Consider the following 61,386-nt stretch of genomic DNA (forward strand, 5'->3'; position numbering starts at 1 on the left):
CATTGTTTTATTTAGAAATTTTTTTTTAGTTCAAAGCCTTTATACTTAGTTTTAGAAGAGCAGATCTTAATTGACGGTACAGAGATGTAAGTTCCTATGGATTAAACATCTATTGTTTACATAAATAACAACATGGAAAAGTTTATTGACAGTTTATGTAGATTATCCATTGTGTCTAGATAAAAACAAAAATGTTTTCTTCTTTCCAACATTTTCTACCCTTTGATTTCTGTTATAGAGATATACAGACCAATGTGCATCAATATAGGGGCCACTGTTTCTTTATTAGGATTTTTTTTATCTCTCGTTTTTTGTTCACAGCAATTACCTTCCTAACTTTGTAAGTAACTTCAATAAAAAATAATATTGAACTAAAAGACGTAGTAAACAAATACGTAGTAATAATCCCTGACTATACACAAGACTTTCATCTCTTACATTTATAGACTTACGTTGTTGATTCTTGATTTAAGCCGCGGGACGGATTAGAACAATCCACACATGGAAGGAGCTAAATTTGATTTATTGTCAAAGCAAAGTAGACAGGGAAATGGTCCCTTGAAATATATGTAATACAGAAATAGGGACGTATTCCATAAATAACATTCACAAGGCTAATAAATGCTTATGGAGACACAATCTCACATAACTCACAGATTAACTCTGTTAGAATCCCAGGAAGCTATTTCACAGATGATTAAAAATTAATCACTGTCCGGCCGAAAGGAATAGGTCGGAGTAAATTTCCAACAAATAAAGAGTAATACTACGAAACACAAGTCATAAAGCCAATATAATCATTGAGACTCTGGAGTGAATCCTTTAAATGGAGCAGTTGTAAATATTTCTTGTAGATAACAAATACTTTTACAACCAGGATCTACCCTGTGATACCGTGGTACAATTGTCATTTCAATATGTCATGAATCTGCTGACAAACTTTACGTCTCATTAAAGGATATTGTTGTGTCTGCAGTCGCTAACCGCCGGCATATCTTACTCACCGGCAGCCGCAGGACAGTGACAGCTTTCCGGTGTCTGCCTCCCCGGAGATGCCAGCACACGCAGCTGCGCTGTTTCCCCTAGGGTTCGCGCACGCTCGTTTCTGGAATTAAAGGGCCAGCGCACGCACCTATAATATGGTCCCTACAGAATCCCTACACACCCTGGACTATAAAAAGGACTCTGCCCTCTTCCTCCTTGCCTGAGCATTGTTGTGTCTACCCAGGTTTGTTTATCAAATGGGCCCTTAGTTCTACCCTGTTCTGTGTTCCCGTATCCCGTATCCAGTAATTATGTTTGTTCCAGTGCAAAGCTTAGTGTCTGAGTCAAGTTCACTATCTGTGCCAAGTGTCATCTGTGCCAAGTATCATCTGTGCCAAGTGTCTGCCACTCCAAGTGCCTGCCACGCCAAACGCAGAGAGCCTGCCAAATCTTCTATCCAGGAAATATTGTCCTATAGACTATCATTGACTTCTGTTTGGCCAGCTGCTACTTCGCTACAGCGGAGCAGCCTAGTGGGTCCACATACCCCATAGCCATGACAGATATTACTATGAGAGGAAATGACTCTCCATGATTGCAGCTGAACTCCACTGTTGTAATTGCATACAAATAGTTCATTAACATTACAGGCCTTTTCGGGAAACTATGTTGGAGTCCCTTCTTCGTGTACGCTACAGGTCCTGGCTCTTCTGTTTGCCTAGTAACCATTTGTCTTCCTGTTTTTGTGACTACCAGTAAAGTACATGCCGCTACAAGTACACAGAAAGTTATATCTGCTATACAATAGACTGTTTCTCCATGCTACACAGGCTTGTTTTTGATCAAGCCTATTCAAGCAACATAATGTATCTTTAAGGCTATGATTATATTGTGCTCATACTGTACATTTGGCAGATTCATTGTGAGATTTCCCTGACCTATGCGCCGAACGTAAAGCCCGGACATATCATTATATTTTGGAATCCATGTTGGAGCTCCCCCTTAGTGTGCCTTAATCTGTAACAGTTCCCCACCTACCATGTGCCCTTTCTAACACTGGACTCTTCTTATGAGACGGATGTGCCTTTGACCCCCCCCCCCTTAGGCACTAGGGCATCGGTGTGACTGCTAACTCTGCACCTCCATATCGCTACGCTCCTTCAGTTGAGTACTTTGCTTCATGAACTGAAATTTGCCAAGATCCCTTGTAGACTCTGTGTCTAAACAGACCTTACTCTGGTGAATTGCATTAAAAAAAACTGAAATCTTTATACCTAGCACTATATTCACACGAACATATCTGCAAAAAAAGGACAGTTTTTTCTGCATATCAAAGGGGTAATCCAGGCATGGACAACTGATGACCTATCCACAATGTGCTGATTGGTGCAGAGTCCGGGTGTCCGACCCCCACCGATCATATACTGATGACCTACACTGTGGATAGGTCATCAGATGTCCGTGGCTGGGCAACCCCTTTAATATCCAGTGTGGTTTCTGTGTGGCGCCAGTTTTCCTCGTCTGTTTTTCTCCTCTGGTAGCACTTTCTGGTTTCACTTTTTTTTTTTGCATTTCTTAGCAACTGATCAGTTAAAAACGGACAGCACACAAACGTCGTCCGTGTGCTGTCCATTTTTTTTCATACACAAATAGATATCAATGAGCGAGTTTGGCCTGCAAAAACGGACCAGAATAGGACATGCTCTAAGTTTCTCACAACGGACACGCACTCTGTGAAAAAAACGGATGTGTGAAGAGCCCCATTGTTAAAACGGACAGCAAACTGATGAGAAACACAATAGTGCGAATAAGGCCTAACATTATAGGACCTCTGCTAAGTTTATAGGGGTGGGTCTGTCGACAGAATGTTGACTGATTCTAGTAACAACTAGCAGCATTTTGAACACCGCTCTAGACTACGCTGAACATTATAAATAATACAATACATTTGCAAAGTTACGCACTATATGCATGTGTAAATATATATGGATGGATGGATGTATGTGAATTATATTTACGTGTAAATTGTAAAATGGTCCATATATGTAAAGTGTAAAGTGTCCATAAAAGGGAAAATATAATGTAGGTATATGAAAATAGAGAAACAGCTATATTTTACTAGATTCTTTTTTAGGTTAAAAATGTAATTGTCTTTATGTCTGAATAATATAAATGCGTAATGGTTTAAAACTGACTAAGGGAGAATTGATTTGACAATTATAGTAGATCTTACGAACCTCATAATCAAATATACATGGAGTTTCCCTTTCAAGTTGACAGCACATCTCATGATAGTCAGGTCTCAAATAAATTGGAGGTAAGTGCAGTCTGGCCTCTACCTAATAAGTTATTAAAGTACTTTAACTTTATATCAACATGATGGGCCACAATGGGAAGAAACTTGATTCAGTGATGACCTTGGACGCAATGAAATTTCTTTTTTAAGAAAATATTATAGGTCTATTTGGTTGTTCAGTAGAGATTGAGACATGAGATCATTGTAACATTATATGACCATTGGGAATATGTTATGTATGTTCCATAATAATGTTCCTTACATTGTCTGTAAAACACTTGTGCCCATCTTTCTATGAGTGGATCCATATGTGCCAACAGAGCTATGGTAGAATAGTTACTAACAATGCTGGTCTTCACTAAAATCATGGAGATCCAATGTTGTCATCCTCAGACTGCTGTGCTTGTTGTAGGCAATATTCAGATAGTAGTAATTAAATGGTGAAAGTCAATTTCTCGAGCCTTTTATCAAAAGAGTGACCTCCCATTCCTATAGTAACTGTTAGGGATCTGCCAGGTACTACGTCTAGGTATACTCCTGGGATTAATCAATCCACACCTGAGGCCTGACCTGTTAGACTGACACCGTCTCCCACCAACCAGGGTGGCAGGCTCAGGAGTGGGAGAGCCTATCGCGGCCTGGTCAGTCGGAGTTAGCTCCGCCCCCTGTCCTTTATTACCTGCCGTGTTCTCTTCCTCAGTGCTTGTAATTCTTCTGGATTCCTGGCCCCACTGCTGCTTGCTCCAGCCTGCTTCTGCCGTGCTTCTGCCTTGCTGCAGTTCCGCTTAACCTGCTTCGCTTTGCCCCTGGCTTGCTTCCTTCTCCGTGCTCACGTTGGTATACTCCACTTCATCCTGGTCCTGACTATTCATTCACCGCTCCGTTTCCTCGCGGCGTTCCGTGGGCTACTGCCCCTTCCCTTGCGTGTTCCCTGTTTGTTCTCCCGTGCACTTAGACAGCGTAGGGACCGCCGCCCAGTTGTACCCCGTCGCCTAGGGCGGGTCGTTGCAAGTAGGCAGGGACAGGGCGGTGGGTAGATTAGGGCTCACTTTCCCTTCACCTCCTTCCTGCCATTACATAATTACAAGCCCATACCTAGTCTACCATTCTCCTACGCTGACGCTATCATGGACCCCCTTGAGACCCTGACCCAGCAGATGCAGGGCCTCTCCCTACGGGTCCAGGCCCTGGCCCAGAGGGTCAACCAGGGTGACGCTGCCTTAGTAGTACCCCTCACCTCATCTCTAGAACCCGACCTCAAGTTACCTGACCGGTTCTCAGGGGACCGTAAGACGTTTCTCTCCTTCCGGGAGAGTTGCAGACTGTATTTCCGCCTAAAACCCCACTCCTCAGGTTCCGAGAACCAGCGGGTGGGTATCATCATATCCCGACTCCAGGAAGGGCCCCAAGAGTGGGCCTTCTCCTTGGCTCCTGACGCCCCTGAACTTTCCTCTGTTGATCGTTTTTTCTCTTCCCAGGACTGCTTTAGCCGAGAGTCAGCTGGTGACTTTACGTCAGGGTAGGAGACGGGTTGAGGAATACTGTTCTGATTTTAGAAAGTGGTGCGTAGCTTCTCGGTGGAACGATCCGGCCCTAAGGTGCCAGTTTAGGTTAGGATTATCTGACGCCCTGAAGGATCTGCTGGTTAGCTACCCCTCTTCTGACTCCCTTGACCAGGTTATGGCCCTAGCAGTACGACTTGACCGACGTCTCAGGGAACGTCAGCTTGAACGTTTCAATGTGCTCCCCTCTGACTTTTCTGCGATCCCCCCCGAGGTCCCGTCCCCTCGCCCCTCCACGGAGGACTAGGAGGTACCTATGCAACTCGGGGCCTCCATGTCCCCTCGACAACGTAGGGAGTTTCGCAGAATGAATGGTCTCTGCTTCTACTGTGGGGACGACAAGCATCTACTGAACACCTGTCCCAGGCGCAAGAATAAAAAGCCGGAAAACTTCCGCGCCTAAGTGATCATCGGGGAGGTCACTTGGGCGCACAGGTATTTCCCGTTAATGTGAAACGCAATAAAATTTTGCTTCCCTTTCAGGTCTCGTTTGCTGGCCGGTCTGCCACGGGCAGTGCTTTCGTGGATTCTGGCTCATCTGCTAATATCATGTCTGTGGAATTTGCTATGTCTCTAAAGATGCCTTTTATTGATTTACCTTATCCTATCCCTGTAGTAGGTATCGACTCAACCCCCCTTGCTAATGGTTATTTTACTCAGCATACTCCTGTTTTTGAACTCCTGGTTGGCTCCATGCATTTGGAGCAGTGCTCTGTACTGGTGATGCAGGGATTATCGTCTGATCTGGTATTAGGTCTTCCCTGGTTGCAGTTGCATAATCCCACGTTTGATTGGAATACTGGGGAGCTTACCAAATGGGGTAATGAATGTCTTATGTCATGTCTTTCTGTTAACTCTATTTCTCCCCGGGAGGAGGTAAGCACGCTTCCTGAGTTTGTTCAGGACTTCGCCGATGTGTTTTCTAAGGAGGCCTCCGAGGTGTTGCCCCCCCATAGAGATTACGATTGCGCCATCGATTTGGTGCCTGGTGCCAAGCTTCCTAAGGGTAGGATATTTAATCTTTCATGTCCTGAACGTGAAGCTATGAGGGTGTATATCCAAGAATGCCTGGCCAAGGGTTTCATTCGCCCCTCGACTTCTCCTGTAGGTGCTGGCTTCTTCTTCGTGGGGAAGAAGGATGGTGGTCTTAGGCCGTGCATTGATTATCGTAACCTGAATAAGGTCACCGTAAGGAACCAGTACCCACTTCCTTTGATTCCGGATCTTTTTAATCAGGTTCAGGGAGCCCAATGGTTTTCTAAGTTCGATCTACGGGGGGCATATAACCTTATCCGCATCAAAGAGGGGGATGAGTGAAAAACTGCGTTCAACACACCCGAGGGTCATTTCGAATACCTGGTCATGCCCTTTGGGTTGTGTAATGCCCCTGCTGTCTTCCAGAATTTTATTAATGAAATCCTGAGAGATTACCTGGGTAATTTTCTTGTTGTGTACCTTGATGACATACTGGTGTTTTCCAAGGACTGGTCCTCCCACGTGGAGCATGTCAGGAAGGTGCTCCAGGTCCTTCGGGAGAATAATCTGTTTGCTAAGACTGAAAAATGTGTCTTTGGGGTACAGGAGATACCATTTTTAGGGCAAATCCTCACTCCTCATGAATTCCACATGGACCCTGCCAAGGTTCAGGCTGTGGCGGAATGGGTCCAACCTGCCTCCCTTAAGGCGTTACAGTGTTTTTTAGGGTTCGCCAACTATTACAGGAGATTTATTGCCAACTTCTCGGTCGTCGCTAAGCCTCTTACGGACCTTACTCGCAAGGGTGCTGATGTCCTCCATTGGCCCCCTGAGGCCGTCCAGGCCTTTGAGACACTCAAGAAGTGCTTTATCTCGGCCCCCATGCTGATTCAGCCCAACCAAGAGGAGCCATTTATTGTGGAGGTTGACGCATCTGAGGTGGGAGTGGGGGCCGTCTTGTCCCAGGGTACCAGCTCCCTCACCCATCTCCGCCCCTGTGCTTACTTCTCTAGGAAGTTTTCGCCCACGGAGAGTAACTATGATATTGGCAACCGCGAACTTCTAGCCATTAAATGGGCTTTTGAAGAGTGGCGGCACTTCCTGGAGGGGGCCAGACACCAGGTAACGGTCCTTACGGATCACAAGAATCTGGTTTTCCTAGAATCGGCCCGGAGGCTTAATCCTAGACAAGCTCGGTGGGCACTATTCTTTACAAGATTTAATTTCTTGGTTACCTATAGGGCTGGGTCCAAGAATATTAAGGCTGATGCTCTGTCACGTAGTTTCATGGCCAATCCTCCTTCCGAGAAGGATCCTGCTTGTATTTTACGCCCTGGTATAATCGTTTCTGCCACGGATTCTGATTTAGCTTCTGATATTGCGGCTGATCAGGGTTCAGCTCCCGGGAACGTCCCTGGGGACAAACTGTTTGTTCCCCTGCAATACCGGCTAAGGGTACTCAGGGAAAACCATGACTCCGCTCTATCTGGTCATCCTGGCATCTTGGGCACCAAACACCTCATTACCAGAAACTATTGGTGGCCTGGGTTGCCTAAAGACGTTAGGGCTTACGTCGCCGCTTGTGAGGTTTGCGCTAGGTCCAAAACCCCTAGGTCCCGACCTGCGGGCCTACTACATTCCTTGCCCATTCCCCAGAGACCTTGGACCCATATCTCCATGGATTTTATCACCGATTTGCCCCCATCTCAGGGCAAGTCGGTGGTGTGGGTGGTAGTAGACCGCTTCAGCAAGATGTGCCACTTTGTGCCCCTTAAGAAGCTACCTAACGCCAAGACGTTAGCTTCTTTGTTTGTGAAACACATCCTGCGTCTCCATGGGGCCCCAGTCAATATCGTTTCTGACAGAGGGGTACAATTTGTTTCCTTATTTTGGAGAGCTTTTTGTAAAAAGTTGGAGATTGATCTATCCTTCTCCTCCGCCTTCCATCCCGAAACTAATGGCCAAACGGAAAGGACTAACCAATCCCTGGAACAATATTTAAGGTGTTTCATCTCTGACTGTCAATTCGATTGGGTCTCATTCCTTCCCCTTGCTGAATTTTCCCTGAATAACCGGGTCAGTAACTCGTCAGGGGTCTCCCCGTTTTTCTGTAATTTCGGGTTTAACCCAAGGTTCTCCTCCGTTTCCCCTGGTTGTTCCAATAATCCTGAGGTAGAGGATGTTCATCGGGAACTGTGCACAGTCTGGGCCCAGGTTCAGAAGAACATAGAGGCGTCCCAGAGCGCACAAAAGATTCAGGCTGATAGTAGACGTTCTGCTAACCCCCGGTTTGTCGTCGGGGATTTGGTCTGGCTGTCGTCCAGGAACTTGCGCCTTAAGGTCCCGTCCAGGAAGTTTGCTCCCCGATTTATTGGACCTTATAAGATCATTGAAGTCCTCAACCCTGTATCCTTCCGTCTGGAGCTGCCCCCATCCTTTCGCATACATGACGTCTTCCATGCCTCCCTCCTCAAACGCTGCTCCCCGTCCTGGTCCCCCTCGAGGAAACCTCCTGTTCCCGTTCTCACCCCTGAGGGGGTGGAATTCGAGGTGGCCAAGATTATGGACAGTAGGATGGTCCAGGGCTCCCTCCAGTACCTGGTCCATTGGAGAGGATACGGGCCGGAGGAGAGGACTTGGGTACCTGCCCGTGATGTTCACGCTGGGGTGTTGATCAGGAGGTTCCACCTTCTCTTCCCTACTAAACCGGGTCCTCTTAGTAAGGGTCCGGTGGCCCCTCATAAAAGGGGGAGTACTGTTAGGGATCTGCCAGGTACTACGTCTAGGTATACTCCTGGGATTAATCAATCCACACCTGAGGCCAGACCTGTTAGACTGACACCGTCTCCCACCAACCAGGGTGGCAGGCTGAGGAGAGGGAGAGCCTATCGCGGCCTGGTCAGTCGGAGTTAGCTCCGCCCCCTGTCCTTTATTACCTGCCATGTTCTCTTCCTCAGTGCTTGTAATTCTTCTGGATTCCTGGCCCCACTGCTGCTTGCTCCAGCCTGCTTCTGCCGTGCTTCTGCCTTGCTGCAGTTCCGCTTAACCTGCTTCGCTTTGCCCCTGGCTTGCTTCCTTCTCCGTGCTCACGTTGGTATACTCCACTTCATCCTGGTCCTGACTATTCATTCACCGCTCCGTTTCCTCGCGGCGTTCCGTGGGCTACTGCCCCTTCCCTTGCGTGTTCCCTGTTTGTTCTCCCGTGCACTTAGACAGCGTAGGGACCGCCGCCCAGTTGTACCCCGTCGCCTAGGGCGGGTCGTTGCAAGTAGGCAGGGACAGGGCGGTGGGTAGATTAGGGCTCACTTTCCCTTCACCTCCTTCCTGCCATTACAGTAACCTCCTCCAGCTCTACTTTGTGGTGTTTAAATGTCCTACAAGCAATTTATAGTATGTCAATATTTTATTTGAGTCATGATTATTTATATTGGCTTTTGCAGCTGCTTCTTGGCATTGAGTGTGATCACTTTGCTTTCAATCAGTATACCCAAGTTCTCTCTTGTATTCTACTTGACATATATGCTTAAAATATGATTCACTGATTCAAAGACATAAAAACAGATTAGCAATTGTTGCAGTAAAAGTGACATAGATTACTTTGTTTGCCTTTTATTCGTTTTCTGTTGTCCTAACTTTTTGGATGATCTTTAACGCTAATTATTGGGACAAATTCATAATCAATTACTCCAGTTTAGTTGCATTGTCAAATACCACCTTGTGTCTCATTAGTGACTTTGACTGCTTTTCTCTCACCCTTCAATGCTTTTTACTGAAGCTCTACCTGTTCAGATTGGCTACTGTTTATTAGCACAAGCCCACCATAAGTTATGAGTTATATTTGAGAACGAAGTGAATGATTATAAACCACAAGTAATGGATCATGGAGATTCTGGTAAATTCATCTGAGTACGTCTCCAAAACCAACCAAGGTAAAACATTCTAAGTAACTGGATGATTACTAGTCTCCAATATAGTATTTATAGGGGTTTCCACAGACCCTTAATAGCATATGGAAACTTACACGCACCAGGAAGATCTGATAAAAATGGTTATGTTCCTCATAGATAGGGGTTCTAAAGTGCATAAGATTCTGGAATTACAGGTTTAAAAATGTATTGTAAATGGTAAGATGAAATATAATAATAAAAGGCATGTTTCTCGAAAAACTCTTTATAGCACATTTCCCTCAACTGGGTCCGAGAATAAGCTAAATTAAAGCGGCCTTATTAGCAGCTAAGAAGTTAACTTTCAGTCCCAAAGTCACCCAAGCTCCATAGAAAAACATTGCCCCTGCCCTCAAATCCCTCTTACCCTCCCTTCACTCTTTAACTATTGACATTAAGTTTTATAGTAATATCTGGAGATCTAATTTAGGCAATTTGGATTAAAGGCTCAAGAAGATAACCCCTTTTTAGATTGAAGCCGGCCTGGAGGTCAGATGTTTGCAACAGGCCCGATTTCAGAAAGCTCCAGTAATCTGCTATTAGCCATAACTTTACCTTGCAGCAGCCACTACAGGGGAAATGTAGTATTACAGGCCAGTCCGCTAGAGCAAGAGCCGCTCTGGCTAATAAAGGGGGGTTTACAAGCGGAGAACTAATAGGGCATATGGAAGTGCTGGCATTCCTGAGATAATATTTTTTATGTACTGGGAAATGATCACTGTTCTACAGCATTGGGATATTGGGGAAAAAATGGGAATATTCCTACTCGAATAAGGATGAAAATGCGTGGTTACCTTCTCATATTGTTATTTTTCAGCTACTGCATAGACCAAGTAATTACAGATTAAAGTGCAGAAACGACTTTGTGTCATATGATGTATCCTTCAGGAACCCATCCAACAAACTAAGGTGAAGATAACTATTAATACAATAAATAATTGAAAAAACTGCTGCGTGAGCGTGAAGAGCTGACCGAGTTCCAGCCGCTTATTACAATATATTGTTTTTATTTCTTTTACTTTCCTACTTTGTTAAATGTTTTTATAGGGCTGTATTTCAAGTCGCTGCCCTTTACAAGAAGCATGGTTCAGGCTCTTACTTGGAGAACGGACTCGCCGTGCTGTCTGGCCGTGGTACCCTCTGAAGCTGTCAGTATAAATACTTTTGCTTCTTTCTTAGCCATCCATGAAATTATTTTGTCAGGGTAAAACAAGACAAAACACCCCGAACACCCGGCAAGACATCTGCAACCTTGAACTGTAACAGCAGCAAAGCGCAAATGGTGCAGTGACGATCGGGAAGGCTAGGTTCACACAAGCAGATTACGTCCGTAATTGACGGAACGTATTTCGGCTGCAAGTCCCGGAGCGAACACACTGCAGGGAGCCGGGCTCCTAGCATCATAGTTATGTACGATGCTAGGAGTCCCTGCCTCTCCGTGGAACTACTGTCCCGTACTGAAAACATGATTACAGTACGGGACAGTTGTCCCGCAGCAAGACAGGGACTCCTAGCGTCGTACATAACTATGATGCTAGGAACCCGGCTCCCTGCAGTGTGATCGGTCCGGGACTTGCGGCCGAAATACGTTCCGTCCATTACGGACATATCATGCTCGTGTGAACCCAGCCTAAGGGTAATTGTGGTCCCATTTTTTTTTTTTAACTGATATGAAACCTTTATAAACTTTGTTCAGTGTTATACAACAGGTATTTGCCCCTTTGTCAGTGACCCTAAAGTTCTTATATAAGGGAGCAAGACAAAGATGCCTCTATATGAGGTTGCCAGTCACAACAGCTCCATCAGTGCCAGCCAGACACCAGATAAGTGCCAGCTAAAAGTACCTAGAAAGCAATGTTGGTAAAATACAATGGCCCTCTACTCTACAGAATATAATTTGCTGAGAGGGAAAGAATTTAATAGTTGGCAGAGGGGCCTGTTTTAATTTTTGCATTAGAACCCACAATAGCGGTCTATTAAATGTTTCACCCATAGGTCATTTAGTCATTGTAAGATATGAGTGCACAGTGGGAGGCACTATTACTCTCCTTTTAATGTGAGGGCCTAGAGGGCACCTTATCAGACAGGGCCACTCACCCCATAAAAGTGGGCCAACATCAAGAGCCTCTCCAATGCCAGCCACAGATCATGTCTGGACTTCCATGTCGGTCACAGTAGGGTCTAACCAAAACTGCCCACATAAATCCTAGCCGAGAAACCCTATACAAATCCAAGTTATTTGCTGACCTCTTTCGTGTTAGCATTTAAGTTTATTGATCAGGTCACTGGATGCAATGTTTTCTGGGCAAAGTAATGCACTATCTGGGTACCTTTTAGCACAATGTGCCACTTTATGCCTCTATGTGGGTGCTGTTTGGAAATATGTAGGCACAGTATGGCTCTATGTGGGTAAAGTATGGCACTCTTTGGGCAAATTACACTATCAAAGCAAAGTATAGCACTCGGGAATATAGTATGCGCTTTGTATCTGGGCACGGCATAGGATTCTCTGGCCAATGTGTGGGCACTATTTATCTCAGCGCTATACAGAACAGTTCATTCAAAGACTGTATGGCACTATGATAGGATATAAGGTCACCAAGTGTCCATGCATTGCTGATCCTCTAACAAGAAGTACGCACAAATGTGAAAAAATATATATTTTGGGAACAGCGGCGCTCCTCCGAGACTATTTGTGGGATGAACAATACCTTTGCCGGCTACCACCCACTGCGGTCCCTCGGTGGATGGATCCTCCTTGCAGGGAGCAAATGTGGGATGAAGAGATGGGTAAAAGATGCAGTATAATATGCGGTATCGGCACCAGGCTTGGAAGAAAAAGAACGGCTTCTTTTTCTCCCAGCCTGGCGCCGATACCGCATATTATACTGCATCTTTTACCCATCTCTATCAAGAAGTAGGCATGCAAGTAGGACCACCCCAACAATAAAGCGAAAAAACTGTGGGTTTTTCGACTTGTGCATCAAGTTTTTAAGACAAATTTTACATGGCATAATGGGACTATTTTAGTAAAGTGAAATGACATGACAGTCCGAGATTAACTGAGAGCAGGTAACGGCTGATATTCCGTGGACCTTCCACCCTGTCTTGTATTTATAAAGAAGAACGTGCCGTGAATAAGTCTCTGAGATGGGATTTCACCTCTATCACAGCCGCTTTCATGAGGACGGATATTACTGAGCGGACATGACAAAGGGATTAGCTGCAGTTACCTGGATGTTTCTTCTGCATTGCCTCATATTTAAATTGTGTCTTCAGGAGGTTGGCAAATATCCTTACGTCTGCTGTTTTATTGTCAAAAAACGTTTGGAATCATTAAAGCGGCTTAACGATTAGAAGCTTCTTGACATTTTACGTTTTTTTTTTTTCGTACAATTCCTCATATTAAGTAACTAGGTTCTAGGCACTTAATACGAATATTACATGCAGCTGCAGCTTTGTAAGATCTGCTAATAAGTTCAAGATATTCCAAGTGGCAGACAGTCCCTACAGGCTTGGCAGCTGCAGATTGTGCTGACTTGAATGAGATACGTTGCTGCAAAACACATTAGCATATCTACTTAGCTGACAGCGGGATCTGATCTGGTCCTATAACTCATACAGGTGATGTATGCCTTATATTATACATCAGTCTAATCTCTCCTGATGGTGGGTTGTAAATCCTTCCGCAAAGTGCTGGGCATGAAAAAAAGGAAAAATTCTGGTAATAAAACTGCTTGCTCTTTTAGATGTCCGGCTGTAGTAGACTCTCATACAGCCAGAGTAGGCTTTATTGCAGCATTTTGGAAGCATATCCTGGAATCTGTTTTAGATTTTGAACGTCTGGGCCAAAAACATTTGCTGGACTATTATGTGTCGGATTGAAGACATTTTACAGTCCCTAAACACATAATATTCTTATTTATATAGCGCCAACATATTCTGCAGCACTTTACAATTCAGAGGGAACATGTACAGACAATATCAGACATTACATAGTGACAAAAATAATTGACATCTCAAACAAGAGGATTGAGGACCCTGATCGCAGAGCTTACAATCTACAGTATGGGGAAAAAAGAGAGACAGAAAATGTAAAAAGTGCTTGTTAAGTACAATGGTCCAGCCGTCTTTTATACATATCGGGTAGTAACATAAAGCTGCATGAGCCGTCACCAGCCAGTGTCTGTGTATGACAGACATGAAGTGTATTAGGGTGCAAGGAGTGCGGGGGATACTGCTGACTGAGGGGGTCAAGTCCTCATGACTAATGTAATAGGGGGGCCAGGGAAAGTAGTCAGATTAGGGAATGTTATAGGACTGTCTTAAAACTGAGGATGTTGGAAATTAATCCAAATGTCCGTGACAGCGCAACCCAGAGGACGGGTGCAGCACGAGAGAAGTCTTGGAGATGGGAGTGGGAGGTTCGGATTATGGAGGATTTTAATCTAAGGTCGTTGGCAGAATGTAGAGCCGAGTAGGGTGGTGGACAGAGATGAGGGAGGAGATATAAGGAGGTGCAGCACTGGGGAGAGCTTTGTGGGTGAGAGTAATATGTTTAAATTGTGACTTGCACAGGGTAGAGGCATTGGTGTAGCAGTCCAGTGCAGTGACTGGCACAGTGTGGAGGCGTTGGTGTAGTGGTTGGTCAGAAAGATGAGCCTGGCTGCTGCATTAAGGATCAATTAGAGAGGGGAAGACCAATTAGTAATGAGTTACAGGAGTCAAGACGAGAGTGAATCAGAGCAACAATGAGAATTTTGGTTATTTCCATAGCAAGAAAAATGCGGATTTTGGAGATGTTCTGGAGGTGCATGAGTGTGCAAGTAACTGAATATAAGAAATACAGAATAGATCTGAGTCAAACATCACCCAAGACAGCGGGCGTGCTGCCCAGGAGTTGTGGTAATGCCATACACTGAGATGGAGACATCAGTTCTAGGTAGGTTAGTAGATTGCGGGAATACAAGGAGCTCAGTTTTAGAAATATTCAGTTTCAGATAGAGAGAGGACATGATGTTAGAGACAGCGGACAGACAATCACTGGTGTTCTGTATTAGGGCGGGTGTGATGTCATGGGAAGTGGTATATAATTGGGTGTCATCAGCGTAGAGATGGTACTGGAAGCCAAATCTGCTGGTGGTTTGTCCAATAGGAGCGTTGTAGAGAGAAAAGAGGAGCGGACCTAGGACTGATCCCTGAGGAACGCCGATAGCAAGGGGAAGAGGAGAAGAAGTGGAACCAGCAAATGACACACTGAATGAGCGGTCAGAGAGATAGGAGGAAAACCAAGAGTGAGCAGCGTCCTTGAGGCCAATAGAGTGAAGCAAATTTAGTAGGAGTTAGTGGTCTACAGTGTCAAAGGCTGCAGAGAGATCCAGAAGATTCAATAGAGAGTAGTTGCTGTATATTTTGTGTAAGTGCACACAGGGTGCCAAGACTTATGCAAGCCTTGAGTAGTTGAATAATTTTTAATTGCATTACTGCTATATTTAACTGAACATAGATGTGATCGGTATTAGCTGGATCCAGCATGTCAGCGACACAAAGGACCAGTTTCTGCTGATCCGTCAGTCCTGCTGACCTGACAGAATTGGCTTTGACGTCAATATACAGTTTATATGTATACCGAATACATAGAAGCTGGATCTTTAAAAAGCAAAGAAGGCTCCATCTCTGCCAGTTTTTATTGAGCTCAGCTCCAGAAGGGTTGGGCACTACCTGCTATGATGTTCTCCTACACTCAGAAGCACTGCACCCTGTCCCCCAGTCCACAATTCTGTGCCTGCATCTAATGAACTGGCAGAGACTCCTCATCATTGTCCTGGGTGATCTCCCCGTATTCTCCCAGCCTCAGTACTGTGATCAAAAATCTGCTCCTTCTTAAGGCCTCATGCACACGGCCATGCCAGTAATCACTGCCAGCGATTGCAGGCACGGCCGGCCGCCGACAGCAGCGGACAGCCACCGCATTTTCGGCCTGTGCTCCCATACAAAGTATGGGGGCCCGGACCATAAAAAGCAAAAGATAGGAAATGTCCCATGTTTTGCGGAGGCTTTCTATGGCCCGGACACCTTCCCGCAAAAATACGAGAAGGTGTCCACGGTCAATAGAAGTGAATTGGTCCGTAATTGCGAACCGCAATTACGGACAAATTATGCAGTCGTTTGCATGGGGACTTAGACATGAGAATTGGCTCCTCTACGCAAGACACAGAAGCAACATTGTAAAATGTCCTAAACCCTCATGATTTTACACTGAAAAGGCAGAGATGCTGCTCCCAATCAAGCACTAGTTTAGGGTAGAGCCTCTTTTACACTTTTATGAGTATTTTGCCTGTTTTTTTGTTTTATTTGTAAAGCTACAATCAGTAGTGGATCTTAAAGGGGTTATGTGGGGACGAAAAACGATTAGCAGTCTAGTCACTGCAGCATGTGGTACACTCGTTAATATACATTCCGATCCCCGTCACGCTGATTCTGAGATTTTCATAGCGCTGATGCAGGACCGGAAGTCTAGTTGCAGTCTCCTTTGATGACGATACGACTCTTCGTCGCGTGACCGGCCCCGCTGTACTCTCTGTAATCGCTGTACTTCGGCTACTGCTTGTACATAGAGTACAGCGGAGCCGGTCACATGACGAAGAGTGGTATCATCTTGAACCCTTTCATGACCAAGGGTCATTGATGCTCCTGTGTCCAGGTCAAATTTTCCATTTTTGAATAATATCTTTGCAAGTGCTTTTAATACCACATTTTTTTTTATTCTTTTTTTTTTTTTTACAAGTCTTATGAGGCTTTCATTTTCTAGATTAGTTTACTTAATTCCACGTTTTAATATGAGAAGGCGAATCACTAAAAATGTGAAATAAAAACACTTGTTTGTAATTTATATATATATGTATATATATATATATGTATATATATATATATATATATATATATATATATATATCTATATTATAGATGTGTGTATGTGTATATGTATATATATCTTGTATATATATATATATATATATATATATATATACATATATATAAACACACATATATATATGTAACCCTGTAGATAGTGCCACAACTCCTGCAGATAGCACCTCCCCCTTTAAATGGCACCCCTCCCCCTGTGGATATTGCCATACCCCCTGCAGATAGCGCCAGCGCTCCAGGATCCCCGTGTCGCAGATGTCGATGTGATCGCCAGTCGTCAGCGATGGAGGAGTTGGAAGATGGCGAGTTGGACGTGGATCAGCGTGGTCAGGATTTTCTGGCTGGCAGGAGCACAGCGCCTGGTGAGTGTTTAACGCCTTCTTTACCTTATCCAGCAATTTTTATGTCAGGTGTTATGGGTGGCGCAGATGCATCGGGCGTTGTTAGTGGCGCTGCGAGGGGTGACGGTTTAGCTGATTTAGTGGGTTGTTTGCGTGAGTTAGTCGGGCGTTTAGATAGGGCGTCGGCGCCAGTAGTCCCGGCGGGGTCCCCGGTTGTAGTCTTGGACGGTTCTCGTGAAATTGGGGGGCATTGCAGTCGCGTCCCATTGTTGGGGAGCCTTTGGTCCAGGGAGGCGATTGCGGTGTCGGTTCAAACTGAGGTGCAAAAGGACGGGATAGAATTTGCCTTGATGATCGGGCTCGTGGTGTATGTTTGTTTTGAGGGCCCGTTAGGGACTCACCTTAAACAGGAGGTACGCGAGCGCATATGGAAAGATGAATGTTGAAATTTTTTTCTCTCCTGCCGCTTGCGAAGTTCAGTTTGGACAAGGGCAAGCGGGACGAGAGTAAGAAGGAGGAGGAGGAACGTCGGCGGTATAGGCTTATCCCGCAGACGTTCGTCAATTGGTTGCAAGCTTTTGCAATTTTGGCTAGCGTGATCGGGGAGAAGGCGCCTGTATACTGTTCGGCGCTGTTCTGTTATTTGGATGCGTCAAGCGTGATTGCGTTATGACGAGCAATTTCGCCAACGCAAGGTGGTTCGGCCGGCTATTAGGTGGGACCAAAAAGATATTGCTTTGTGGTTAAGGGTTACGGCTCCAGTTAAGCAGTTCTTTCCTCAATCCAGCTCAGCTGGTCAAGATGGCCACTTATCTAAATGAATACCCAGATAGGATTGTGGCCGAGTTACTTTATGACGGGTTTTGTTTTGGTTATGTTATTCCCCCTCCCCCTCATGAGGTTCCGGTGACGCGGCGTAATCTTAAGTCGGCTTATGAGAATTTTATACAGACGTTTGGCAGCAGCGACAGCGGGCGTGCGAGAACCGCATCATTTTGTGAGAATATGGGTAGAACATCGGGCGGACTGCAGGGTATGGGACGATTTCCTTGGTCAATACAATGGTAGATCTCTCTGGATGTCTTCAGTGCAGGAATACGTGCGAGCTTGATCTTTTTACTGCCCCGCCAGGGTCGGGCGGTTTTGGTGCTTACTGTGGGGGTCAATGTTGTGCGGGAAGTTGGCCGTCAAGCTGGGTGGTCAGTGGTTTTACGCGCAATCTGGCCCTGCTCGAGCTGTTCCCTATCGTGGTAGCTGTAACCATTTGGGGGGACAGGCTCAGGGATAAAAAGGTTCACTTCCATTGTGATAATATGGGGTGGTATTAGCAATTAATAACATCTTGGCATCTTTTCCACCTGTGGTTCAGTTGTTGCGGCACCCGGTGCTGGTTTGCTTGTCATTAAATACGTGGGTGGTTGTAGGGCATGTGCCGGGTGTTTACAATTGTATCGCTGACGCTCTTTCTCGCTCGCAGTGGGATAGTTTCCGTCAATTGGCGCTGGGAGCGGATCTGATCGGTTTGGCTTGTCCGGAGCATCTTTGGGATCTGGTTTCGTTGCCGCGGAACGTTGGATTCGAAGGTCATTGGCGAGTGCGACGTGGAGAGCTTATTCTGCTAGTTGGCGACAGTAGGAGGAGTGGGTAAGCGGTTTGGGTATTGTCAGCTCGGATCAAAACAGGTTGGTGGCATTATTGTATTGGCTGGGGGACGCTTATGAGGCAAGGTTTTCTGTGGCTAAAGTTAACCGTTTCGTATCTGCTTTGACTTTTGGTTTTAAGTTGCGGGGCTTACGGTATGTAACTGAGGATTTTTTTGGTAGGGCAAGCTTTGAAAGGTTTGCGTCGAGGTAGAGTGGAATCAGATAAGATGCGGCCCATGTCATTTACTCTCCTCTGTTCCTTAGGCACATCTGTTGAGTCTGTTTGTACTTCGCCTTTTGAAGTTAGGCTGTTTCGTTTAGCTTTTTCTCTCGCATTCTTTGGTGCACTTAGAATAGTTGAGTTGGTTTCTCCTAGTACATCGCGGGTGGGGTGCTTGAGACAGGAGGATGCGGGCCTGTGTGGTGGCAGACTTGAATTGTTAATGCGGCGGTCCAAGACGGACCAATTGGGCCTTGAGAAACGCATAGTGTTGTTTGCCCTCCCGGGGTCGGGGATGTGTCCTGTTGATTGCCATGGGTAGGGGGACCTGATTTGCCATTGCTTCATTATGAAAATGGATCGTTCTTGTCTAGGTATCAATTTTGCGCGGTATGTTTAGCTGAGGTCGGAGTCAGTTCCATCTCTTACGCTTCCCATTCGTTTCGCATCGGCGCGGCGACTGAGGCTGGGCGTTGGATGACGAGGGTGTGCGTCGTATTTGGCGTTGGGAGTCCAACAGGTTTCGCACTTACGTTCGCCCTCACTTGTTATGAGTACTGTACTGTTAATGGTTTGTGTGGCGGTGAGTTGTGCTGTTGTGGTCGTGGTGGATTGGCTTACGTGTGTGCGTGCTTGTTTTCTTTTCATTTTAGATCAGCGCCCTTGCCTGGTATGGCTGTTAGGGCACTCATATGTGCATTGGGGGGCTCTGAGGGTGGATGTCCGCCCCGATAGTCGTCAGCTACATATTCCGCGTACTGACGCGGTCCTACATTGGCTGGGATTCAGGGGTATGTTATGGAGCCGGGTGTTGACCGAGTTTCAGACATACTTTCAATTAGATGGGGTTCCGGAGGTCCTGGTGTTACACGTGGGCGGGAATGATTTGGGGGTGCCCACCTTTTGGGAGCTGGTGCGGGATATTAAGCACGATATTTTGTGCTTATGTGTGTCATATCTGTGCCTAGTTGTAGTCTGGTCTGATATAGTTCCTAGGAGGCATTGGCGGTTGGCAAGGTCCGTGGATAGGATTAATAAAGCCCGTATTAAAGTGAACCGGGCGGTGTCCCGTTTTATGGCCCGGAATGGTGGCATTTGTGTGCGTCACAGGGTTTTGGTGTCAGGAGAAGGTAATTTTTGGAGGAGTGATGGAGTGCATCTTACCAAGGTTGGGATGGATTTGTGGATCCTGGCCCTAGCAGAGGGGATTGAAAGGGCGGTGGTGGTTTGGAGTGACTCACAGGCTTAAAGTGGTCAAGGCCTGTTTCGCTGTGGATGGGGGAGTCCTTGAGGTTGGTCGGTACAAACTGGTGGGGGGGTCGCATCGGGGGTTTTCGTCCCCCAGAAAGGTATATTATTTGGAAGACTTCATAGGTTGTTATCCCTTTGAAGTGGTCTTCTGGTGGTTGGAGCCATCTGCAGAGGTGAGCGGTGCCTCTGAGCTGGTTTATGGCGGGAGGTAAATAGTTGGTGGTGGTTGCGGATGGCTAACTCAAGGTAAAAACAGGAAAAATGGCTTCAAGGACTTCCCCTAATGTAATGTTGTTATTATTATTGATCCTGACCCATGTTGGGTCATGTGAATTAGAGGAGGAATTTTTTGGTTGAATTCCTCGTATTTATCCGAATGTTTCGGATTAAATTGCATTTTTCTAAATGTTGTAATTAATAAACGGCTGCTGTGCCCATTTTCACATCCAATCTCGGTTGTCACGTGTCTTTCTTGGGTTGGGGGAGAAAAAAGGAAAATGAGAAGGTTCAACAGCACACGACTCTACTTAGGCAGGTCATGTTTTTTTCAGTGAGTGCAGAGATTCTGAGCAGTGCAATAGAAATGGATGGAGGCCTCTACTAAGTTTTCTTCAACAAAACAAATTATTATATATTTATTACTAATTTTATTGCCTCTGCATAGACAATTAATGGGGGTGGTGGAAAGAAATGAAACAGGAACTCTCTAAAGAGAACCTGTCATCCATATTATGCTGCTCGACTGATTTCAACAGTCTGCCACTTATGTACTACCCTATTATGAGAAATTATATTCCACGGCTAACCATGAGCTGCTGCTACTTCCGCCCATTCTGATTAACAGATATTTCCTTGTTACTGTGCATCGCGAGACATCTGTCAACCAGTGGCGAGTGGGCAGAGCGCAGGCTGAGTTAGTGGCAGCTCATGTACGTATATGCCAGACTCCTCTCTGGCAGTGCTCCCCGGGCTCTGAATGTAAGTTCTCATAAAGAGTTCACATTAGCACATAATTGATAGACCGCCAGGATTGCCAACTGTCCATAAATTTAGGGACAGTCCGCAAAAAGGGATGTTTTTTTTCTGTCGTCCGTAGTGTCCGGCAGAAAAAAGCACCGTCTTATTTTTTTGGGCCAAAATGTACATGTGCAGTGCAAAGGAATAGTAGGCTGCGGCCAGGCATATTTTCAGATTCTGCGAATCTGAAAATATGCAGGCCGGCCGCTGCCAAGTGAGATTGGTGCCGGGTGTGGACCAATCCAGTCACCTGACATGAGGTCAGGTGACTGCACTGATGCAGCCCTGTGCCGTCACCGACCCCATTCAAAAGTGATCCTCCGCCGCTTTGTTGCATGACCACCTCCTCCACGTGACGGTGAGGGATGTCAGGCAGAGCGGAGAGTGGTAACGGTAGGCTACCGCTCTGCACCCCGTTTGTACTAAGTACAAGGGAAGGGGGGGGGCGAGGCTGTGCGGAGCGGTGCTACTTACAAGGGAAGCGGGGGGACGCTGTGAGTGGCTATCTACAAGGGGAGCTGTGTGGCTATCTACAAGGGGAGGCACTGTGTGGCTATCTACAAGGGGGAGCTGTGTGTGGCTATGTACAAGGGGGAGCTGTGTGTGGTGCTATATACAAGGGAGGCTGTGTGTGGTGCTATCTACAAGGGGGAGCTGTGTGGCTATCTACAAGAGGGAGCTCCATGCTATGTGGCGCTATCTACAAGGGGGAGCTGTGTGTGGCACTATGCACAAGGGGGGGCTGTGTGGCAATCTACAAGGGGCAGCTGTGTGGCGCTATCTACAAGGGGGGCTGTTTGGCGCTATCTACAAGGTGGGGCTGCGTGTGGCGCTATTTCTTCAAGGGGGGCTGTGTGTGGCTATCTACAAGGGGGGCTGTGTGTGGTGTTATCTTCAGGGGGCACGGTTACTGAGGGAGCACTTTTATTGTGTTGAGCATTGAGGTATCATTATTACCATCTGGGGCACTGTGGATTACGAGTTTGTTTAGAGGATGGGGTATAGGTGGGGAGGATTCTGGAAAAGCGAGAAACCAACACGTCTGTGTGTCAAATTCTGCAGAGACGCGTTGTGGGTGGAATAAGTCATCACAATGGTCTAGGCCAGATGGAGGGAAAAAAAAAAAAGGGAAAGCTACAAGCGGAGCGGTGATTGGGGAGTCACTCCTAGCATACTGCAGACAACGATTTTGTAATGTGTCCGTAAAAATTTTGGTCTGTCCGTGAATTTTGGCTCAGTTGTCCAGAAGTGGAGGTTGGCAACCCTGCAGACCGCTGAAATTAGTGTGCCGGTCATTACAAAGAAATGGGGGCGGAATCCTCCAGCTCCCCGATCCAAAAGTCCAAGCCGAGACAGGGATCCACGTAACGGCACACAAGAGACTAGAGCAGAAGTTTTTCAAACTAGGTGGCATTTCAGTTACCTAGTTGATTCCACCAAAAGTTGACCTGTGAGCTTTCCCCACCTCCGTTCTGGCTATTGGACATGGAGGGAGTATTTTTCTGTGAATCTACCGGATAAAAATGCAAGGTGAAAGCTGTAGCGCACACACACACAACACGCCATGAGCAAGGCTCCATGCAAACGACTGTGCCCGTAATTACAGGTACGGCCGTCCGCGGACAGCCATCCGTATTTACGGGTCGTGCTCCCATTTTAAAGTATGGGAGCACAGTCCGCAAAATAAAAATATAGGACACGTCCTATTTTTTTTAGAAAGTTTCTACGGCACGGGCAGGTATCCGTCGGCCATAGAAACGAAGCCCGTAATGACGAACGTGTCTACGGGGCCTATGGACAAGTGATTTTTACAAAACTTGTAGGCCTTTTTGATGCATCCACCCATTTGTGAGTATTGGATTTTAACATATTCAAAATAAAATTGGAATACTACTTCCTTTTAAACCAAGCGCTGGATCAAGTTCTCTCTTCTGCAGGTCGTTACATTATGCTCAGTGAGGACGTCCTGTAGATGACGGGTTCCCTTTAGGCTGGATTCACACGAGCAGATTACGTCCGTAATGGACGGAACGTATTTCGCCGCTAATCCCGGACCGAACACCGTGCAGGGAGCCGGGCTTCTAGCATCATAGTTATGTACGATGCTATGAGTCCCTGCCTCGCTGCAGGACAACTGTCCCGTACTGTAATCATGTTGTCAGTACGGGACAGTTGTCCTGCAGAGAGACAGGGACTCCTAGCATCGTACATAAGTATGATGCTAGAAGCCCGGCTCCCTGCACTGTGTTCGGTCCGGGAGTTCCGGCCGAAATACGTTCCGTCCATTACAGACGTAACACGGTCGTGTGAATCCAGCCTTAAGGTCACGGTGTCTTTTTTTCTTATAAGATAAGTAGTTATAGTGCTCCGATTCTTTATCAAACAGGCCCCAAAGGTCACCGTGCACTTCTAACTAAAAGTGGTTGTTGCTTTTCTCCCATTAAACTTCCATTTGTAGAAGAGGTTCTGAAGTGTTGCATTTGGTACTTTTAAATTTTAGAAGAAAACATTTTAACCTTCTCTTGGGACTCATTTAATTTCTCGTATTTTGCTTTGTATTATATTTGACCTAACAATTTAAAAAAACAAAAAAAAAAAAAACATTTAATAAATCTCATCAAAAAGGTGAGAAATCCTCAGTAAATGTAAATCAAGCAACACGTGATTTTATCTAATTCAATACGTGTAAAATCTGCTGTGATTTCAAGCTCAGGCACACTACCATAATTTTATCCCCAATTACGGATCCGTAATTGCGGCAAAAAATACAGATCCATTCATTTCTATGGCCCACAGACCCCTTCCCATATATTTACCAATAAATTTCCAGCCCGTAGAAATTACCCCCCAAAAAAGTGGGTGAGATATAACAAATCTCATCCACATGCGGCGTAAATTTTCCTTGCAGAAATTCACCTTTATTGCGGATTTTACGTACCGGAGCATGTCCATTCCTGCTGCGGATAGTGGACCGCATTGCTGTGTTTTTCAGATGTCGTCAATCTCCCAGCATTGAAAAAAAAAACGCAGGAAAATTCTGCACCATTTTCTGCAGTAAAAAAAACGCAGGAAATGATGCGGTTTTTCTGCAGCGGAATTACTTCTACTTTCTGCAGGATTGCTGCTGCCAATGTAAGGGTTTGTCTACACGTAACCGAATTGCTGCAGAAATTTTCTGCTGCAGAAATTTTCTGCTGCAATTCGGTTACGTGTGGACAAGCCCTTATAGTAGCAGCAAAGTTGATGAGATTTGAACAGGAGTAAAGAAAATAAAAAAAATCAGATGAGAAAACATTCACGTGGACTACAGTGTCATCACCGGAGACCACGGATGTGTCGCTATGGCAGTGCTAGTGAAAGTATTGTCTTGTTTTGTTTATCAGTTTTCCGTAGCAGCGATTCCGCATGAAAAGCTGCGTTTTTTGCAGCCGGAATTTCTTGCGAGTTCTTGGTCGAACACACACGGTGTACTTTTACGTAGCATATCAGACCTGTGTGAACATACCCTAACTGGTTTAAAGGACAGGGAAATGTGGGCCTTCAGGACAGGACAGTCTAAAACAAAACAAAAAAAACACAGTCTTCTTTCCTGGGTGCTCAGCAGTCTCGGCAGGGTGCCAATTCTCTACTAGGAAGAGGGAGATTTCTCTGAATCGGTGATGGCCACCAACTAATCAGACTTCTATGGTTGATATGTCAGAGCAATATAGCGGGAAAACCTTTAAAAAGGCCAAGTAAACCGTTACCAACTTCTTTTTTTTTTTTTTATGTTTGCATTAATTTTTTTTTCTAATATATCTTTATTATAAATTTTGCTTGGTTTTTGAGATGCAGCTTCTAGGCATCCACTTTGCATAAAAACTGCATCTCAGCGATTCAACCCCAACTCGTCAGTTCAGCTGACTGACGGCCGTGGTCAGAGTGGCTCCGGTGTGCATCGGACACACAGGATCACCCGAATAATGATCAAAACGGAGTTTAAGAAAAAAATAAAACAAATAAAATAGACAGCAAAGGTTTACATAGCTTTTAAGTTAAAACGCAGTATTTTATTCTTCATTTAACTCAAGCAGCTATTCGGGTCATGTAACATAACAAGGTCATTCATTCTTTCACTCTGGTCCATCAAGTGAAAGTTTCCAAGTTGCTCTGTACACAACGCCACAGGCAATAACAAAACGGCTGCATGTTTTCAGTGGAGAAAATATCAAAACGATCCTCCTCCTCAGACATCACTTCCTGCTCTACAGCAATTGGCTGAAGCGGCACATCCTGGACTTCCTGTTCTGCCCACCCTCTGCACAGAATACAAATAATGCTGAGCTCTCTGCTCCCTTTACAGTTAATTGTCTTAGCTTTAGGCATCATTTACACGAGCGTAATATACGTGCATGCTTTTCACGCATGTCGTACCCACCTATATTAGGCTATGGGGCCGTGCAGACAGTCCGTGAGTTTTGCGCAGCGCGAGTGCGTTGCGCAAAACTCACATCTCCTATCTTTGTGCGCGGTTCACGCATCACGCACCCATTGAAGTCAATGGGTGCGTGAAAACCACGCATGCCGCAAGGAAGCACTTCCGTGCAAACTGCGTGATTCGCGCAAAAGCTGTCAAACTCTGAATGTAAACAGAAAAGCACCACGTGCTGTTCTGTTTACAAACATACAAACGGAGTGTCATAAAACGCACACGCTCGTGTAAATCAGGCCTTATGGTCAAATTGCAAGCAGCAGTTAAAAATGGTGCAGCGAGCTCGTAGCCTCAGGGCTCATGCACGCATGGGCTGTAAAGTTCCTAAATATGGAGCCATACTGCCTCCATATATTGCCTTAAAAAAAAAAAGTTCTGAAACCATGCCTAATATACAAGTATGTGATAAAAAGAGCGCACTCTCTCATTTGCGAAGTACTTACCCACAGCTAAAACTTGTGTAGTTCTTCCATTTCTACCTCCCTGTTGGGACGCTATGTCACAGACGATCAGGGGGCTTGGTTTGATTCCTGTTCAGTATTCAAGCCAGTCCCCTGAAGCGATGTTACCTCGCTGAAGCTACGTGCTGGTGTGCACATTAGTCAACACCACTTGACTGTCTCATGTCTCTGCGGGCGTACGTACACTCAATGATTGGATACAGTACGATAGGGTGGAAGGGAGAGAACTAGCATATGCACGCTGCAAAGGGCGGAGGAAAAAAAGGATGGGAGGGAGAAATATAGAACTACTGGGAGGATTTTAGGAAAACAGAGGATGCTGGGAACCGTAGTAAACACAGGTGCACACCAAGCTGCAAGCCCACTCAATACCTGGAGATGTAGCAGGAACTGAGAGCACAGACATACATTCTGATGAAAAATAAGCCAAAAAAACATGACGGGGAAAACTAGAATACCTAAATACTGTTTATGCAGGATTTTTTTAACTTTTTTTTTTGGGGGGGGGGGGGTGGAGGGGGTCGTCGTTAAACTACTCTTCAAAGGCTCCAATAGTACAGCCGTTTGCATAAGCCCTTAAGAGTATGATGTGCAGTGTAAATGCAGGGGGTGGGAAGAACAGGAAGTCTGTGTGATGCAGCTTCAGTCAATGGACAAGTGATGTCAGAGAGGGGGCGCGGTTTTGCAAACTTTTCCTGTACATTAACATGCTGACATTTTATTATTTCTGTGGTATTCCAGACCTATAGTGTAAAGAGCACCTTGGAAACTTGCATTTGATGTAGTCTAAGAAATAATAGCCCTGGTAAGTTACATGACGCTCCATTTTACGATCTATGAAAAATGACACACACTCTAAAACGTACACGGTTACAAATGAAAAGAGAACAAGTTTTAGGATCCAAAATAAATGTAAGTATTTATTCAGGAAGGCTGTACAGTCTAATGAACAGATCCACACAGAGATCGTCTTGATGTCAGGGAAAGGCTAAAATAACAGTTATGGCTTCACTTGTGGCTGTGCAAAGACACTGCTGTCGAAAGACAAGATCTGGACGTAAAGAAACAACGAGGACGTGATTTTGAGCGGATGTTCTGTCTTCCCTTCCGCACTTACAGCATTTTCCTCTTCTCGAATTCCTGCGGGGAGATAAATAATGTATGTTAGTGACATGGAACAAGCTTCAGGCAAACACTTCCTTCAGATTAACACCAGGTAATTTTTTTTATGTAGTGTGGGCACAAAGATGAAACAAATGCATCAGAGCTTTCTGGGACACGTCTGATATATGGGAAGGTGAAGGACACGCGCAGCGCTCCATGGAAGCACTTGGGTATTTGCATGTAGTTGCAGATCTGCCACCTATAACCCCGGTAAATCACCTCGCTTAAATTAGCACACAACACGTCCACGGCGCTGTAACAAAAACCTTACAAATTGGCTCTTAATCTGACTGTTGCCGGCAACGTCTCGTGGAATAGCTTTACTCTGCTGCCATCAAGTGTAAGGGAAAAGCTCCGACAGCTCCGCTCACAAATCACATACCCATGTCATTATACAGAGGGGCTCCTTTATCAACTGAGACATTCATATTAAAGTACCCCTAGTGGTGGCTTTAGGTTATCATTTTACTCTATGTCCATGCTGCCAATTTGGAGATTCGCATCAGAAAAAAAAATCTATACAGAAAGTTGGAGCTAAAAACTACACGATGATAAAAAGGTGGAGATTCACTAGAAGGCCATGCTCAGACTAGCGCCAGAGTTCCTGTTCTTAGAGAGTGGCTTTCCATATGGCGATTCCATATAGCCCCGGCATCCTCTCGCGGTTATGGCTTTTAGGTCAATGCAAGCTGGAGTCGAGGAGACCGATGTTACCCCTTCCCTGCTGGGAAACTCCCTACACCATGAAAATGCCTTGATTAGAGGTCAGCACCTGCTCCCTCCTAATGCAAGAAAGAGGCGACCGGTATAATGGTAAAGTAGACTACGCCATTTCAGCTAGTTTGCCACTTTCTAAATAAGAGATCTTCGTCAAGTCACTCTTAAATGGGAAACTACAATCACAGGATAGGTGAGAAGCGTTCGAGTGCTAGATGTCCCACTGCTGGGACCATGTACAGCGGTCGGATATCTCCTTGAGTCCCATAGAGAATGTCTGGAGCAGTTGCGCACACATGTGATCGCCGCTGTTTAAACTGGGCACTTGGGACCCCTGTTCTCACGATTGGGACCCTATTCAAACAATTACTACCCATCGTACAGATAGGTGATAATTTATAATAGTGAGATAAGCCCTTTAACCGATCACTATAGAAGGATTATTTAATTTAAAGCCATTAATTCCATACCCAATATATTATATACACACACACACAAGAAAATGGCGACAGCACACCGCGAACACTAATGCCACCTAAGCCACTAAATATATATATATAAAATATTACTGATGAATCTACTTACAATAGGGAGGTTCTTAGTGCACATTTTTATCAAATTGTGTGAGCCCACCTGCCACGACAATGCAACCTCTATGATGTGGGAACCTACGCTGCACATACACCCAGAAAAGGGACAAAGCCTTCATATTCTTGGGGATGGTAGGAACCAGCACTAAACACATTAAAATCACCCAGGGCAGAATGGGAGGAGTGCAAGAACAAAAAAATGGAGGCAGTCACTAATCCCACATATATGGATCACATAAACAACACAAAAGATAGAACAGCACATTCCAACTAAATGAAACGAGTTGTATAATTTTTAGTTGCACCAGTTTGGGGTACATCTAATATACGGAAAGAATTTTAGAAACATTTGAGGAGGGATGGGAAAAACAAAAAAACAAAAAACCAGCAATTCCACAATTGTTTTTTGGCTTTTGTTTTGCCGGCGTTTACCATGTGGTGTAAATAACACGTTAACTTTATTCTGCGGGTCGTCACAATTACGGCCATACTAAATTTACATAGCGTTTTTTTAGGTTCTTCTGCTTTCGAATTTCTTTTTTAAATCATTTGCTTCAGTGCTCAAATATTCAGAGACCCATCACATTTTTATTTTGCCAGCGACGGAGCTGTGAGTTGTACGGTGCATGTGACCATCGCTTTTTATTTTGTGAGACAGGATGAACAAAAAAACTAAAAATAGCAACAATGCAGAATAAATAAACACATTAGTTACGACTGCGGCAATATCCACTATAGGTTTTTGTTTTTTTAATAAAAAAATTTGTTTTTTTTTTTAAAACATTTGATTTCACGCTTTCATTTTTTTTTTTTCTTAGTCCCTCCAGGGGACTTGACCATGCGATTGCCAATTTAATACACTGCAAAACTTCTGTACTGCAGTGCATTAGGGGTGTCCGTTTTACTCTGACGGGGCTTAATAGGAGTACAAAGACGGCAAACCTAGGGGTCTTCATTAGGCTGACTGCAATTGAAACCAAATCGGTACCCTGCAATCACGTCGCAGGGGTTGACGATTGGGCGACAGAGGGAGCCCCCTCCCTCTGTCTAACTGCTTGGATGCAGTAGTCACTATTAACCGCGGATTCTGAGGGGCTAATCCGGAGTAATCTCCGATCCTGGCCGTTGTAGCAGAGTGTCCGTTAACCTCGACTACATAGCGCCAGTACCATAAAAGCTACAGCGGCCGGGCCCATGGGGTTACTGTCGTACAACCACTTAAAATAACATGATCAATGCTGATCATAGCGCTAAAGGGTTAAAACATCCAGGATCGGCTATGGCATTCCAAAAAGTGGTTGTACCACACTAATTAACCCCTTAAGGGTGCAGCCAATTCTTGTCCATAAGGACACATTCAGTTCTTTTATATCCTATGTCATAAATAAGCGATGGAGAAAAGCCCTTTAAGAGAGCGTTCCTATATTAGTAGATGTGCAGGGTTGGCGCTACTTTGCCTTTATTGTACATGGAGTACCTGGTAAGTTGCTATTTTAAGAAAAGAAAAAAAAAAAATCTACAGAAATATTGTGCTGCAAACAGATAACGAGGCAGACGATCACCTAGAGAACACACTCCGGATGAATATGACAATCACACGTTATTAAAAAGAAAAACCGAAGCCGTCCTCAGCTTTGAAATACTTCCAACATTTCAGAATGAATGTTTCCCCAAGTAGCGCGACTAGTGCGCCATTTCCTGACAGCTGTGCTGTAATATAGAGGGGGGGGGGTTTGTATTTTTTTTTCTTTTTTGCCATTTGCTTGCTACTGTGCCAAATTCAATTTTAATTCGAAACAATTACGTCTGGCTCACACTGAATAGCGCTTTTCTCCGACAAGGGCTTTAAAAAAGAGGGGACGTGCGGCCCGGCTGACTATTCTGACGGCTCTTAAGGAGCCGGCGGGTGAAGGTAAAACTAAAATAAAACCCAAGTCCTGTGTGGCAGCCAGAAGAGCGGAGGAGTACGAGGCATCGACAAAACAATCAACGCTGAACGTGTGAGTTCGTGCAGAGAGTGGGGGAGGATCACGCGTTTCTACCTTGTGCATGGTGCTTCCAAGTTGGGCGGGAGACATACTGACAACTACTCCGGCTCTCTGCAGAGCTGCAATCTTCTCTTTTGCTCCACCTTTTCCACCAGCAATGATTGCTCCAGCGTGTCCCATCCTTCTGCCGGGAGGTGCGGTCAGGCCAGCGATGAAGGACACCACAGGCTTAATATTAGAACCCTGTTGCATACAGAGGAAAAGGGTTAAAAAAAATAAAAAAACTTGAATCATGCTCTAAGAGTAAATGGTAAGAGTTTGTTTTGCAACTGTGCCGAGTCATGAGAGATTACAATTAACCACAGCTTTGATGCAATCTTAAAGCGTAACTCTACCTAAATCCACTATAAATGTTATAATACAGAGCATTAAATCCCCTGCTCCCCTTCACACAAAGATAAAGTTCTGTCTGCAGCCACCACTAGGGGGAGTTTACTAAATGCAGATAAATACAGCGGTCATAGAGCTCAATAGATGGATACACAGTAAGCGCCCTCTAGTGGTGGCTGCAGGAAGACAGAATTTTATCATCTTCCACAACGGTGTCTAGGAAAGCAGGTTCATTTGCACCCCTATAAAGACATATATCAGATCAGTGCAGAAGTAGTTAAATTATATGGTTTATGATCATAGAGGGGACTACGAGTGAAGAGCCGTTAACAAGCAGGGGTCCCCGCTCTAGTAGACTCGAGCCGTCCATTTATCTGAATGGCAGCCATGTAATATGGGAAATATATGCGGTTTGCCGGGGGTGTAGGACTTCTGATGTTCAGCTGATCACTGCTGTGACTCCCATATTAAGAGGGATTTTCTGTGGTGAGACAATTCCTTTAAGTTATGGGTTTATAGGAGTCCGTGCAATATCACGGATGAGTTTTTCAGTCACAGTGCAGACCAAAGGTCTATTGAGCTAGAACTGCAGTCCAAATGAAAGCAATTAGTTGCATGCAATCTTGTATACTGCAACAGTCACTCAATAGTTAAACTCACTTATTAAGTAGCACCTTTTTTTGTTGCACATATAATGCTAACTCAGCAGCAATATTCTAGCAGTGTCATTTGTTTCTTCCCAGCTCAGCTGCATCTGTACATTTTGAACCATGTCATTATGGGCAGTGGTGTCATGTGGTCAGTTTCTTCTCTGTATATGACTTGGCAGCGTTGAGACCCCTCCCCACCCTCCTTGTTCTTCTGTATGCCCCCCCCATCCCTATAGTGGTGAAGAGATTTCTGCCCTTTCTAATGGAGCAGGAGTGAAGGTATACTAGGAGAGTCCATGCAAGGATTAGCTGCAAAGTTATAAAACTCCGAGTCGCGCGCGCGCGTGCGTGTGCGCGTGTGTCGAGAGTCCAGTGTATTTCTAGGAGATGCTCCTCACTGCATGCTGCTTGTAAAGGGCTGACTGAGATGGAGAAACCTATCACAAGCAGAAGACAGGGAGACAGGCTGAAGCTGCATCGCATAGGAATACACTAAGGCTCTGCAGCTTTAGATCAGTAACATGAATTTCTGTCCTATCACATGCTGAACTTGGGTAGGAAAGTATGGTGATACGCCACCTCCTCTGCAAAGCCAGAAGTATCATGGGAAATGTAGGCTGAATTAGCGGAACCATATCAGAGGGGAAGAAGGAATTAAAGATGGGAGACAACCCATAAATGGTACATTAACTATAACAGGCATACCCCAGGCATACACAGGAGCCTCTATTATAGAATAAGGTAGCTTATGCTGCATTATATGGGCAAAAACACAAAAAAATAAAAATGGCGTGCTTTAGAAATACAAAAAGTCTCAGTGTAGCCCTAGCCTAAACGTGCGGGAGTGCAAGACTACGTTCATACATTGTGGTTGTCATCCAGCAAGACACCCCTACCACTAAACCATTGCAAAATACTGCTAGGGAGCAACATATTAAATACACGTTTTGCTTTTGGGGGGGGGGGGGGGGGGGAGACATGACTTCAAAGTCTGCGATCAATGCGGAATAAGTGGGCATAATTGTAGTACAGCGAGAGCCCAGGGAAATCTGCAGTGTTTATTCTCACACGACTCGGCCTCATGGAAAGAAGAAACCACCTCAGGACAGAGACGAGCAGATGTCAAACCCGTGTGAGAGCGAACACCACCCGGAAACTGATGAAGGAGAAGCAGCAACAATCCTAATCAAGGAATAACCCATCTATAATTCCCCGCATACTTTATAGACAAGCCCCCCCCCCACCTCACTTACAACGCGATAAGCCGAAGAACTAACTTCATGCATCCATTTAGTTTTTTGTATTACCGGGGGTTCATTTTGTGCATTTAGAGTCTTTACAGATAAATAAATTAGCTGCAAATAGACGTGAACAAAAAATAAATCATGCTAAATAAGCCAGACGCTATAAAATCAATAGGCAGGAGCAGAAACGTTAAAAAAAATAAATAGGAAACATCTAAATTATTTATTCATTAGTAGTAATACAGCAGCGGCTTCTCAGCCCTCAGAAGTCATTAACACGGAGTGATCAATGGTTCGCAACTTGTTTCTTCCATCGGGCAGGAAGTAATTTAAGGCACAGAGGAGATCCAAGTGTAACCGGCACCGTGGTCAAAGGGGTTGTCCAGGATTAGAAAAACATGGCGGCTTTTCTCCAAAAACAGCGCCACACCTGTCCACGGGTTATATGTGGTATTGCAGCTTATCAAAGTGAAAGCAGCTGAGCTGAAATACCAGACACGACACGTGGACAGATGTGGCACTGTTTTTGGAGAAAAGCAGCCATGTTTTTCTAATCCTGGACAACCCCTTTAAGACCATGGCGCTGGTTATACTTGGATCTCCTCAGTCTGTGCCGCCATGTGTTTCTAATCCTGTAGAAAAAAAGGACAAAAACAATACTATTGCAGAGTGGTCTTGCAATTTTGGGATTCCAGAGTATGACCAAGTTTCATGAGGTATGAATTAGACATGCCATTAAGGGGGTTACAACTACTGGGAACCTAACAATCCGGATAACAAGCTCTTTAGGGAGAGCCGGGTGTGAATGTGAGGTCACTCCACAGAAAGATAAATGGGAGCTGTGGAAAAAGACGAGTGCACGGACCCCCACCAGTCACAGCTCTAAAGGGGTCTCCCCATCTCAGACAATTACGGCATCTGCACAGCTTGCTCGGCTGTTCCAGTAACTCACATAGAAGTGAATGTAGTGAACATCTGCCTCCTCCTGGATATACAGAGATGGGAATACCCCTTTAAGGCATCTAAGCAATAAACTGAAAAGGGTCGTCTAATGATAACAACCCCTATCCACATGCCCTGGGATGGCATATATAGGGGTTGTAACCCGGAGACAACTCCTTAAAAAGAAAAACCTGTCGCCCACAGCGTTTATTCCTGGAACCACCAAAATATTCCTGCAGACTGAGACAGTCTTTTAGAAATCTCGCAGAAAACACCGGCATAAATATTCTCCTGATAAATTCCTTTTTAGTCTGACAGGTGTTAGTAGAGGCTTAGCGTGCCTGGTTTTCCATTGCTGATATAACAGTGAGGGAGAGCTCCTGCTACAGCCAGATGCCTTACAGTCAGACGGCTCTTATCTGGAGGTTTGTGCGGTGGAGAAGGGTTGGATGTTCTCTTAGGCTACAGAAATCTTTCTATAGGTCTTAGGCCGGATTCACACGAGCGTGTGCGTTTTGCGCGTGCAAAAAACACAGCGTTTTGCGCGCGCAAAAGGCACTTGACAGCTCCGTGTGTCATCACCATATGATGCGCGGCTGCGTGATTTTAGCGCAGCCGCCATCATTATGACACTCTGTATGTTTGTAAACAGAAAAGCACGTGATGCTTTTCTGTTTTTCATACTTTCACTGCTGTTGCGCAAATCACAGGCGTCCCATGGAAGTGCTTCCGTGTGACATGCGTGGTTTTCACGCACCCATTGACTTCAATGGGTGCGTGATGCGCGAAATACGCACAAAGAACGGAAATGTCGTGAGTTTTACGCAGCGGACTCACGCTGCGTAAAAATCACGGAACTGTCTGCACGGCCCCATAGACTAATATAGGTCCGTGCGAGGCGTGTGAAAATCAGGCGCGTTGCACGGACGTATATCACGTTCATCTAAATGAGCCCTTACAGTTTTTTTTTTTTATATAGGACAAGATCAAAAGAAGGAGGAGGATATTAACCCCTACCTGCACGACTCCGTAACTAAATGTCGTCGCGGGAGGTTACTTCCTGCACGGTCCCACTGGTCCTGATAGGCTTCCTGTCTTAGCGACAAGAAGCCACTTGGTCGTTCCTGATGCACACGGTTGGTGACAGTGTGCATCAGGAACCGGGAGGTCAGCTGTCCCCGACAGCTGACACTTCAGAGTTGCCGATCATCGCTGCTGATTTTGCCAATTAACCTCTGAAATGCAGCGATCGATTGCGATCGCTGCTTTAGGGGGTTTGTAGCACATTAGCGGCCCCCATGCAATGGCAACCGGAGGCCAGACAACGGCCTCCGGGTCTGCCATGTATGGAAGCATATAGGGACCAGCCTCTGGCTGGTCCTCATAGGCTGTCAGAGTGACGGATCACGCTATAGGGAAAAAGGAAACAAAGCGCACATAGTGCATGAGCCTGTATTAGGTGAGAACAAAAGGAAAAAAGTGGTCAATTGTGCTGACCTGATGTTGTTATGCTCGGAGCATAACATCCCAAGGTGCGTGTCCAAGTTAGACTTAGGTAGAGACAGTTGCAGCCCAAATTCCGGTTTGAAGATTGGTAAAAATCCACTATGTAGATCCAGGAGATAGGGAGATAAAAAATGGAATATCCGAGGGCGCAGCTGTACTGGAAATGGCTTTTATTTGTACAACAACAACAACAACAATGTGTTTCAAGGCCGTACCGGCCTCTTCGTCAGGTTAGGTACAAGTGTCACGGATGTCACACTGACAGTTGGAATACATTACACTACTAGGTACTAGTATTCTGGCAGCGATCATTGCTGCAAGTAAAAAAAAAAAAAAAAAATTATAAAAAGGCTAAAAATAAGTTGTTTTTTTCCTATAATAAGTCTCTTATTATAGGGAAAAAAATTAAAACCGTTAAAAAAAACAACCATATTTGGTACCACCGCGTTCGCAACGACCCAAACTATAATGTTATTGTTCCTGCACGGTGAACACAGCAAAATAAAACTGAAAACCATGTCAGCATCGCTATTTTTTTGGTCACCACGCCTCCCAAGATATAGAATAAAAAGTGATCAGAAAGTCACATGTACTCCGAAATTGTACCAATAAAAACTAACGCGCGTCTCACAAAAAAACGCCCTTACACTGTTTTGACTGGAAAAAAAAAAAAGTAAAAAAAAAAAAAAAAATCGCTCAGAATATGGTGGCAAAAAAATTCATTTTTATAAAAGTTAATTTATTGTGCAAACGCTGCAAAAATACAAAACCAACCAAAACTATATACATATGGTATCGCCGTAATCGTACCGACTTGCAGAATAAAGTAAAACATAATTTATTGCGCACTGTGAACTCCGTAAGAAATAAAGAATTTAAAAACGCCCAAATCGCTGTAATTTGGTCACCTTCACTTACTTTATACATTTTTTTTTTACTTTTTTTTTTAGAGCGATCAAGAAGTCGTATGTATCATAAAATTGTACCAAAAAAAAGCCCCCAGACCGCTCAATCGACCAAAAAAAAAAAAAGTTTTGGCTCTTGGAAGATGGGGAGCGAAAAGCGTAAAAGCAAAAAAAGGATCAGTCCTGAAAGGGTTAATTCATTTCTAATAAAAAAACATTTATGACCACATGTGGGGTATTGCCGTAATCGGGAGAAATTGCTTTACAAAATGTTGGCCGGCTTTTTCTCTTTTATCCCTTGTGAAAATTAAGAAATTCAACATTTTAGTGGACAAAAATGTGGATATTAATTTTCACTGCACAATTCCACTAAATTCTACAAAAAAACATGTGGGGTCAAAATGCTGACTATACCCCTAAAAAAAATTCCTTGAGGGGTGTAGTTTCCAAAATGGGGTCACCTGCTTTGGTCCCTCCAGGGCGTTGCAAACGCGACATGGCAACGAAAACTTCCAGCAAAATCTGCGCTTCAAAATTCAAAAGGCGCTCCTTCCCTTCTGAGCCCTGCTGTGGGTCCAAACAGTTTATGACCACATATATGGTATTGCCGTACACATGAGAAACTGCTTTACAAATGTTGGGGTTCTTTTTCTCCTTTATTCGTTGTAAAAATGAAAAAAATTAGATGTTTTAGCAGATAAAAGAAAAAAAAAAAAAAAAAAAAAAAGTAGATTTTCATCTACACAGACTAATTCCACTAAATTCTGCAAAAAAAACCCTGTGGGGGTCAAAATTCTAACTGGACCCCTAGAAAAACTCCTTTAGGGGTGTAGTTTCCAAAATGGGTCACTTCTGGGCGTTTCGACTGTTCAAGCACCACAAGACCTCTTCAAACCTGACATGGTGCCTAAAATATATTCCTAAAAAGAGGAGGCCCTAAAATCCACTAGGTGCTCCTTTGCTTCGGAGGCCGGTGTTTCAGTCCATTACCGCACTAGGGCCACATGTGGGATATTTCGAAAAACTGCAGAATTTGGGCAATAAATATGGAGTTGCATTTCCCGGGTTAAACCTTCTGAGTTACAGACAACAAAAAAGGAAAAAAAGTATTACAAATGAATCTCGGCAAAAAAAATAAAAAAAAATAAGTGTAATTTGTAAATTTCACCCCTGTGAAACGCCCAAAGGGTTAAAATACTTTCTGAATGCTGTTTTGAAGATGGGGTGATTTATGGGGAGTTTAGAATATAGAAGGCCCTCAAAGCCTCTTCAGAACTGAACTGGTCCCTGAAAAAATAGCCTTTTGAAATTTTCTTGAAAATGTGAGAAATTGCTGCTAAAGTTCTAAGCCTCGTAACGTCCTAGAAAAATAAAAGGAGGTGAAAAAACGATGCAAACATAAAGTAGACATATGGGGGATGTTAATTAGTAACTATTTTGTGTGGAATTACTATCGGTTTTACAAGTAGATACATTTAAAATGAGAAAGATGCTAATTTTTGCAAATTTTCACAAATATTGGCAATCAACCAAATTTTTTTACTAACATAAAGTACAATATGTCATGAGAAATCAATCTCAGAAACACTTGGATATGTAAGAGCATTCCGGAGTTATTACCACATAAAGTGACATGTCAGATTTGAAAAAATCATCTGTGTCCACAAGACCAAAACAGGCTCAGTCCTAAAGGGGTTAAAGGGAGGAAGTACTAAGGTTTTCAGTTTGGTGTTCCTACATTTAAATGTTCCTTTAAAGCAGATTTCCCACCACAGACATTCTGTCCCCCAATTCTTACCAACTTGGGCAGGTTAGCAAAAAGCAGGGGATAGATGGAAGGAGCGTGACTGCAGGATCAGACTACACAGGGTTTAATTGTAGTCTGTAGCCATGGAGACACGAAATCAAATTAATTAATATTTTTTGTTTTCGATGCATTGTAGCAAACTACAATATATATATATATATATATATATATATATATATGGGAAGCTGTACATGGCCTGTAACATTGCCTGAACCGCTAGTTCTCCTTCCAAATATGAGAGAACACAATTATCCAGTGCTCCTCAGAATTGAACTTTGATACTTACAGTATTGTGTTCCTTCAAATACTCAGCAGCATTTTCCTCAGCACTGCCACCAATCTCACCGATTAGAATGATACCTTCTGTCTTCGGGTCGTGTAAGAAGACCTCGAGGCAGTCAATAAAATTTGTTCCGTTAAATGGGTCTCCGCCGATACCTTCAAAGACAGAAAGAGAGATCGTCAAACGGAATTAAGTTATAATCATGCCGAGAAATGCCCTGGAAATCGAAGGGTATACAAAGATTTCAGCAAATTAAAAAAAAAAAGGTACATTTTTTTGTATAACGAAAACAAAATGTTCCCATTCTGCATCAATTCCTCATAGTTTTCAAGATTGCAGAGATGTGATGGACACAGGTGCTCAGCTTGTTATAGTTACAATGTGTGTATCAGAGTGGTCTCCTAACGCTCTGAGCACTCATGGGTGAACGTATCTTGGAAACGGTTTCTATGGCCGGATAGCTGAATTCTCCTTTAACGAAATCTCAGGACGCAGCGTTTTGGACTATCTCTGCTTTAGAAAACCTATAATCAAGGGTATCGTCACAACGCAGAGGATTTACACATCCAAATAATATGTTGTATGTCAATCAATGAAGCACATACGTGGACCTTAAAAACCAAACGGTGTAATCAATGTGGAGGGGGAAGGGTGTGCGCCCTATTCAACCCTTAATAGCCCTGAAACATGAAATCCTCGGGACAAGTGAAATAATCACCCGGGTGGCCCACGAAGAAAAGAAAAATATCCCTACATATGCCGAGAAGCCCTACAGTCAGGGTCTATCAAGAGTTCATACAAGAACGTCACCCCACACTTTTCTGATGGGTTTCCCCGTAAGTGCGGTTTATCAGGAGACCATTCTTGAGAGTCCATACCAATACAACGTATAGCAAATCAAAAGTATAAACCGTGCCAGGAAGATAACCACCAAGCAAAGCAGAGGAAGCAAATACTCGTAAAAGGACTCGATACTTATGCGTGTTCCATTGGGATACCAGGAGACAGGTCCGCCCAGTTACTGCTGACGATAGCAGCCTTATGGCGCGGAAGTCGTGTCTGCATTAAACTCTGGTCTAATATTTCAGCTATATTTTAGGCTTAACATATTCAGAGACTCCTTTCAGGAACTACAGATGCAATTTCATCTACCTAGATCAGCGTCCTACAGAGATCTAGATTTAGGTCATGCCCTAAGAACGCAGATCCATAACTCAAACCCCATTGTCACATCTTACCCACCAACTAGTGTACACAGGGCCCGAATGGTCTGATTTCAGGCCGATATATGCACTGGATTTCGGCTAAACTAATAGTCATGGAGCTCCTGGTAGAAACTCGATGGAAAGACCTCAGCCCTACGTTGGACACTGAAGAATAGGCGGCAGCAATATAGTCACATCTGTATGAGTCACCAGCAGCAACTAAAATGGTCCAACTATTTATGATCCACCAATGCGGTCCACCTCCGTAAGAGGGGTAGAATACCTGCTACAGATTGCCTTAGAGGTCCATCTGAGAGTAGATTTCCTCCACCTGGTCTGGCGCTGCTCAATCATTTCTGCCTTTTGGGCCAAGGTGCTTTCTGACACCCAATACCTCTTACCCCAGTGGTGGGTTTATAGAGTCTACTGGATGAGGAGGTGTGGGCGCATCACACTTCCATTTTCTTAAAAAGCGCTCTATTCTTCACACGGAAGGGGATTGCTAGAAGGTGGATGGGACCGGGACAACCTTCCCGCACTTCTGGAAGAATATGGTCAACACTACATTTAGCTAAAAATCTTGGCTGTCCAGATAATTTTTAGACGGTATGGGGTGCGTGGTGTTCCTCCCTCTCACATACCTTACAGTACACAGGGGATAACTTCAACTTTGGTCTATTCTGTTACATTTGAGACCCCCTGTACTTTTATATGCTGACTAATGGCTGTATTTGTTACACCTGTTACTTTGTATACCTTGCATTTATTGTGTTCTTTTTGTATGTACCTTTTTGTTACTTTTCAATAAAATGTTTGGAAAAAATAATAATGTGTAATGTTTACGTTTGATCGTTCAGTGCAAGTAAACTGACACCGGATGACAAATTAGGCTTAAAAGGGACCTAAAATTTTTTGATTTTTCCGGGAAGCGCCCTCAAAGTTATACTTACCTTGCTCCCTCGGGTCCATGATCTTCCTGCAGGTCGCTATATTCTCCTCGCACGCTCAGGTCCTGCTCGCAGAGAGTTATTCACTGCACAGCTTCCCAGGACATGACCTGAACATACAGCCAGGCTGCAGGGACTGTCTACAGTTTGCTCCCATAGATCCTCAAAACTGCAGGGACCAGGTAATTAGAATTTTGAAGTTACGGTGGGATCCTCCACACTTTGGATAATTTACTATGGTTTATTTTTTTAATCAGTGATTCACCTGAAATGCTGCCTTCCTTTAAAAATGGAGGTTCTGCAGCAGCTGAGGTGTGTACTGTAAGGAATAATGTACATCCTGATGCTTTTTTACATCTCCTCAGTGGCTTAAGAAAAATTAAAGAGATCTTATTGAGGCGAGACGTATCTGTTCATGAACCAGTTCTAAAAAAAACAACCAAAAACAATAACATCCAATTAACCAAGTTTTGAAAGAAAATCAATTGTCGCTCCCCTAAACGTCGCTGGCAACGTGATCTGCGCCGCGCAGACGCCAGTGACAGGGACAGGGAACCGGCTTATTAACAGCGGCTCACATTTCTTTATAATTGGGGACAGAGCAGCAGGTAAATTACCTAAAGGACCATTGTAAATAAGAGAAGAGACTGACGAAACAATCCGGATGTCAAAAACCAACCACAAGACAAGGAGGAGAGGTGGGTGCTGGTAGAGTCAATAAATTAAAAGGGACAGTGCACAGTACAAGAAGCCAGTGTCAGAGTGTGTAGATGGGGGGGAGGGGGGGGTGTCATGGGTCTGGGAAACTATAGAGCCTGAAGAGGACACCCCAGTTACCAAGAGAAGACTAGATTCATGCTGGAAAGGTGCAGCAGTGTCTGAAATAGACGTATACACTATATGGCCATAAGTATATGAATTCCTCTCCTAATTATTGAGATCAGGTGTCAGCCAATGCAAACAGGTGTTTAAAATCAAGCACACATCCAAGCAATCTCCATAGGCAAACATTGGTGTTACCGGTCACCTGTAAGTATTATGTGCTAGATCTGCCCTGGTCACCTGTAAGTATCATCATCTCATCAGTGATATCTGCCCCAGTCACCTGTAAGTGCTATTATTATCTGGTAGATCTGCCCTGGTCACCTGTAAGTATCATCATCTCATCAGTGATATCTGCCCCTGTCACCTGTAAGTGCTATTATTTCCGCTAGATCTGCCTATCCTCCGTTAGGTCACTCACTACAGAGATTCACACAGCCGCTGGAAGGGACATCAGCCCCAGAACTGTGCGTCTGGAGATTCATGAAATGGGTTTGCTTGGTGCTGCACTCAAGCCCAAGATCACTATGCACAATGCCAAGCGGCGGCTGGAGTGGTGTAAAGCACGTCGTCACTGGACTCTGGAGCAGTGTGATGAATCTCACTATCGGACTGTCTGATGCATGTATCTGGGTTTGGTAGAGGACAGGAGAACGCTACCTACCGGCGTGCATAGTAACTACTAGAACAATTGGTGTGGAAGGGATAATGGTTTGGGACGGCTTTTCAGGTTTGGCCTCGTATTTCCAGTTACAGCATACAAAGACATTTTATACAATTGTAGCTTCCAAATTTGAGATAAAAAAAAAAAGCAGCATAACTAGAGATATATATATATATTGGAATAACAAACAACGTATTATCATATAACGCGAGAATCGTTTAGTATATTTTAAAACGCCAGTTAAAGGGTTTTCCCTGATCCGCTCGCTGGTGACTATTTCTACAGGATTCATCTCCAGTCGATGAGAATTATTGGTGCCGTCATTAAACTTCCTGCCCGATGACAAAGCTCACAGTACCTACCGATACAGAGAGACTGTCCCAATCCAACCTGCGTCGTCTGATGCACGGCTTCGTATGTCAGCGTTCCTGATCTGGACACGATACCTGCGGGAGAAGGAGCGCACAAACCCGGTGTGAACATTATTCAAGAGGGATTTCATGTTTATTTCAGTGGTGCGGCAGTAAAAAGCTGTGAACAGAGTTGACACATTCATGTTTTAGGAAATCGACAAGGCAAATGCTTACAGGGAATGGTTCTTCAATGATACAGATATGGATGTGTCCGTACTACAGGCTGTGGCTCAGCCGCTCCCTCCTGTACAGTACATTGACCTACAATAGCCGGCTAGGCAGAGACTTCTACTGTGCGGGATGCAGTTTCCCCCCATCCTATTACATAATTAGCTGGATAATTGGCAGGACAAGTCTTACTTTGTGCAGAAAGCATTACAGATAATTAAAGAACTGAAGGGAGGGGGGAGGGGGGGGGGGAGTGAAAAAAAAATGCAATAGTTTAATAAGAGATTCTCACTTAAATACAGTTCAGGTCTATTTGCAGAGATATACTTATGGCCATTATAGATGAGATTATAATATTAGAAAGATATTTTATACAATATTTAGAAGGACGGACGTTAGCACCATCTAGTGGTAATGTTCAGGAACTGCAAATGCGTCATCCCAGCACAAACTAGTCAAAAAGCAACTCAAGAAGAAAAAAATAATAGTCTCTAGCAGGAGTAAGGGGTTTTCCAGGATTTACACTCATGGCTTATTCAATAATCAAATGTGTAATTAGTGGGGGACTAACCCTCAGACCCCCCCCCCCACATCTATACACCCCCGTAGTATATATACGGCTATGTCTAGTATTGTAACTCAGCCAAATTCAAGTGAATGAGACGGAGTTCGGGATGAGCTGCAGTATCAACCACCACGTCTGGAAGGGCTCCTTCAGTCTGTTGACCAGTGGGTGTCAACCAAGGGTCCTCAACCGGCAGACCGCGGTCCAAAGCTAGACCGCAGATGCCAGTTTTCCGCTAGCACCAGGCATCCATGGCAGAGGCCCCGGATTTTCGGCCCAGTGCTCCGGATCCCTGGGTGACTGCCACATTCAGGATACAATTGAATACTATGAAGGAGCAGGGAGCCTGCTCCCTGCTCTGCCATTCACTAGGCAACAGGCCATGTTAGGCCTGCAGCCTATAAGACCCGGAGACAGGATCCCTGCGATGATGTCAAGGGGGCACTATCTACAGGAGGGCTGTGTGCGGCACTACCTACAGGAGGGCTGTGTGCGGCACTACCTACAGGAGGGCTGTGTGCGGCACTACCTACAGGAGGGCTGTGTGCGGCACTACCTACAGGAGGGCTGTGTGCAGCACTACCTACAGGAGGGCTGTGTGCGGCACTACCTACAAGAGGACTGTGTGCGGCACTATCTACAGGAGGACTGGGTGCGGCACTACCTACAAGTCTTCACTATTGGTGTTCGGCCCTTCACCTGACAGTGGATCTTTGCTAAAAGTAGTGGAGTGGTTGATGGTCCGGACATGTCTTTTTTAGTAAATATAGGACAGTGTCCTATCTCTTCCCTTCCCCTTAGGCTTCATGCACACGACCGTGCCCAAAGTTACAGGTCCTATTTTCATCGGCAGGTTTCTACGGCACGGACACCCTCCCCTTAGACATACGGGAAGGGGTCCGACGGTCACAGAAATGAATGGACCCGTAATTCTGGTGGGTGATTACAGGCTATTTTACGGTCGTGTGCATAGGGCCTTACTACTCTCTATTAACTGGTGGTTCACACCTGGTGCGGCTTCTTATAAACGGATTGTTACAAAAAAATTGGAGAGCATTTGCCAAATTTTCCTAGAAGTTATTTTAGTAAATACTCGCATTCCACATCTGTTCTGAATACTGTGCGTTGTACCGTTCCTCTGTTATTAATCCTAGAAACTTGTGAATAAATGGACAACTGGGTGTTACTATTCCCCTTGTCAAAGTAGTGTGACCCTGCACAGTCTCATGGTCAGCCCTGAATGGACAGTGTCAGTCTGTGTAGGAACAAATCCCCAACTGGTAACAGCCAGATGTTAATTTATTCATAAACTTCCAGGAGGAATAACAGAGGAACGACAGAGTCCTAAGAAAAGATGCTCCAGAATGGTTATTGCATGGGGAATACAAATTTACAAAAATAGGCACGTCAGGAGACGATAGTTCCACTTTAAAGGGGTGTCTCATTATGGCCATTGGTGGATTATCACCGATATGCAAATGTCAGAATGGAGGGGTCTGACTGGTGTGACTCCCCCATGTAGAGGGGTAACAGCGCTCAGAAAGTAATATGCCCCCATGAAAAAAAAAAATAGTTAAAACTGATCACTTTTTGGGCACATTAACGGGGTTGGCGGCTTTGGACATTGCATTTTTTTTAGAAGGGTCTCTCCTCATGAAAATATGATCACAGGATCCCCCAGTTTTAAGCCCCACGCACACGACCATAAACCGGTCTGCGGTTTTACGGACCCATTCAGTTCATTCAACACCTTTCTGTATCGGTAAGGATGGGTGTCTGTGCCGCAGAACTGTGCCGGGAATTATGGAGCATGTTCGTGCTTTCGTTTTTTACTTTGTATGGGAGCACGGCCCGAAAACGTGGGCGGCCGTCAGCAGATGTCTTGCCCGCAATCGTGGGCCGCGATTACGGGCACGGTCCTGTGCACGGGGCCTTAATATGTAGACTGCGGGGGAATTCAGCAGCAAGTGTTCACTACCCTGCAGCGTCACCATTGACTGAAATGCGTTGTGGTAACTTAATGGGGGGGGCGGTTGCGAGGGATGTGTCAAACTGTTTCCTGGCTGCATGGAGCGAACGGGACGACGTACAGTGAATGTGGTTTCAACATCGGACCCCTGTTGTAAAAAATCACGCGAACGTACCCGGATACATGCATTGGATATTAAGCATGTTTGGTCCCAGTATGGCCCATGCGTCATCCCCTCCCCCATCGCCTTACTATTTCTCAATATTAAACACGTCCTGCCTGCAGCTTTTACAATACCCTTTTTATTCAGCTCCACATTGAGGGAAGCGGTGTGACTGCCATTAAACTCGCGCTTTATGAGCGCACAAAAAATATATATCTACAAAATGTAATTGCATTCCTATTTGATTTTTCAATTTTCAGTTTTATGGGCACAATCCTGAGCGCAGAGATGAGCGGAATACTAATACTCGCCTTCCCCGCATGTCTACGCTTAACTCTCTAACATAGGTATAAAACATAAAAAAACTTTAAAAAAAACAAACAAAAACAAAACACAAATATAAAAAAAATAAAAACAATTCAAAAGGAATCTAAATTTGTAGCTCTGAAAACAAAAAAGGATTTTATAAAAGGTTCTTCACGGCCGTTCGTTTTATTTCCGGTGATGCTAGTGGCGCCACACACGAGACCGGCGGCGTGTTATACAGCTACTTACATGGGGACGTTTTCTATGAATTTTAATATTTTTTAACGTGAAAATTTCCCTCATTCACCTGTTTGTTGGACGCACAGAATTAGGCAAATGTTGGATTCGGGGACTGCAAATTGGACAAAAAAAGAAAAGAAGTCGCAGCAGCGACAATAGAAATTAAATACATAATCAGTCGTGTTTCGCTGTCGGCTTATCATATATTAGGTTGTCAGGGGTTTATACCCAGTGCTAAATACATGGAGCTGTATACAGTAACCGACCGGGTCAAGCTCCATGTTCCCCGCAGGAGATGGCAGAGAAATTATACATAGAATACATATAGACCATATAATGACTGCGCTGCACGCGCCTCCTCATATACAGGAGCAGGGAGTAGGACATTTAGTGTCCTGACAGCAGAGGGCGCACTGCTAGGGCATGTAGAAGGAGAGGAGAGGTGGGGGAAGGGCAACACCGAGATATGGACAGCTGATCTGTATATACATAAATGTGCGAAAACAAAACCTATATCAATTTTGTATCTCCCGAACTGAACAGACCCACACAAAAAAAAAAAAACACGAGAGATAGAAGAAGCCGGTCCGGGGCGAAACGCGCGTCGAGGCAGTCTCTTTGCCACATCTCACACGGCCTTTCCCCACCATGACTTCGGGGACGTCTCCTTGAAATATCCTTCTGGTTGTTCACCTAGCCATTCATTTGGTTGGGTTTTTGACTCCACTTTATCGGGTATCGGTTTACATGTCGCTCTATTAGTGGTATTCTACATATTGTACCCTCGTTTATACATTCAGGAATCTAGTAATGGTTACTTTTATTTTGTAACATCTTTGCTCTTTTTTTTTCTACATGGTGGGGTTGTGTTTGGGGTGGTTACGCCATCTTTGAGATGGGTTGTTCTGTTAACCCCCATTAGGTATATTAACATCTTACCGAACTGATCGCTCTCCGCATGTGACCTCTATCTAGTTATTTCTATATATTCATTCTTGTGATGCCATGTATTGATGATGATATATATATATATATCATATGACAAAGCTTTCTATTTTTTACAATACTTGGGAGTTATATATATATATTTCTTTGGGTGCCGTGCTCCCTGAGCTTCTGTGCTTATAGGTGGTCTGTTTTGTGGGTAACCCCTTTTTTCTTTGGTTTGTTGAGGTTCTTTGTAGGGTTATATTTCCTGTGGATATGCCATAAATGTCCAAGACAGGAAAATCCCTTTAGGCCGGTTCCCACGTAGCAAGCGCAAAGTGGATGAGATTTAGAAAAATGTCATGCCGACACTGCAGAAAAAACCGCAGCATAAACGTTAATAAAACGGACCTGTGGTGCGGAATTTCATTCTGCAGAAGGTTAACTTATGCTGCGTTCTTGTTGATTTTCCATTGCGGGTTTTCCTCATTGAACTCAATGGGGATGCAAAAAAAAAAAAAAAATCGGGAACAGAAAGCCAAGTGTTGCAACTTTTGCGGCATATTCGCAGCAAAAAAAAAAAAAGCAAAAATCGCAAATACGGGAAAAAAATAATAAAATCACTTGCCCAGAACCCCCTCCTTCTTGCAGTCCAGCTTCCTGGGATGATGTTGCATCCCATGTGACTGCTGCAGCCAATCACAGGCACCGACGCAACGTTTCAGTCCAACAGGAACTTTCTCAAACATGGACTGCGACGGAGGGTCGGATACACTGCGTGTTTTTACACAGCGTATCAGGCCCGTAGGAACCCGGCCTCAAGGACCAAAAAAGCTGCGTTTATTAAAAATATTACTTTGGGATAGAAGCCAATGCATGCAACATAAATACAATACTTGAAATAATTTATTAAAATAATGTGGCAGATTTACGATTTCAAAAAAGGCCCAGAATTTGAGACACCACATGTATTAACTGTTTTAGACAAGAAGGCTTGGCTAATCGGGGACTGGGTAGGGACTATCAGAAAACCGTTTAAAAAAAAAAAAAAAAGCCTAAGGCCCCATTCACATCACAATATTGGCCTATGTTTATCATGTACGTCAAAAAAGCTCCCGACGTACACAATAAGCGTGTCCATAGGGCTTTATTACTGCGTCCTTTTGGTTTACGACAGGCTAGTATATGTCGGATTACCTTTTTTTTGAAGGATGAAATAGCGTAGTAGACAACGCTAATCCATCCTGGCAGATGGGAAAAAAAAAAAAAAGACACGGTATATGTTTTTTTTTTTTCAACATGGGAGCCTACAGGTGACAGATGCCACTGCATAGCACGAGTTGCAGGTACACTTATACCTCGGGGAACGCCAATCATAATTGTCCATATATGGACAGTGAGGTCAGGGGGATTCTCCAGAGCCGGAATCACCGGCGTGAGTCTTGCGGAGGGTGTGGCCGGGGACTCCCGGCTTTGCAAAGTTCCCGATGTTAGTGTTACTGTATGGACAGTGAGAACAGGAGCAGCGATATATATATATATATATATATATATACACACGACTAATTGCACCGTATGTCATTCAGTACGATATGTCGGGAGTCTTCCTGGCTTATGCCTCTGACGGAATACCAAAACGTGATGTGAATGAGGCCTAAGACGTCTAGCAAGATACAGCACGCACTACTTTGCTTATTTTGGCGCATCTTCTGACGCCCTTGTCCTAAAACGTATGCTGTATAAGTAAAGCCCCGATATATTTACTCTTTCTTAGACATACTAGTTTTTTCAGGCACACGTCTGAGCGTAAACGCCTTGAAATACACCTGGAAACACACTGGCAAAATGCCTACAGTTTCCCATTGAATTCATGTGTATTTTTACGGTGCTGAATAAAAAAAACCGCTTTGTAAAAAACAAAACAAAAAAAAGCACAACTTGTAAAATGAAGCAGCACGTCACTTCATGTTAAGCTTCAAAAACGCCTTGAAATCAGAGGTTGTTTTCCCTTGAAGACCGCGCCACTTCTTTCTCTACGTGTGAACATACCCTAACTAAACACATCAAGCGTTGGAATATCTCTATGTACCTATACATTATAACTGGTCAGTGAAAAAACATACAGCCACCTAGAACGCCATGCCTAGGGTATGGTCTAATAGGCATCTATAAATGAGAGCCCTGATGGCCTTTCACTGGCACCCGGCTGCTGTATTTTAAGGGTATGTTCACATGGCTTATTTACGGACGTAATTCAAGCGTTTTTGCCCCGACTTACGTCCGAAATAGCGGCTCAATAGCGTGGACAAACATCTGCCCATTCCTTAGAATGGGTGTTACGATGTTCTGTGTAGACGGTCATTTTTTTTACGCGCCGCTGTCAAAAGGCGGGGCGTAAAAAAAGACGTCCGCGTCAAAGAAGTGCCGGTCACTACTTCAGACGTAAATGGAGCCGTTTTCCATTGACTCCATGGAAAAACAGCTCCATATAACGTCCGTATTGGACGCAGCAAAAAGCGCCTGCACTTGCCATTACGGCTGAAATTACGGTGCTGTCTTCTCCTGAAAACCGCTCCGTAATTTCAGCCGTTATGGACGCTGCCGTGTGAACATACCCTAAAAGGGTCTGTCCAGGATTAGATAAACTTGTCCATTTTGCTCCACAAACAACACCACATATGTCCATATGCAGCCAAGCGTCATTGAATTAATAAGGCACAGCTGCAATACCAAACACAACCTGTGGACATGTGTGGCGCTGCTCCTGGAAGAAAGCAGACATGTTTATCTAATCCTGTACAACCCCTTATGGCCTCAGTTACACAGACTTTGTAGCGCATGCAATCTATAAATCCCTTTGGACTGCGACAATTTTCATTAGGGGACACCCATTAACTCTATAAATCAGGATCGCAAAGCCCACGATAACAGAGGGCGGATATGCTGCGCTAAAGTACAAAGCACCTCTATCCTGGAACACGCAGGGTATTCCGCCCAACAAACTGCACCAAATTGTGGTGTCGTTTTTCAGGTAGAATCTCCACTGCGGCAAACAGTGACGGAAAAAAAAAATCAAGACGGTGTCTATTTATACGCAGCCGATGTGACAGCGACACTTTCTTCTGTTCTCGTCCTGGGATGAAAAGTCAGGAAAACAGAAGAAAGCGTCACCGACAGCGGCGGGGCTGGGGGTAGAAACGGGTTGTTTTTTCTTTTCTATATCATTTCCTAAATTGTGATTTTTGCAGCAGAATCGCAGCTTTTGCACCACAAGAATTGCAACATTTACCTATTTGTTATGGGTTTTACCGCCCCACTAAATTCAAAAGGAGAAAACCCGCAAAATTTAAATAAATATAAGCGAGACTCTGAAGCATATATTGACATTCGACGGATTATAAAACCGCACCGCAGGTCAATGTAGCAATGATTTTTTGGTGGATTTTCTCCGCCGCGTGTGGAGATTTGTTCTAACCTCATCCTCTCTGCTGCCACTGTATTACGCTGTGGATTGTCCGATATGAAATCAGTCGTGGGAAATCCAAAGTACTTCCGTTACTTGTAGCCTTACCCTTAGACAAGACATAAATGTCTGCGATGGTAATACCCTAAGATAAAGCACGGATCTAGAGGCGTTCCATTGCTCCATACGAGACAAGGAGCGCCAGTCTTCAGCTCTTCATTAACTGCCCAGAAGAAAGTATACGCCAGGTACCCAGCATGCCTTGCAGCAGATGAGTCTCCCTCTTCAAGCATCCAGAAACTATCCGTGCAGTAATATCGCTGCCAGAGGCTCAGGAGTCGCGTCTAATTAATCTTTTTACTACGAGGACGGAGTCCGGAATATACATTAAGGAGATAATGGACGTCAAGAAAACATGACAAATACACCGTCCCCCATAAATGACCGCCATCCCCCATTGTAAAGGGAGACTGAAAAACGGAGCAAGAGTGGAAACTAAATATTCAAAAAAAAAAAAAAAAAAAAAAAAAAAAAAAAAAAAAAAGGGCCCTCGGCACACCAAGAAACCTTCCCTAAAAGCAATAAATCCATCCGGCCTCTCATCCCAAGGTAAATCCCTCTTTAGCAGGACAGACATATTTTTACAACCGTAAACAAATTTAACGGGAGCCCCAACTTTCTAACACGTGTACAATATTTCACACAAAGTCTACAAAAATGTTAATCTTTTTTGATACATCTTATGTCTGGTAATGATTGTTACATATTTGTGATGCTTGTTTGAAGGCCTTCTACCCCTTCTTTGCTCTAAACCATAGTTTGCCCTTTGGCTATATATCGTTGGGGCACATCAGGGCCCGGGTGGTGTCGCCCCTTTCGGGGTGGGTGCTTTGACTAGACAGGGCAGCACCAGGGTCTGGTCTTTTGTTTGCTTTTACCTTTTAAATCCCTCCATTCCACCTTTTGCTCAAAATCTTGTATTCACTTTTTTACATTGCTAGGGAGGAACGGGGCCCAACCAGGGACATGGTGGAAGTCGCCCCTTCTGGGGGTGGGGGGTCTACAATAGGATTTGGTCGGTAGGTTTAGTACTTACTATTTTAGCTGCTTATTAAACTTTACATCTTGTTCAGAGACAAAAGTCATCCAGTATAATATAAGCCGGTCCGGAGATATATATATATACACATATATATACATATATATATACATATATATACACACATATATACACACACACACACACACACACACACACACAAAAATAAAACTATACACATCTATACTAGAATGACGCGCAGGGACCTATACATATGAACACCAGGGGGTGCTGTTACAGCAGATAATTCCATATTTCTGCCAGGAAACATTGTATATTAAGGTTTATATTTTGCCATTTCTATTGATGTCACAACCCCTTTAACTGACACTGTTACTAGACAGCTCTGGGGTCTTTATAAGGCCCATAGTTTTCATGATTCCCCAGTCAGCCGTGGCGATAGCATTGCCCTTTTTGACAGGACAAATGTAGCCCCCTTCCGTTCTCCAAGCCGCGATCGACACTGATCATGGTTCTTCAGGGGTTAAACGGAAAGGATCATGGTTTTTTCCAATCCTGATCATTTGTGATTGAGAGCCGAACTCCCGATTCTGACAGCTGTTGTGCCCACACGATCAGCAGTGACATACATGTAGGGCCTCCTACTGGAACTACCGCCCCCTGATCACATACATCATCCCAAGTTAAGGTGGATATAGAAGGGGGCTGTCACTCGTTTTCCCTTTGGCGGACGCAGCACGTCTACATCTCATGGGTTTCAATCGAAACCAGGTAATGCTTCATAGCACCTGTGGTGGCGCTGTAGAAAAACTCAACACTTGATCGCTGGGGTTTCCAGCAGCAGGACACCCTGTGACCAGCTCATCACCAGGGCATCCAACCAAAACTAAGTGTTTGTCTGAACCCCACAACCTCTTTAAAGAATATCGGTCACTAATATCCGGGGTGTAATCAGTATTAGTTTAGGATGTTTTCTCTTGCGGATATTGAGGTAAATATTAGTTTACTTTTTCAGTGTCTCATTTGTACATACTTTTACATGAGTGAGCCTAGAGGGTCTGCTTGTGCGCGAATGAGCCTAGAGGGTCTGCTTGTGCGCGAATGAGCCTAGAGGGTCTGCTTGTGCGCGAATGAGCCTAGAGGGTCTGCTTGTGCGCGAATGAGCCTAGAGGGTCTGCTTGTGCGCGAATGAGCCTAGAGGGTCTGCTTGTGCGCGAATGAGCCTAGAGGGTCTGCTTGTGCGCGAATGAGCCTAGAGGGTCTGCTTGTGCGCGAATGAGCCTAGAGGGTCTGCTTGTGCGCGAATGAGCCTAGAGGGTCTGCTTGTGCGCGAATGAGCCTAGAGGGTCTGCTTGTGCGCGAATGAGCCTAGAGGGTCTGCTTGTGCGCGAATGAGCCTAGAGGGTCTGCTTGTGCGCGAATGAGCCTAGAGGGTCTGCTTGTGCGCGAATGAGCCTAGAGGGTCTGCTTGTGCGCGAATGAGCCTAGAGGGTCTGCTTGTGCGCGAATGAGCCTAGAGGGTCTGCTTGTGCGCGAATGAGCCTAGAGGGTCTGCTTGTGCGCGAATGAGCCTAGAGGGTCTGCTTGTGCGCGAATGAGCCTAGAGGGTCTGCTTGTGCGCGAATGAGCCTAGAGGGTCTGCTTGTGCGCGAATGAGCCTAGAGGGTCTGCTTGTGCGCGAATGAGCCTAGAGGGTCTGCTTGTGCGCGAATGAGCCTAGAGGGTCTGCTTGTGCGCGAATGAGCCTAGAGGGTCTGCTTGTGCGCGAATGAGCCTAGAGGGTCTGCTTGTGCGCGAATGAGCCTAGAGGGTCTGCTTGTGCGCGAATGAGCCTAGAGGGTCTGCTTGTGCGCGAATGAGCCTAGAGGGTCTGCTTGTGCGCGAATGAGCCTAGAGGGTCTGCTTGTGCGCGAATGAGCCTAGAGGGTCTGCTTGTGCGCGAATGAGCCTAGAGGGTCTGCTTGTGCGCGAATGAGCCTAGAGGGTCTGCTTGTGCGCGAATGAGCCTAGAGGGTCTGCTTGTGCGCGAATGAGCCTAGAGGGTCTGCTTGTGCGCGAATGAGCCTAGAGGGTCTGCTTGTGCGCGAATGAGCCTAGAGGGTCTGCTTGTGCGCGAATGAGCCTAGAGGGTCTGCTTGTGCGCGAATGAGCCTAGAGGGTCTGCTTGTGCGCGAATGAGCCTAGAGGGTCTGCTTGTGCGCGAATGAGCCTAGAGGGTCTGCTTGTGCGCGAATGAGCCTAGAGGGTCTGCTTGTGCGCGAATGAGCCTAGAGGGTCTGCTTGTGCGCGAATGAGCCTAGAGGGTCTGCTTGTGCGCGAATGAGCCTAGAGGGTCTGCTTGTGCGCGAATGAGCCTAGAGGGTCTGCTTGTGCGCGAATGAGCCTAGAGGGTCTGCTTGTGCGCGAATGAGCCTAGAGGGTCTGCTTGTGCGCGAATGAGCCTAGAGGGTCTGCTTGTGCGCGAATGAGCCTAGAGGGTCTGCTTGTGCGCGAATGAGCCTAGAGGGTCTGCTTGTGCGCGAATGAGCCTAGAGGGTCTGCTTGTGCGCGAATGAGCCTAGAGGGTCTGCTTGTGCGCGAATGAGCCTAGAAGGTCTGCTTGTGTGCGAATGAGCCTAGAGGGTCTGCTTGTGCGCGAATGAGACTAGAGGGTCTGCTTGTGTGCGAATGAGTCTAGAGGGTCTGCTTGTGTGCGAATGAGCCTAGAGGGTCTGCTTGTGTGCGAATGAGCCTAGAGGGTCTGCTTGTGTGCGAATGAGCCTAGAGGGTCTGCTTGTGTGCGAATGAGCCTAGAGGGTCTGCTTGTGTGCGAATGAGTCTAGAGGGTCTGCTTGTGTGCGAATGAGACTAGAGGGTCTGCTTGTGTGTGAATGAGCCTAGAGGGTCTGCTTGTGTGTGAATGAGCCTAGAGGGTCTGCTTGTGTGTGAATGAGTAAAGGCTGGAACTGCGCTGAGGGCTCTGACGAATCCACTGGTAAATCCTGTATTCTACGTCTGGGTTCACACATCCTGGTCAAAAATTAGTTTTTTTGCCTTGATTTTTGCAAAACCGGGCCATTTTGCAAAAAAATGCTAATTGATTGCTACTTGTGGACCCGGCTTTGGAGGACCTCTAACAACTATTGAACAGCAGCATCTTGTTAAAATACATAGAAAACAATTCCGGACAGCTGGAAGAAAACCAGTCGCACCGCGCAGAATCCATTTATCATACACGATTTTAGAACGATTGCTCCAAAGACATAGAAGTCCAGCATGTGGGTAGTTTTTGGAGTGGGGGTGCATACATGCAGCTGCTGCCCTAGGTCAGATTATTGGGGTTCTCATCACAGACAACCCACTTCATATTGGAGCCGCTGCGGCAGCCCCAGCAAACAGCCGATCGTGCTGAGGGAAGCCGCGGCCAGCCGGACAGCACCACACGGACACCTAGATATAGATTTGTAGCCACAGCGTCTCATTACTTACCAATCCTTCCTTTCTTGTGGATGTGACCCGGCATGATACCAATTTTACATTCTCCAGGCTAAAAACAAAATAATTAAAAATCATAAATAAAATAACACAAAAAAACATTACTTTCAATACAAAATTTATTCATATATTATAGGACATTTATATATCACGAGTACACAAACATTTAGCTGATTTCAGCGACTATGCTGCAGGACGGACCCACCATTCAGCCATGGCCAGAGTGGGGGCGGGGGGTTAGCAATGAACCACAGCCTCTTGGTCACATGTAGCACTATTAGGGTATGTTCACACGCTAGACTAAGGGTATGTTCACACAGCAACGTCAATTACGGAGCCGTTTTCAGGCGAAAACAGCTCCTGAATTTCAGACGTAATTGCTCGTGCTGGCGTTTTTCGCGGTGTCCATTAACCCCTTCCCGCTCCTTGACGTACTATTACGTCATGGCAGCTGTATCGTTCGCGCTCCATGCCGTAATAGTACGTCACGAGAGTAACGGCCGTTTCGGCCGTCCTCCCGACACATACAGGAGCTGTGACGCTGCTGTCTTGTTCAGCAGCTGTCACAGCTCCTACAGCGGGGACCGATCGCTGTGTCCCCGCTGATTAACCCCTTAAAAGCCGCGTTCTATAGAGATTGCGGCTTTTTAGGGGTTAAGCTGCCATCGCCGGCCTGCTACGCGATAGCGGCCGGCGATGGTGACTATGGCAACCGGACACCAAACAATGGCGTCCGGCTATGCCATAGACGGAAGCCTAGTGGGTCCTGACAACGTCAGGACCCACTATGCTTGCTGTCAGTGAGTAGCTGACAGTTCTAATACACTGCACTACGCATGTAGTGCAGTGTATTAGAATAGCGATCAGGGCCTCCTGCCCTCAAGTCCACTAGTGGGACAAAGTAATAAAGTAAAAAAAAAGTTAAAAAAAGATGTGTAAAAATAAGAAAATAAAAGTTTTAAAAGTAATAAAAGTAAAAATCCCACTTTTTCCCTTATCAGTCCTTTATTATTAATAAAAATATATAAACAAACAAATAAACTATACATAATTGGTATCGCCGCGTCCGTAACGGCCTGAACTACAAAATTATTTTGTTATTTATCCCGCACGGTGAACGCCGTAAAAAAAAATATTAATAAACCGAACCACAATCACAATTGTTTGGTCACTTCACCTCCCAAAAAATGGAATAAAAAGAGATCAAAAAGTCGCATGTACCGAAAAATGGTACTGATTGAAACTACAGTTCGTTACGCAAAAAATAAGTCCTCGCACGGCTTTATTGATTGAAAAATAAAAAGTTCTGCCTCTTAGAATAAGGTAACACAAAAAGTGAATGATTGTTTACAAAACGTATTTTATTGTGCAAACGCCATAAGACATAAAAAAAAACTATAAACATCTGGTATCGCCGTAATCGTATCGTCCCGCAGAATAAAGTGAATATGTCATTTATAGCGCACGGTGAACGCTGTAAAAAAAAAAGTATACAAAAACAATAGTAGAATTGCTGTTTATTAGTCACCACGCCACCTAAAAATGGAATAAAAACTGATCAAAAAGCCGCATGCACCCCAAGAAAACTACAATGGATTCCTCAAGGGGTCTAGTTTCCAAATTGGGGTCACTTTTGGGGGGTTTCCAATGTTTTGGCACCACAAGACCTCTTCAAACCGGACATGGTGCCTAATAAAAAAGAGGGCTCAAAATCCGCTAGGTGCTCCTTTGCTTCGGAGGCCGGTGCTTCAGTAAATTACCGCCCGAGGGCAACATGTGGGATATTTCTCTAAACTGCAGAATCTGGGCAATAAGTATTGAGTTGCGTTTCTCTGATAAATCCTTTTGTGTTATAAAAAAAATGGTATAAAAAGAGTAAATTTCACCTCTACTTTGCTCTAAATTTCTGTGAAACACCTAAAGGGTTCATAAACTTTCTAAATGCTGTTGTGAATACTTTGAGGGGTCTAGTTTCTAAAATGGGGTGTTTGATAGGGGTTTCTAATATATGGGCCCCTCAAAGCAACTTCAGAAATGAACTGGAACCTAAAAAAATAAATAAATGAGGCAATACTTCGCTTCTTACATTATACTGATAATGAGCCGTGCCCACCCCGAGATGACCCCAGTTTTGACCGTTTGTATAAACGGAGACCCCTATTAGACCGTTCCAGTGCCCGGTTTTCCCAAGCATACACCCCCGAGAAGTGTTTTTCTATTGATGAGTCCCTGGTACATTTTAAAGGGAGGGTTCAATTCCGCGAGTACCTGCCAGGTAAGAGGGCAAGGTATGGCGTGAAGATGTATAAGCTGCGAGAGTGCATCAGGGTATACCTACAGGTTTAGGATATATGAAGGAAAGGCCACCCCCAAACCAGACTGCATCCTGGACTACAATAGGTACATGGGAGGGATGGACTTGTCAGATCAAGTCCTGAAGCCCTACAGCGCCATGCGGTGAGGTATAAGAAGCTGGCCGGGCACATCATACAGATGGCTTTGTACAATGCGTATGTGCTACGTCGATGTGCAGGCCAGAGGGGAACTTTCCTGGAATTTCAAGATCTAATCTTTAGGGACCAGGAAGGGGGGGCACCCAGTACTTCTGGAAGCGAGGCCACACGCATCGTACCAGGGCAACACTTTCCAGGAGAAGGTCCCCAAACCGGTGGAAAGGGAAAGAGTCAAAAGAGGTGCAGAGTCTGCTATAAGAGGGGGATAAGGAAGAACACAATATACCAATGTGACACGTGTCCCGAAAAACCAGGGCTCTGTATAAAAGATTGTTTTAAAATGTATCATACATCCCTTGATTTTTAATTTACCCTGATGCACTCCGCACAGCTTACCCCCCTCATCTTTCCCTTCTGAGCCCTGCCGTATGCCCAGGCAGCTGATAACAGCCACATGTAGGGTATTGTCGTACCCAGGAGAACCCACATTACAATTTAAGGGGTGTATATCTCCGGTGGCGCATGCTGGGCACACTATATTGGACACTGAAATGGCATATACATATATAAAATTGCAAATCTCACACTGCACCATCTGCTGCGCATTATCTTTTACACAGTACCTGTGGGGTCAAAATGCTCACTACACCTCTAGATGAATGTCTTAAGGGGTGTAGTTTTTAAAATGGGGTCACTTCTCGGGGGTTTCAACTGTACTGGTACCTCAGGGGCTTCTGCACACATGACTTAGCACCAGAAAAGCTCCAGTAGGCCAAATGGTGGTCCTTTCCTTCTGAGCCCTCCCATGGGCCCAAAGGGCAGTTTATCACCACAAGTGGGGTATTGCCGCACTAAGGACAAATTGGGCAACAAAATGGGGTATGTTGTTCCTTGTGAAAATAAGAAATTTTGATCAAAAATGACATCTTATTGGAAAAAATATCATTTTTTTCATTTCACAGCCCAATTCAAATAGGTGCTGTGAAAAAACTGTGCGGTCAAAATGATAACAAAAACCATAAATGAATTCCTTGAGGGGTGTAATTTCCAAAATGGGGTCACTTCTGGTGGGTTTCCATTGTTTTGATACCTCAACGCCTCTTCAAACCTGGCATGCTGCCTAAAATATATTCTAATAAAAAAGAGGCCTCAAAATGCACTAGGTGCTTCTTTGCTTCTAGGGCTTGTGTTTTAGTCCACGAGCGCACTAGAGACACATGTGGGACATTTCTAAAAACTGCAGAATCTGGACAATACATATTTAGTAGTGTTTCTCTGGTAAAACCTTCTCTGTTACTAAAAAAAATTGAATAAAATTGAAATTCAGCAGAAAAAATGAAATTTGCAAATTTCATTTCCACTTTGCTTTAATTCCTGTGAAATGCCTGAAGGGTTAAAAAACTTTCTATATGCTGTTTTGAATACTTTGAGGGGTCTAGTTTTTAAAATGGGGTGTTTTATGGGGGTTTCTAATACATAGGCCCCTCAAATCCACTTCAGAACTGAACTGGCACCTTCAAAAAAAGGCTTTTGAAATTTTCTTAAGAATATGAGAAATTGCTGTTTATGTTCTAAGTCTTGTAACGTCCAAGAAAAATAAAATAATGTTCAAAAAACGATGCCAATCTAAAGTAGACATATGGGAAGTGTGAACTAGTAACTATTTTGGGTGGTATAACCGTCTGTTTTTCAAGCAGATGCATTTAAATTCTGAAAAATGCTATTTTTTGTAAATTTTCTCTAAATTTTGCAATTTTTCACAAATAAAGACTGAATATATCGCCCAAATTTTACCACGAACATGAAGCCCAAAGTGTCACGAGAAAACAATCTCAGAATCGCTTGGATAGGTTTAAGCATTCCGACGTTATTACCACATAAAGTGAAATATGTCAGATTTGAAAAATGGGCTCTGAGCCTTAAGGCCCAAACTAGGCTGCGTCCTTAAGGGGTTAAGGACGTAATTGGAGCTGTTTTTCCATGGAGTCAATGAAAACGGCTCCAATTACGTCTCAAGAAGTGACAGCCACGTCTTTTTATGGCGCGTAAAAAAAAAAAAAAGTCTGTCTGCACAGAACACCGTAACCCCATTGAATTCAATGGGCAGATGTTTGCTGACGCTTTGGAGACGTATTTTCGGGCGTAATTCGAGGGTTAAAACACCCGAATTACGTCCGTAAATAGGCCGTGTGAACAAACCCTGACTATTGCAGGTCCCGATAACCTTCAGTACCCGGGGGCTCAGACTACTCTTGCTATGAATTCTCCTTTCCTTCACACAGTTATAACGTTACATGGCATATAAATTTGTCAAAAAAAAAAAAAAAAAAGGAGCGTTTGAGTGAATAAGGGGTTAAAGTTGAGTGTCACTATTATACACGGCCCTAGTTAAGAGCAGCATATTCTAGAACAGGTCTGCTGTACCATCAGCCCAAAAATTAAAAGATTGTTTCTTCTGGCCAATTAGGAGTCTGCGGTATTCATGAAGGGAATGCGGTCCCTGCCCCCCCCCCCCCAGTGACTGACGGCCGTCACGTATCTGTAAGTACCCGCATCATCCATCAGGCACTGGCAAGTGGAGCGGGTGTCATCCCTCTATTTTCTTAGGTGATATTGGCCAAAAAAAATGGTGCGTGTGTTTTTGCACCAATTGTACTTTACACCTGTTCCTATAATATGTCGCCCTTAAATAGGGCAACATATTATAATGACAGACCCGCCTTAATTTCGGAGTAGACGCAAAGCCTTAAAAAAAAAAAAAAAAAGAAGAAATACCAATAGAACAGTTACAACAATTCATCGGATGACTCACATTGATGACTCCGGGGCAGTTGGGTCCGATGAGCCTGGTGGTGGACTGACGGAGGAGTCTGTGTTTGACCCGCACCATGTCTTGCTGGGGGATTCCTTCAGTGATACAGACTACGAGCGGCACCTCGGCATCAATGGCTTCATGGATTGCAGCAGCGGCAAAGGGCGGGGGCACGTAAATAACAGAGGCGGTGGCCCCCGTCGCTGATTTTGCCTGTAACCAATATAAAACGATACTATAATTCCGGTAAGACATGAGAAGCAGCATAGCAGTTGTACGGACGGAACGCAAGATGTTCAGGTCACTCGGGGGGGCCAAAGACTGAAAACGCATTTCGGAATATAAAACACAACAGAGTTTAGACAAAACAAAAAGTAGGAAAAAAAATATTTCTGACTAGTTCAGACTTCTCTGGGGGTCTAGGGTAGAAGAGGGGCTATTCCTGATGACCTAGCGTATCGGAGGGTTGTTGGACCCCCTGGATGACTCAAATCCTCAGGCTCCAACAACGCGTCCTGCCGTGTCTGGAGGCAAAACGCAATGTGCACATTACATTCCGCATGTCTGCCCTGGGTTTGTATGATCGGTACAGGGAACGGTCATTTCCTGATCAGGTAGATCGCTCTAGGAGCGCTCCGCCTGTTTATTAAGGAAACAGTCAGGGGGGATGGGATCGGTCAGTGCCAGGTTCCACTGCTGATCAAACGTGAATTTGGCCGAGGATCCACTGTAGAAAGCCAAGGCGGACCCTGAGATTTGTGCCGCGGATCCACATGCAGATTAGTCCCATGAAATGCGGCCAATCTGCATGGGACGGCCTGAAACGCTTTTCGCAAGAAAACCAAGTCAAATAGCGACAGGTCACGTTTGTTTTGCGCGACAGTTCTCAATTCTCTGCTGTAATAAGAGTGAAAATCAGCTGTGTGAACATGGTCATAGCTATGGGTGAAATTACTTTTCAAGAACATAAGGGTCAGTTCACACGGCCTTTTTTTGCCGCGGTTTCTTTTAGGTGCTCCTTTTTAATAAAGCAAAAACCACTCAATGAGAGGCACATTTTTTTTTTTTTTTTTGCCTCCCATCTAGATCAATGAAAGTCAGAGGAGGAAAACATTCAAAGAAAGAGAACACTTTTTTTGTTTTGTTTTTTTCTAGCCCCCTTGGGGAGGGGGGGGGGCCGACAAAAAATAAAATAAAAATCTTCTGCCTCTCAATTAAATCATTGGAAGGGGGGGGGGGGGTTTGGGCATTTTTGGTGCCTATTCACCAAAAAACAATTGTGTGAACTGCCCTTACACACAAACACCAAAAAGGAGGTGCGATGGGAACTATAAACGAGAACGAGGTTCAGAAAAAGGTTTGTGAAGGAGCAGCAGCGCCCAACCAGCTCTGCTGCGCCCAACCAGCTCTGCTGCTCCTTCCCTCGGAGGATCTGTTAGTATTGTAGAAAAATC

General features: G+C 44.8%; 1 protein-coding gene across 1 annotated transcript; it reads right to left on the bottom strand.

Moving 5' to 3' along the window:
• Positions 1-26,987: 26,987 nt before the first annotated feature.
• SUCLG1 (succinate-CoA ligase GDP/ADP-forming subunit alpha) lies at positions 26,988-60,144 on the bottom strand. Its single transcript, XM_075855996.1, has 6 exons — positions 59,933-60,144; positions 54,662-54,719; positions 42,282-42,365; positions 38,285-38,436; positions 30,609-30,797; positions 26,988-27,235 (listed from the first exon to the last, which is right to left on the bottom strand). Exons 1-6 carry the CDS (start codon positions 60,008-60,010, stop codon positions 27,209-27,211), a joined length of 588 nt encoding a protein of 195 aa, XP_075712111.1. The 5' UTR covers positions 60,011-60,144; the 3' UTR covers positions 26,988-27,208.
• Between the last annotated feature and the right edge of the window lie 1,242 nt (positions 60,145-61,386).

This window comes from Rhinoderma darwinii, chromosome 1 (genome assembly GCF_050947455.1).
Source record: "Rhinoderma darwinii isolate aRhiDar2 chromosome 1, aRhiDar2.hap1, whole genome shotgun sequence".
Taxonomy (NCBI): domain Eukaryota; kingdom Metazoa; phylum Chordata; class Amphibia; order Anura; family Rhinodermatidae; genus Rhinoderma; species Rhinoderma darwinii.

Bases quoted from the DNA above. Each gene is read 5' to 3' on its own strand.
- SUCLG1 (XM_075855996.1), bottom strand. From the start codon at position 60,010: ATGGTGCGGGTCAAACACAGACTCCTCCGTCAGTCCACCACCAGGCTC. The intron at 54,720-59,932 runs GTGAGTCATCCG...TTTTGTTTTTAG, and splicing joins ACTGCCCCGGAGTCATCAAT to CCTGGAGAATGTAAAATTGG. The intron at 30,798-38,284 runs GTAAGTATCAAA...TGTATGCAACAG, and splicing joins ATTTGAAGGAACACAATACT to GGTTCTAATATTAAGCCTGT.